General features: G+C 41.1%; 2 protein-coding genes across 32 annotated transcripts; both read left to right on the top strand.

The window, feature by feature from the left end:
* Positions 1-40,896: 40,896 nt before the first annotated feature.
* On the top strand, positions 40,897-70,020 carry ZNF454 (zinc finger protein 454). 28 transcript variants are annotated; one of them, XM_081497778.1, is made up of 8 exons: positions 40,920-40,986; positions 42,589-42,659; positions 44,341-44,416; positions 50,089-50,250; positions 50,656-50,757; positions 52,733-52,859; positions 53,259-53,348; positions 66,723-70,020. In XM_081497778.1, the coding sequence occupies exons 5-8, from the start codon at positions 50,725-50,727 to the stop codon at positions 68,054-68,056; spliced, it is 1,584 nt and encodes a 527-aa protein (XP_081353904.1). In that variant the 5' UTR covers positions 40,920-40,986; positions 42,589-42,659; positions 44,341-44,416; positions 50,089-50,250; positions 50,656-50,724; the 3' UTR covers positions 68,057-70,020. The 28 variants fall into 28 exon arrangements, with proteins under 28 accessions (XP_081353915.1, XP_081353913.1, XP_081353904.1 ...); XM_081497780.1 differs by having other exon boundaries at positions 50,089-50,262; XM_081497789.1 differs by lacking the exon at positions 53,259-53,348 and having other exon boundaries at positions 40,897-40,986; positions 50,659-50,757.
* ZFP2 (ZFP2 zinc finger protein) lies at positions 42,592-48,239 on the top strand. Of its 4 annotated transcripts, none has more exons than XM_081497760.1 (2): positions 42,592-44,056; positions 47,932-48,239. In XM_081497760.1, the coding sequence occupies exons 1-2, from the start codon at positions 42,666-42,668 to the stop codon at positions 48,233-48,235; spliced, it is 1,695 nt and encodes a 564-aa protein (XP_081353886.1). In that variant the 5' UTR covers positions 42,592-42,665; the 3' UTR covers positions 48,236-48,239. The 4 variants fall into 4 exon arrangements, with proteins under 4 accessions (XP_081353886.1, XP_081353889.1, XP_081353887.1 ...); XM_081497763.1 differs by lacking the exon at positions 47,932-48,239 and adding an exon at positions 45,893-45,989; XM_081497761.1 differs by lacking the exon at positions 47,932-48,239 and adding an exon at positions 45,673-45,832.
* Positions 70,021-71,841: the final 1,821 nt, after the last annotated feature.

The following is a 71,841-nucleotide window of genomic DNA, read 5'->3' as shown; positions in this document are numbered from 1 at the left end:
TTCTATGTTTAGTTTTTTAAGGATCCTCCATACCATTCTCCATAATGACTGTACCAATTTACACTCCCATCAGCAGTGTAGAAGGGTTCCCTTTTCTCCATACCCTCTCCAGCATTTGTCTGTATACTTTTTATGCTGGCTATTCTGACCAGTGTGAGGTGATACTTCATTGCAGTTTTGATTTTCATTTCTCTAATAATTAGTGATGTTGAGCATTTTTTCACATGCTTTTTGGCCATCTGTATGTCTTCTTTGGAGAAATGTCTTCTTAACTCTTCTGCCCATTTTTTTGGTTGGGTTTTTGTTGTTGTTATTGAGCTGCATGAGCTGTTTGTATATTTTGGAGACTAATCTCTTGTTGGTTGCATCACTTACAAATATTTTCTCCCATTCTGTGGGTTGTCTTTTTGCCTTTGCTGTGCAGAAGCTTAAGTTTAATGAGGTCCCATTTACTATTTTTGTTTTTAACTTCATTACTCTAGGATTCAAAAAGGTATTGCTTCAATTTATGTCCAAGTGTGTTCTGCTTATGTTTTCCTCTAAGAGTTTTATAGTATCTGGTAATACATTTAGGTGATACAAATTTCATTTGTCTCAAACCTACTGTGAATCTTGAAAGTTTCACTGAGAACTCAGGATCCTAACTAAATCTACATCAGTCATACCAAATTTCTCTTAGTTGTCTCCCTACCTCCTTGACTACTAAGTTGGTTACATATTTTAGGACTGCTGGTGAAGGGATGCTGGTTGTTGCTGAAGGCCCTCTTAGAGGTGACTTCCAACTGCATTTCCAGATTTGAGTACAGTTCTCTTTAAGATTCACAAACTGACTTTCTGACAGCATGTAAAGATGAGCTTACTTTTGGTAATAGACTCATACTATTAAAAATCAGAGAGACTTACAGAACTTTTAATGGAATTGCTGGCTCATAAGGATGTAAATGTTCATTTTGAGTAGTTACAGCTGAGGAGTTTTCCAAAGAAGTTGTGTGCAGTACTCAATCAGTATCCAGCTGGCTACTGCATATCCTCATGAACACTGACTATTGTCAGGCTTTTAATGTTTCCCATTCTGCAGTATTGTGTTGTGATTAAAGTTTTCATTTCCCCAATAATTAAAAAAGTTAATTGTCCATTTAGGTATCTTTCTGTTCAAATTACTTGTTCATTTTAAATTTGGATTTTCTGCTTTTTTCTCTTTTATTTTTAGGAGTTTTTCATGTATTCTGGATGAATCCTTTGGAGGAAAGTGTACTGCAAAGACTTCTTCCTATCCTGTCACTTGCTTTTGATTTATCTTAACTATCTTTTCATAAACAGAAAATCCTAATTTTAATGTATGGTGGTGTCAGCTAAAAATTGTCCCTTGCCATCTGCCTCTACGAAGATTAGGTCACTAATCACTGTAGTCACTGACCTTCAATATACCTGCAAAGAATTCAGGGTGGAGATCAGGAATGAGGCACTCTGTCCTCTGGGAAAACTGGCAGAACAGGTCTTCAGAAATCAGATATTTTCAGGAAATGATTTTATGATCCCAATCCTTGCATCTCCTCATATCTCGAAAAGCACTAAATCCCTTCAAGGTAACATCAGCTCCTTGTGACTAGCAGAAAACTGTTGCAAAGAAAAGTACTTGATCAAATGAACTCTCCTTTCAGCAAAATAAGGTATAGATTGACCTCTACCCTCTACCCCACCCCCCCCCACCACCTCTTTGGAGTAGTTTCTCAGAACTATGTGAGGTGCTGTTCCTGGGCTACAGTCCTCACTTTGTCCCAAATAAAAATAAAACTCACCTTGAAACTCTCACAATGTGCTTTTTTTAAAAGTCAACACACTATTGAAACTGAGTCCCCCTAAAGCTGAGTTCTTCTGCCAAGCTCATGATTAACCTCTCTACCCAAAATGTTATTCCCTTTCTTGTCTAGCACCTGTCCCCTCAAGATTGAGGAGTATCAAAGAAAAGTGGAAGAGATTGAAACTGAGCAGGCCCCATTGGGACCCTCCTAGACCCAAAGTCGTTCCATGCTCCTCATTTCTTATCTGTAAGAAAAAAGGCTTTCAGCCTCCTAGACCTTCCCTGAGTTCCCTAAGAACATAATCAAATAGTTACTAATTAGGGGAGTGAGGAAATGCAGAAAGAAACAAGAGTGCAGTGTGGGGCAGGGTCCTGGTTCCTCCTCAATGCATATACATAATAATATGTCTCTGAGTTCTTCTATAGGAATTAGCCACGCACCCTACCCAGGTTATTGTTGTTGTTGTTCACTCAGTCATGTCTATTTCTGACCCCATGGACTGCAGCACGCCAGGCCTCCATGTCGTTCACCATCTCCTGGAGCTTGCTCAAACTCTTGTTTGGTGATGCCATCCAACCAGCTCATCCTCTGTCGTCCCCTTCTACTCCTGCTTTAAATCTTTCCCAGCATCAGGGTCTTTTCTAATGAGTTGACTCTTTGCATCAGGTGGTCAAAGTATCGAAGCTTCAGCATCAGTCATTCCAATGAATATTCAGTGTTTATTTCCTTTAGGATTGACTGGTTTGATCTTTTTGCAGTCCAAAGGACTCCCAAGAGTCTTCTCCAACACCAGAAAGCTTAAAGGCATCACTTCTTTGGCACTCAACCTTCTTTATGGTCCAACTCTGACATCTGTACATGACTACTGGGAAAACCATGGCTTTGACTATACAGATCTTTGTTGGCAAATGTCCCCACCCAGGTGGAAGATGGTAACTTCAGGCTGAGCACAAGCACATGGAGCCAGACTGGTTGGAACTAGATGGCTGATGATTGTGATTCCTAGAACACCAGCCTGTTACCTCACCACCAACCAAATCAGAGGAAGTTTACACACCCTGCCACCCTTCTCTCAAATTTTTCCTATAAAAACTCTTCCTTGAAAAGTGTTGGGGAGTCTGGGCTTTTTGAACACAAGTCACTCATTCTCCTTGCTTGGCCCTTACAACAAACCTTTCTCTGCACACCAAACTCTGATGTTTTGGTTTGTTTGGCCTCACTGTATATTGAGCACACTAATTAGAGTTTGACAGCACTAGTAAGTTTGTGAATAAGATAAAGAGAGGATCAACTTTTGTTTTTATTAGATATATATATAATATTTGGCTTCCTTCATAGCTCAGTTGGTAAAGAATCTGACTGCAAAGCAGGAGACCCTGGCTTGATTCCTGGGTTGGGAAGATTCCCTGGAGAAGGGATAGGCTACCCACTCCAGTATTCTTGGGCTTCCCTTGTGGCTCAGCTGGTAAAGAATCTGTCTGCAATGCAGGAGACCTGGGTTCGCTCCCGGGGTTGGGAAGATCCCTTGGAGGACGTAAAGGCTACGCACTCCAGTATTCTGGCCTGGAGAATTCCATGGACTGTACAGTCCATGGGGTCTCAAAGAGTTGGGCATGACTGAGCTACTTACATTTTCTTTTCTTTCATGAAAAGACAAGTAAAAGAATATTCATAGCAGCATTCTTCTTAATATTTAACATGAAAAGACAAGTAAAATAATATTCATAACAGCATTCTTCTTAATATTCAACAATTGGAAACAACCCAAATGTTCAATGGTAGAATGGATAAATTATGTTGTAGTGACATAACAGAGTAATGGACTGCAATATACAACAGTATGAGTGAATCTCAAAAATAAAATGTTGAATGAAGTCAGACACAAGAGGATATATACTGTATAAGATAGTTATTTAAAGTTTTTCAAATGCAAAAATGATCTACAGTGTTAGAAGTTAAGATAGTGGTTATGTTAGTTAGGCAGCAGTAGGGAAAGGATAGAGTTAAACCAAAATGTGATTTGTTTTGCAGAAAATATCAGTTAACTGGCAGAAAGTTCCAAATACACCATGTTCCAGATACCACACTGCTAACAAACAACAAAGCATCTGCTTGTTTGCAGTTTTTGGCAAACCTAGAGTAACATTTGCCTCATTATAATTATCATGCCTACCTTTCATGAATATGTGTAGCCCCCAGGCTTAACACTTCCCCCGTCCAGCTGTTTGAAGAGACTTATCTTCCTGTCTCCTTGCCTCCTTGTTTGTCAAAAGTAATAAATGATACTGCTTTAATGGCAAGTACTTGCTGGGTTCATCGGCTATGCACCCCAAGGAGGGACCAATAGTGTCCAGTAAGTTACCTTTGGGTAGAAGGGATGGGGTAATTGTTGAGAGGGCATGAGGGAAATATCTGGATTACTGATAACATTCTATTTCCCTGAATGGTGGTTATACAGCTAGATGGTGATTATGTTATGGAACCAAACTTGGGTTAGTGAAGCTTCGCTTGCTTGCCTGATGCTCAGCTCCTGCTGTGCAGCCCAGTTCCTTTTGAAGTAAAATGCTGACTAAATAGTTAATGACTGGGAAATATGAAGATGTAGAAACAAAGACTAGCTGTTGGGCTAGGTAATAATTTAGTCTATAATTCTGCCACATAGCAAAATCACCAAATACCCAGTTCCCTGAAAGATACAAAGGCTTGACACATATTTCTAAATTGTTTTTACAAGAAACAGACCCCCTCCAGATGAAAACTGCTAACCACAAGAACATAGACCCTAGACTGGTTGAAACCAGTGGACAAATGTTACTTCAAACTTCACCTTGATGCCAGCGAATCCAAGAATTGTCCATCAGTTGATCACACCCTGTTCCTTGAACACCATAAAACTCCTCACTATATCCTCCAGAGTGGGTCACTCAGTCTTGAGGGCATTAGTTTGCTGTGCCCTGCTTTGCCTGGCAAAGTGATAAAATTTACTCTTTTCTACTTCACCCAAAAGTCTGTCTCTGAGTATCTATTTGGCACTGGTAAATAGAGGACGAGATTTGGCAATACTAACAGGCCATGGACTGTTACCGGTCCACACCCTGGGAGTTGGGGACCGCTATGTTAGCCTTCATGCAGTAAACCAATCTACTGACACCAGATTGTGGTGAAAGAAAGTGCTGAGTTTATCATAAGGCACCAAACAAGGAGTCTAGGATAGCTAGTGCTCAAAAAGTCCAAATTCCCCAAAGTATTTCAACAAAACATTTTCAAAGGCCAGGTGAGGGAGGAGGAGTCCCAGGGTCTGTGATCAGCTCATGCATAGTTCTCTGACTGGTTGGTGGTGAGGTAACAAGGTGGTTGTTACAGGGGCTAACATCAATCCTCAGGCACTAACAGGTCTGGGAGCAACAAGCTAATAGTCATCAGGTAGTTAATTTCTTCCATTTTGTGGGGGTGTTAGCATTTGCAAAAAAACTCAGGAAATATGTATCAGATACATCTAGGTACTTTAGAGAGGAGGTACAGCAGAGGAGGTGTCTGTCCCAGAACGGCCCCATAGGGTCCTGCTTGGTTACAATTATATTGAAGAGGGAATTCATAGGGCCTGGACTCCATCTTAGGCCTGTTCATGCTGATCATGCTCAGCCACCTCTCTAATGGACTCTAAACTCTGTGCTTAGTGCCTATGGAAACGACAATGAAGAATAAGACCGCCTCCGGACCAGGGAACCTGGAAGATCGTATCCAGGTTACTCATCGCCTAAGAGAAAACATACACTAATCACCCTTGTCTCCGGACAGGCCATAAACTTTTCTGTACCTATCAGAGTGTAACCTTGGGCTTATTGATTATTGGCCAATTGTTTAACTGTTTGAACACATAACACATGAATGATGGGATTATGGTGATTGTATTTACCCTTCCTTTGTTTATGTAAGTCTCAAAGAATTTGGGGTAGTGAGTTCGGACACGTACACATGGGGTATAAAAGATTTTCACAAATGCTGGGCAGGGTCCTTGGCTAAGAGAAGACTGCCTAGGGCCCACTGGTGTAATAAACTACACTCCACTACCTGCATTGTCCTTCTGAGTGAGTTTGTTTCCCAGAAAGAGTGGCTACAACAACATAGCTGTGTTAACTTGTGAATCAGTACACTATTAAAGAGGAGGGGTTTTTTTTTAAGGTAAAATTATGACTGCTATATAGATATAAAATGCACAGATTTTAAATTACTTAGTGAGGGAACAAGCAAAAAGTTACAAACAGTGCAAAAGACATGGAATGAATTTACAAACATTCAGAATTGGTTTTTGTGGTAGGGGCTGGCTGGAGGGAAATCAGTTGTCCCTCCATTAGACAATTTATTTGCGAATCTACGGAAAAGAATAATTTGCATTGTTTTTAGCTGTCTACTGGTATTTAAACTTACAAATTTTTAAAATAGCTTAAAGATAATGAAATGGTCATAGTGAGAGTGTTAATAGGCTCGGTAGGTAGGCCAGAGGTCTCCAAGCTGCTGCTGCTGCTGCTGCTAAGTCACTTCAGTCGTGTCCGACTCTGTGCAGCCCCATAAACGGCAGCCCACCAGGCTCCCCCGTCCCTGGGATTCTCCAGGCAAGAACACTGGAGAGGGTCGCCATTTCCTTCTCCAACGCATGAAAGTGAAAAGTGAAAGTGAAGTCGCTCAGTTGTGTCCGACTCTGTGCGACCCCATGGACTGCAGCCTACCAGACTCCTCCGTCCATGGGATTTTCCAGGCAAGAGTACTGGAGTGGGGTGCCATTGCCTTCTCCGAGCTGCAGGAGGAAATAAACTGCAAGTGGCAGACTTTTTTATTTTTCCGTTTCTCTTCTAATCCTGTGTTGTCATGGCACCACCTGAACTTAACTTGATCTCAAACTTGAGCTAACCAATGCGTTTTTCTCATGGAAATATTTTCTTAAGCTATGTTATTTGCTTGGAAATCTGCCTTTCTTCAAGATTCATGTCAATTGAGTCATGACCAGGGATGACTCACCAATGCTATCTCAACGTGCATGTTGTGGGTGAGGGGCCTGGTGCAGCTCTCTCAGTTTTGAGGCATTTCCTTTCTCTAATTAGCAGCTTGCTAATAAGTATACAACTCCTTACTAAAAACTAGAAAAAGGGCACTTTTTCTGTCCCCTTCTGATGTCTAGGTCAGAAGCTTTCTCTATCTTTTTTACACTTTAATAAAAGTTTATTGTACAAAAAGCTCTAAATGATCAAGGCTTGTCTCTGGCCCTGGATCAAACTCCTCTCCTCTGGAGGCCATGAATCCCAGGGTTGTTCACGGCTTGCAGCAGCAAACTTTCAGTAGCTTATAGACTCAGATAACCTGGAAGGGCTTGCTCTAGACACATAGTTTTCTCCTGAAGACAGCAAATAATCTTCTGGTTCATTTCACAGTCTTTTACACCACTTAAGAGTTCTCGGTATGTACATTGTACTTCAATTGTTTAAAAGTTAATTAAAAAATAAAATTAAATCAAGGAGAATACAGAGATCAGCTTTCTCAACTGTTCCCCAAGATTTCTCTAAATTCCTGAGAAATCCTCACTGACCAGCTTTCTTTAAAAGCTTCAACCTCTCGTAACAGGAAAAACAGAATCTGACTCCATGCTGGATCTGTTTCTTTTACTTTAAATCTTTGCTTTCCATTGCTTTTTTTACTATAATCTCTGAAATCATGCTGTCTATAACTAAGCATACATAATGGCTACCTCAGGGAACCCTGCCCCTCTGCCTGAATGTTAAACTGAAGTGCCTTTGTTCAGCTCACAGCTCACAGGGAGACATTCTGACCCTGCCCACTTGTAAAAGTCTGAAGAAAAGGAAAAAAAATGAACGTATCTCCTCCATGATGCCGGCCATTCCAGGAGATATTTGCAAGAGTAATGGCCGTTTTACTTTACTTTCTTACCTCATCTCCATCTCTGTTCTATAAAAGAAACTGGCATCCAGACTCTGATAAGATGGTACTCTAGGACACATCTTCTCAGATGCCTAGCTTTCCAAATAAAGTCATTATTCCTTGCCTCAACAACTTGTCTCCCAATTATTAGCCTGTTGTGTGGTAAGCAGACCAAGTTTAGATTCAGTAACACTCTTGCCACATGGCTGGCCTCTGTCTTACTTCCTTTTTCCCAATTTCCTCTCCAGAGACTAACTACCTAGATGTCTATTTGGTGCGTGTGTGCATGCTCAGTCACTTCAGTTGTGTCTGACTCTTTGCGACCCTATGGACTGTAGTCTGCCAGGCTCCTCTGTCCGAGAGATTCTCCAGGCAAGACTACTGGAATGGGTTGCCATGCCCTCCTCCGGGGCATCTTGCTGACCCAGGGATCAAACCCACATCTACTGCATTGCAGGCAGTTTCTTTACCACTAAGCCACAGAGGAAGCCCATCTACTTGGTGGGGAGGGGATATTGCCTGTAATGTTGATTGGAAAAGATGATCTAAAGATCTGCCTCAAAAAGTTTTCTCATTGCCCTCTTTACCTTTTTTTATTTTAGCTCCCACCTTCAGTTCCAGAAGTATCTGATATTACCACTGTTGGAAATGCTCTCAAACAGTGTCACAGGAATAAGACAGACAATCAAAAATGGCCTGGCAAGGCAGTCTTTATTTCTGCATAAGGGTGTGCTACAGACAAAAGGCTGGGAGCAAGCACACTGAGTGGGAAGTCTGCTTGGTTTTTATCCCTAAGACGCAGGTTCCCTCCTCTGACTCCTCATAGGTTGATGACCACAGAGTCACAATCTTTCCCGGATGTTGCCTAAGTGTTTTATTGGACGATTGGTCTAGACTACAAGTAGTACTTGTAAGTTCCTGATTGGAGAATTTATATTAACTCATTTCCTCACCCTTTCAGTTCTTTGCTCGTGTCCAGGATAAAGCCTGTGAAATTAGCCAAAATGTTCTTATGAGGAAGGAGAATCAGGAAGTGAACCCAGCAAAGGATTGGCAAGAGCTGCCATTTTAGGAATCTTATTCACAAGATGGCTATATACCTTTCTGTTCAACTATTCTAAGAAAGAATCACTTCTTTATTTCTTATAGCGTCTCCCCTGATAGAAAAGACCATATCTTTCTTACACCATTTTGAGGTTTCTGAGATATAAAGTCAGATTGGCTTTTAGCTTTTCTTATAGCTGTCTGATTTCGCATTTTTCAAGATTTACTAAGAAAATAACATCTATCTGCTTTTCAGGTCCAAAATGTTGCTGATGTGTCCTTGCCTGATTTTCCCTGACCTTGTGAGTTAACTTTTCAAATAATACCCTAATTTTGGCTTTACTAGGTTTCAGAAGTGGAGAAGTGTCAGGCAAGTGTATGCTCCTCGGCTCTGTCTCATCACAACAAAGATTTGGAGTGACGGAAGGAAATGGCAACTCACTCCAGTATTCTTGCCTGGAGAATCCTGTGGACAGAGAAACCTGGCTGGCTACAGTTTCTGGGGTCACAAGAGTTGGACACGACTTAGTGACTAAACCACCAGGTTTCAGAAGGGAACAAAATTTGGTGTATTATCAGAGATAAAAGTTTTATCCCTCCTGTTAAAAAAGCTGTTAATGGCAACAGAGGATGAGATGGTTGGATGGCATCATTGACTCAATGGACTATGAGTTTGAGCAAACTCTGGGAGATAGTGAAGGACAGGGAAGCCTGGCATGCTGCAATCCACGAGGTCACAAATAGTCGGATGTGACTGAGTGACTGAACAACAACAAAGAACAGTAAGACAGAGTTTATTCAAGAAGGGGGGCATTGTGATTGGGTATAGGGATCACTGCAATGGAATCTAGCAGTGGGGAAGAAGGATTTGGATCAACTCCATACACAGCATGAACAAGTAGGAATTTATTGCTAAGGAACCAAGTTAAGGGGTGGGTGGTCAGAGAATAGAAAATTACTAAGAGGAAATGTCAGGGGTGAGGGAAGCCCAATATAACAGAATACTTACTGAAAGCAGACATCACCTGAGGCATGGTAGAGGAGGAATTACCAGATTAGCTCAGTTGGTAAAGAATCTGCCTGCAATGCAGGAGACCTGGGTTCAATCCCTGGGCTGGGAAGATCCACTGAAGAAGGAAATGGCAACCCATTCGAGTATTCTTGCCTAGAGAATCCCATGGACAGAGGAGCCTGGCAGGCTACAGTCCATGGGGTCGCAAGAGTCAGACACGACACAGTGACTAAACCCCCACCACCACTACCAAGAGTGATAAGATATGGGGGAGGGAGGATTCTGGCTACACTAATTTAGTAGGATTCTTGCTAAAATTTGACAATGCAGAAACAAAAACGAGAACCCATCAGTTGAGGCCTAGTTGAAAATGAGCTCAGAGGAGCCTGATTAGAGTGTGACAAGCCTAATCTCTAAATATTCTCTTTACCTAAAATTTTTTAAAGGCTTCTGGTCTTTTTTTTATTGTTGTTAAACTGGGGTAGAGTTGCTTTATAATGTTGTGTTAGTTTCTGCTGTATAGCAAAGTGAATCAGTTACAAATATACATATATCCCCTTCTTTTAGATTTCTTTCCCATCTAGGTCACCACAGAGCACTGAATAGAGTTCCCTGTGCTACAAAGTAGGTTCTCGTTCAGTTCAGTTCAGTCGCTCAGTCGTGTCCGACTTTTTGTGACTCCATGGACTGCAACACCCCAGGCTTCCCTGTCCATCACCAACTCCTGGAGCTTGCTCAAACTCATGTTCATCAAGTCAGTGATGTCATCTAACCATCTCATCCCCTGTTGTCCCCTTCTCCTCTTGCCCTCAATCTTTCCCAGGGTCAGGGTCTTTTCCAATGAGTCAACTCTTCCCAAGAGGTGGCCAAAGTATTGGAGTTTCAGCTTCAGCATCAGTCCTTCCAATGAATATTCAGGACTGATCTCCTTTAGGATTGACAGGTTTGATCTCCTTGCAGTCCAAGGGACTCTCAAGAGTCTTCTCCAACACCACAGTTCAAAAGCATCAATTCTTTGGTGCTCAGCTTTCTTTATAGTCCAACTTTCACATCCATACACGGCTAATGGAAAAACCAAAGCTTCGACTAGACAGACCTTTGTCGGCAAAGTAATGTCTCTGCTTTTTAATATGCTGTCTAGGTTGGTCATGGCTTTTCACCCAAGGAGCAAGCATCTTTTAATTTCATGGCTGCAGTCACCATCTTCAGTGATTTTGGAGCCCCCCAAAATAAAGTCTGTCACTGTTTCTATTGTTTCCCCATCAACTTGCCATGAAGTGATGGGACTGGATGCCATGATCTTTGTTTTCTGAATGTTTAGTTTTAAGCCAACTTTTTCACTCTTCTCTTTCATTTTCATCAAAGACTCTAGTTCTTCTTCACTTTCTGCCATAAGGGTGATGTCATCTGCATATCTGAGGTTATTGATATTTCTCCTGGCAATCTTGATTCCAGCCTGTGCTTCATCCAGCCTGGCATTTCACATTATGTATTCTGCATATAAGTTAAATAAGCAGAGTGACAACATACAGCCTTGATGTACTCCTTTCCCAATTTGGAACCAGTGGACATGGAACAATGGTGTTCCATGTTTGGTTCTAATTGTTGCTTCTTGACCTGCATACAGATTTCTCAGGAGGCAAGTGAGGTGGTCTGGTATTCCCATCTCTTTCAGAATTTTCCACAGTTTGTTGTGATCCACACAGTCAAAGGCTTTGGCGTAGTCAATAAAGCCGAAGTAGATGTTTTTCTGGAATTCTCTTGCTTTATCAATGATCCAATGGATGTTGGCAATTTGATCTCTGGTTCCTCTGCCTTTTCTAAATCCAGCTTGAACATCTGGAAGTTCATGGTTCACGTACTGTTGAAGCCTGGCTTTGAGAATTTTGAGCATTACTTTGCTGACATTGAGATGAGTGCAATTGTGTGGTAGTTTGAGCATTCTTTGACAATGCCCTTCTTTGGGATTGGAAAGAAAATCGACCTTTTCCAGTCCTGTGGCTGCTGCTGAGTTTTCCAAATTTGTTGGCATATTGAGTGTATCACTTTAACAGCATCATTTTTAGGATTTTAAATAGCTCAACTGGAATTCCATCACTTCCACTAGCTCTGCTCTTAGTGATGCTTCCTAAGGCCGACTTGACTTCACATCCCAGAATGTCTGGTTCTAGGTGAATGATCATACCATCATGGTTATCTGGGTCATGAAGATCTTTTTTGTATAGTTCTTCTGTGTTTTCTTGCCACCTCTTCTTAATATCTTCTGCTTCTGTTAGGTCCATACCATTTCTGTCCTTTGTTGTGCCCGTCTTTGGGTATGGCCGTGGGCCACAGAAACGTGTGGGAGTCCCTGGATCCAGCATGTGGGAGCTGGGAAAGACCCAGCCTGTGGGTCTCTGGCACCCCAGTGGCATCGGAGCACCAAGTGGAGGGTCGCACACTGGGGGTCATCCAGAGGACCCAAGACATGGTGGCTACTAACTGACTCTTTCCACAGTGCTTCTTCATAAATGTGGACTCCTACAAAGGCAATGAGCATCACAACTTCCTTTGAATTTGATCTGGATTTAGATCATTTCTTATGTGCTATCACAAGATGGCAGAGTAGAAGGTTCTCATTAGCTATCTATTTTATACACAGTAGTATATATATGTGAACACCAATCTCCCAATTCATCCTACTGTCCTCCCCCTTTGGTATCCATAAATTTGTTCTCTGGTTTCTGGTCTTTTAAAAAATGTCTTATTGCGTTGTTGTCAAAGAACGTGATATTCATGAAACCAATTCTTTGAAATGTGTTGAGGCTACTTTTGTAGACTAGCTCAAAGTCATTTTTTATAACTGTGTGATTAAAAATGTGTTTTCATTACTTTGGGCATGCAACATTCTTTATGTTTGTCAGTTAAATAAATGTTGGTTAATTTTGCTCTTTGGATATTATATATATTTCAAATCCTGAAAGATGATGTTGTGAAAATGCTGCACTCGATATGCAGGCAAATTTGGAAAACTGAGCAGTGGCCACAGGACTGGAAAAGGTCAGTTTTCATCCCAATCCCAAAGAAAGGCAATGCCAAAGAATGCTCAAACTACCACACAATTGCACTTATCTCACATGCTAGTAAAGTAATGCTCAAAATTCTCCAAGCCAGGCTTTAGCAATACGTGAACCGTGAACTTCCAGATGTTCAGGCTGGTTTTAGAAAAGGCAGAGGAACCAGAGATCAACTTGCCAATATCCGCTGGATCATCGAAAAAGCAAGAGAGTTCCAGAAAAACATCTATTTCTGCTTCATTGACTATGCCAAAGCCTTTGACTGTGTGGATCACAATAAACTGTGGAAAATTCTGAAAGAGATGGGAATACCAGACCATCTGACCTGTCTCTTGAGAAACCTGTATGCAGGTCAGGAAGCAACAGTTAGAACTGGACATGGAACAACAGACTGGTTCCAAATAGAAAAAGGAGTACGTCAAGGCTGTATATTGTCACCCTGCTTATTTAACTTATATGCAGAGTACATCATGAGAAACGCTGGGCTGGAAGAAACACAAGCTGGAATCAAGATTGCCAGGAGAAATATAAATAACCTCAGATATGCAGATGACACCACTCTTATGGCAGAAAGTGAAGAAGAACTAAAGGGCCTCTTGATGAAAATGAAAGAGGAGAGTGAAAAAGTTGGCTTAAAGCTCAACGTTCAGAAAACTAAGATCATGGCATCTGGTCCCATCACTTCATGGCAGATAGATGGGGAAAGAGTGGAAACAGTGTCAGACTTTATTTTGGGGGGCTCCAAAATCACTGCTGATGGTGATTGTACCCATGAAATTAAAAGACGCTTACTGCTTGGAAGGAAGTTTATGGCCAACCTAGATAGCATATTTAAAAGCAGAGACATTACTTTGCCAACAAAAGTACGTCTAGTCAAGGCTATGGTTTTTTCAGTGGTCATGTATGGATGTGAGAGTTGGATGGTGAAGAAAGCTGATCGCCGAAGAATTGATGCTTTTGAACTGTGGTGTTATAGAAGACTCTTGAGAGTCCCTTGGACTGCAGGGAGATCCAATCAATCCATCCTAAAGGAGATCAGTCCTGGGTGTTCACTGGAAGGACTGATGTTCAAGCTGAAACTCCAATACTTTGGCCACCTCATGGGAAGAGTTGACTCATTGGAAAAGACCCTGATGCTGGGTAGGATTGGGGGCAGGAGGAGAAGGGGACGACAGAGGATGAGATGGTTGGATGGCATCACTGACTCAATGGACATGGGTCTGGGTAGATTCCGGGAGTTGGTGATGGACAGAGAGGCCTGGCGTGCCACGATTCATGGGGTCGCAAAGAGTCGGACACGACTGAGCGACTGAACTGAACTGAACTGAACTGAATGATTTTGGTAAGTGTGGAGGGGAATTTTCCTATCAATTCCTGAAAAAGGTAGTTTAAAAATAACTCAGTGAATTTGTCGATTCTCTTTGTTGTTCTGTCAATTGTTGCTGTATTTATTTTGAAACTCTATTATTAAATATATGAAAGCTTATGAATATTTTATTTTCTTGATGAAGTAACTCTTTTATTGTTATGTAATTACCTTCTCTGCCTCTAGCGATATTTTTTGGCTTAATTTCTGTGTGTGTGTGTGTGTGTGCGTGTGCATTAGTACACACACACACACATTAACTTTTGGGGGTTAATATTTGCCAGGTATATTTTTTGCTAGTTTTCCACTTTCAAAGTTTGTGTATCCTTATGTTTTAACATATCAGTTCAGTTCAGTCACTCAGTCGCGTCCGACTCTTTGCGACCCCATGAATTGAAGCACGCCAGGCCTCTCTGTTCATCACCAACTCCCGGAGTCTACCCAAACCCATGTCTATCGAGTCGGTGATGCCATCCAACCATCTCATCCTCTGTCATCCCCTTCTCCTCCTGCCCCCAATCCTACCCAGCATTAGGGTCTTTTCCAATGAGTCAACCCTTCGCATGAGGTGGCCAAAGTATTGGAGTTTCAGCTTCAACATCAGACCTCCAATGAACACCCAGGATTGATCTCTTTTAGGATGGATTGATTGGATCTCCTTGCAGTCCAAGGTACTCTCAAGAGTCTTCTCCAACACCACAGTTCAAAAGCATCAATTCTTCGGTGCTCAGCTTTCTTCACCGTCCAACTCTCACATCCATACATGACCACTGGAAAAACCATAGCCTTGACTAGACGTACTTTTGTTGGCAAAGTAATGTCTCTGCTTTTAAATATGCTATCTAGGTTGGCCATAACCTTCCATGAACAGTTTTAACATATATCTTAGATTTATAAGAATGTAAGTCTGACAGTATTTTTCTTTCCATTGGGAAGTTCAGCTCATGTGCATATGTACTAATTACTAATAGACTTGGATTTATTGCTATCTTCTTCTTATGTGTTTTTTATTTATCCAAATTTTTATATTAGTGGCTTGTTGGGTTTGAAGGAAGGTTGTTTTCTTTTGTTCCTTCTCCTTCTCCCCATTCTACATTTTCTGTCTGCTTTTTTTTTGAAACTGCACAATCTGTGTTATGGGTTTTATCAAGGGCCATTTCTCTACCAGACCATGATGAAAATGTTCATGCAACTTTTAATGTAAGAATGACTTTGTAATTCTGAAGTAACTGTTTGATTCAAGGTATTTGAATAAAAAAAAATACAGTGGTAGAGTTTTACTTTGTTACAATCTGGGTTACCTTCACGTGATTAAATGAACTGTGAAGATTTTCATGTTTTTCAATATGATACCATGCAGAGCCCTGTGAGCCTCCTGGGTACAGAGAATTTCTGTGTCCCTCTTTTCTTTGATTATAAGGAAAAACCTTCATTCAGGCTTCCTTCAGAACGTCACTTCCCTGAGTTCCAATGGGCAGATTCAAGCAATTTTTAATTAGGGAAGGAAGAGGATGTGAGACTAGGGGAAACAAACAGTCAAGAGCAGCCTTGTGACAAGGTCCTGCTTCCCCATCAACAGTTACACACAACAATGTCTTTGAGCTATTTCACAGATACTGAAATCCCCTCCAGGTGGGAGAAGTTAATGGTTAATGATGATACACTGACCACACAGATACTGAAATCCCCTCCCGGTGGGAGAAGTTACTGATTAATGATGATAACCTGACCACAAGCATGTAGACCCCAGACCAATTGGACCTGAAGCTTGTTGATGTTAACTTCTAAGTACCTCACCACCCACCCATTGGAAGAATGTCCATGGACTGATCATGCCCTCTTTGAATAATTACTAGAAAACTTCTTACTATCTTCCCCATGCTGGGACATGTGGTTTTGAGGGCATGAGTCCACTGTGTCTCCTTTTGGCTGGCAAAGCAATAAAGCTATCCTTTCTACTTCACCCAGAACTTTGCCTCTGAGATTTGATTTGGCACTGGTGTACAGAGAAGCTGAACTTTCAACATCAAATATTATGATATAGTTCAAACAGCTCCCAAAAAGAAACAGTTGAGCACTAGTAAACACAGTGAAGACATATTTAAGTCAGTACTACTGCAATAGGAGTTTCAGTAAAACTGAACTCAACTCCAATACAGCAAAGACAGCTGGGGATTTACAGCTCCAACAAGCAAGGTAAAAGGGATCAGTGGATGGAAAATCGCCAAAAAACAGACAGCAAATTTGGGAGATTCTTGCTAAAAGCAGGCCAAGGACTTAAACATCAAGAGTACGGGATGAAGGATTTGATCAGATATTAGGAATAGGTGATTGTACCTAAATTAGCAGTATTCTTGCTCAAACTGGGCTCCACAAGCCAAGGACAGGGCTCAAAGTGGAAGCCTAGTAGAAAAGAAGGCTCAAAGAAACCTTCCTAAAGTTTGATCAAGGGTTAAGTCTTTGTCACATCAACAGAATGAGGCATATGAAGCTAGCAGTTATTTTTAGAAAACCATACATTATAGTCTAAGCTACCATGTTGATCTGACCCGAATGTCATATACTTCTCTGGATTCCAGTGGCAGATCCAGCTTAACTGACTGCTCTGCCCACAAATTTAACTGGAGATTTTATCTGCATTTTATACAGCTGCATTCTATACTGTAGAATTCTATACAAGGCTCCTCTGTCTATGGGATTTCTCAGGCAAAAATACTGGAGAGGGTTGCCACTTTCTTTTCCAGGGGATCTTCTTGACCCAGGAAAAGAAGATCTTCAAACCTGGGTCTCCTGCATTGCAGCAGATTCTTTACCCACTGAGCCACCAGGGAAGCCCTTCTATACAGCAGGGGTCCCGAACCACTGGGCCATGGACCAGTAGAGTCTGTGGCCTGTTAGGAACCAGGCCACACAGCAGAGGTAAGCAGCAGACAAGTGAGTGAAGCTTAATCTGTACTTAAGCCTGCTCTCCATTGCTCGCATTACTGAGCTCTACCTCCTGTCTGATCACAGATAGCATTAGATTTTCATGGGCGTTCAAAGCTTATTGTGAACTGTGCTTATTGTGAACTGGGATCCAGGTTGCTCACTCCTTATGAGAATCTAATGCCTGATGATCTGAGGTGGCACTAAGGCGGTGATGAGTAACTTACCACTGAGGAGTGGCTGCAAATACAGATTATCAGTAGCGGAGAGGTATGACTCTTAAGACCATAATAAACCAATTGCTTACAGACTCATCAAAACCCTATCAGTCAGTGGCAAGTGAAAATTAAGCTGCATTTGGTGGCAGGTTTTAACTCAGAATCTGACACCTATTTTAGTCCATGTGTGGCCAGCTCATTATTTTATTTACCACTTGCATCCATGCCTTTGTCTTGTACTGCATGCTTGTCTCAGTCACAGTTTCGGTAAGCCCATAAGCTAACACTAGCCAAAATGAGTAAAAACCAAATGTCACTGGAGAGCTTCTTTGAAAAGGGGAAAAGACCCAATGATGAGACAGCAGAAGACTCTAAGACTTCCAACAAAAGGAAAGTTGCATCATTTTTTTTGTACTTGTATTTCCAAATTGTAAAAAATTAATTTATTTTAATGGAAGGATAATTACTTTACAATATTGTGATGGTTTTTGCTATACATCAACATGAATCAGCCACAGGTGCACATGTGTCCCTTCATCCTGAGCCCCCCACAACCTGCCTCCCCATCCCATCAATCTGGGTTGTCCCAGAGCACTGACTTCGAGTGCTCTGCTTCATGCATTGAACTTGCACTGGTCATCTATTTTACATATGGTAATGTATGTATTTCAAGGCTATTCTCTCAAACCATCCCACTCTTACCTTCTCCCACATAGTCCAAAAGTCTGTTTTTTACACTGTGTCTCTTTTACTGCCTTGCATATAAGATTGTCATTATCATCTTTCTAAATTCCATATACATGCGTTAGTATACAGTATTGGTGTTTCTCTTTCAGACTTATTTCACTCTGTATAATAGGCTCCAGTTCCATCCACCTCATTAGAACTGACTCAAATGCATTCTTTTTTATAGCTGAGTAATATTCCATTGTGTATATGTACCACAACTTCCTTATGCATTCGTCTGCCAATGAACGTCTAGGTTGCTTCCATGTCCTAGCTATTGTAAACAGTGCTGGAAAGCTGCATTAAAAAAAAAAAAAAAAGAGTTCTACTTATGTGTTTGTTGCAGCAGGTGATTTACATTCTCCAAGCCTACTTTGTATAGTATGTGGTAACTGGCTATCCAGTGAAGCCATGAAACCTTCCAAACTGCTTCACCACATTGAGATCAGACACCCTGCTCTAAAAGACAAGTTTTCAGAGTTTTTCAAAAGAAAAATAAAAATGTGAACATGAAGAACAGAAGCAATTACTGAAGGCCACCATGTCATCATCTGTGTTTGCACTGAGAGGACACTTGTAGTGGCAAACTGCATTGCTAAATCTAAGAAGTCCTTTACTATTTGTGAAGAGTTGATCCTGTATGCTGCTAAAGTTCATTTGTCATGAACTTTTAGGAGAGGCTGCAGTGCAAAAGGTAGCACGTGTTCCTCTTTTAGCTAGCACCATAACTAAACAAATGGATGAAACAGAAGAGGATACAGAGGCACAATTGTTAGAGAGAATTAATGAGTCACTATGGTATGCAATCCAGGTTGATGAGTCTACTGATGTTGACAAGGCAACAGTGCTTTATTTTTCAGGAGGATGCGCATGAAGATATGTTGTGAGCACTTTCATTGGCAATCAACACCACAGCTGCAGAACTATTCAAGTCTTTGAATGATTACACATCAAGGAAACTGAACTGGTCATTTTGTGTTGGTATGTGCATAGATGGAGTGACTGCCATGACTGGATGGCCTACTGGTTTCACAACTCAGGTCAAAGAGGTTGCTTCTGAATGTGAGTCTATGGACTGTGTCATCCATAGAGAAATACTGATTAGCCAAAAAACATCCCCTGAATGTAACAACGTTTTGCAGGATGTGATTAAAATTATCAACCACATTAATGTTCACGCCCTTAACTCATGTCTGTTCACAAAGCTCTTTGAGGAGATGGAAGCAGAGCACACATGCTCCTCTAATACAGAATGAGATGACTTTCTAAAGGCAGATCACTGGCCAGAATTCTTGAGCTACAAGAGCTGTTTCAGAGATTTCCTTTAGAAAAACAGTCATTACTGGTAGCATATTTCAGTGACAGAGAATGGGTTGCAAAACTTGCTTACTTGTGTGACATATTCAACCTGCTCAACGAACTCCATCTCTCACTTCAGGGGAGAATGACAGCTGTGTTAGGGTCAGCAGATAAAGTGACCGCATTCAAAGCCAAATTGTAATGATGGGGATGATGAGTGAACATTGGGATTTTTGACGTTTCAAACGTTAACAAGAGATCTTGAAAGAGACAGAACCAGGGTCTTCTTTCTCCTAGTTGGTGCATGATCCCCTATCTTAGCTTTCAAAAGAGTTTGTGATGAGTATTACTTCCTCATCACAAAAGACCCCTGAACTGGGAAGGAACGGATCGGTGACCCATTTGTGAATCAACTTAGTCTGTGCTAGAAGGGGATCAACTGCTTGAGGTTGCAAATGGCTGTGGTCTTGAAAGTATGTTTGAGACAACTTCATATCTCCATACACTCTGGATTAAAATTAAGGCAGAATATCCTGCGACTGCCACAGGAGCACTGAAAAGCCTGCTTCCATTTCCAACATCATATCTTTGTAAAGTAGGGTTTTCTTCAGTGACAGCAACCGAAACAAGATTACCGAGAGTGGGCACAAGCAACAGACTTCAGGTGGCAGAGTATCCCATCATCCCCAGATAGGACTATATAGTTGCAGGAAAACAAGCTCAGGGCTCCCACTGATTCCGCATTATGGTGAGTTTTATAATTATTTCATTATATGTCACAATGTAATAGTAGTAGAAATAAAGTGCACAACAAATGTAATACACTTGAATCATCCCGAAACCATCCTCCTTCTCCCCGTCCGTGGAAAAACGCATCTGGTTTGTTAACTACCGATCTACCCTTTCTTATCACAACTTTGCAAGGGACTCCTCTGCTGCTGCTGCTGCTAAGTCGCTGCAGTTGTGTCCGACTCTGTGCGACCCCATAGACGGAAGCCCACCTGGCTCCCCCGTCCCTGGGATTCTCCAGGCAAGAACACTGGAGTGGGGTGCCATTTCCTTCTCCAGTGCATGAAGGTGAAAAGTGAAAGTGAAGTCGCTCAGTCGTGTCCGACTCTTAGCGACCCCATGGACTGCAGCCTACCAGGCTCCTCTGTCCATGGGACTTCCCAGGCAAGAGTACTGGAGTGGGGTGCCATTGCCTTCTCCAAGGGACTCCTCTAGGCTCCTTTTATTTCAGAAGAGGAAAAGTGAGGCTTAGCAAAGTTTGGCTGCCCCTTCTCCCCTACCCATGGGTTAGGAATCCAGAAGTTCTAATGAGGGGGCTTCTTCAGGGTTGCTGCGCCGTTGCTTCTTCACTGCGCCGTTGACTCCTGGCTTGACAAAACCCCAAGCCCACCAAAATGAAGTAGCCATTCTGGCAGCCACCACTTTCTTTCGCGACGGACTCGCCCCGCCCCACTGCGGGCCCGCGTCTGCGCATTCCTACGCCCTCGCTACGCCCCCGAAGCTTTGTGGGAAATGTAGTCCGACTTCCTGGGGTGGCGGTGCCGGGAGGGGCGTCATCGGTCCGCAGGCTGCCTTGGCTCCTTCTGGGAGAGGGTGAGTGAAGGGGCCGCGGCGGGAAGCGCCCGGTCCGGAGGGTGCGCGGGGCCTGGGCGGGAGGAGTCCAGCGCAGCCAGGCGAGGCCACTTAGGGGTGGGGCGGGCTGCTGATGGGCCGCGACCTCTCTGACCCAGCGCAGCGCCAGGCTTTTAACTCCAGGTTTGTCTCCTCGCGCCTTGGGAGCCCAGCCGGGTGAGAACACCAAGAACTGAGGGGTCGGGCGCCGTCCTTCAACCACCTGTCTCCCGAGTGGCGAGGGCAGAGAGCTCGGCTAAGGGGCCCAACGTCGGAGGGGCAAGTGAGGGGCCGAAGCCTCTGGAAGTCGCTCGGACCCTGGGTTCCTCCCCCTCGCGAGCTGTCCCCGGGACCCGCATTGAAAATCTCGGGGGGTTCTCGACCAAGGTGTGGGTCTCGGAGCTCCAGCGCCTGCCCTTTGTGTAAACCGCATCTCGGGACGGCCCTCAGTGGTTTCCGACTCCTTGGGGCGGTGGCGCGGGCCCCGCTTCATTCCTCTCTCCGTAAGAATGGGGAGGGACATCCTATGCAGATTTCTACTCGAGGGAATCCTTTTCTTCTGCTTTTACTTATTTATTTTTTAAAGCCGTTTTTTCTCTTACCGAAAAAAAAAAGTTCACTATAGGACAACTAGAAGGTTCAGAGGAGCAAAAAGGGAAAAGTCATTTGAAAACTGTCAAAATCTGCATGTCTATAATACATAGAAACGCTTTCTAAACAAATATGTGGATATTAGTATCCTTTTCTCCGTTTACTTTAAAAAATGAGTTATGAAATACATGTGCGCGAATCTTAAGTTCCGTGATTTTTTACCTGTGTAATACAACTTAAGAGGCAGAATAAAGTTTTTTTTTAATTCAATACTTTGAAACCATCTACTGACACTAATTTTTAAGAACAGCTAAGTCAGCTTATTAATGAATATGAGGAAAAGTATATCCGTGCCATGCTTAATCCTCTCTTTAGGCCTTACTGTTCTTTCTCAGGGTTGTTGTGGGCTTTTTTTGATTGTTTGTTTAGTATTATAAACAATAAAGGCCATCTGGCTACATTTATCTTTGCATTCTTATCTCATTCTGTAAATCTTCTCAAGTGAAATTTCTAAATCATACTGTAAAGTTTTTGATCCCTTCTGTCCTATTCTCTCTAGAACAGTAGTAGTTTATAAACATCACAAGGTAAGGGTACCTTATTGACACACAGTTAAGTCTGAGTGTTACTGTTGTCTAACTTTCTGATAGGTGCAAACAATAAGGTGCATCTATTTGCATTTTGAAAGTTAGTGAATATACAGTTTGCATTGTGTTTTTAAATTGTGTGTCTGATACACAAATATATTTTCAATTTCTATGCAGAAATGTTGCATTTTTATATGTTCAGATGTGCAAACCTTCCCTTCATGTTTGGGTCTTTGACATCATTGTTAGGGAGTCTTTTATTCCATATGTCAGAAGATATTCATCTTCATTTTCTTCTAGTACTTTAGTTTCACTTTATGTGCAAATTTTTATTCTTTTCCAAATGGTAAGCTCTTGTTCTGAGTTATTGAATCATTCACCTTTCTGTGGTGACCCAAGGATGAAAGAACAGATAAAACCAAGGAGGGTCTTGGAATGCAGGAACAGAAAATCCAGACCCTTATCGTCCTTCCCTCCCCCATGTTGTAACTAATAATGGATTTCAGGTCCTCCTGAGCAGTATAGCCTGTCTCCCCTCCTACCCCATAGAGAAGGTATTTGCCTTACTCTCCATCCCCCTGCCCACCCAGTAAATAACCTGCAAGACCCCTATCCTACTCCTTGTACCCTGAGTATAAAAGTGGACTAAGGACCCCTGTTCAAGGTCGGTTCTCCCTTGAGCTGGCCCACTGTTCTAACAGCGTCTCCCACTCTAATAAACTTTATTTCCCTCTCATTCTGTCTCATGTCTGGAAATTCTTTTCCAACCCGTGCTTGGACCACGACATTTTTAGTGGCCTGTACGGGGACCTTGGGGCCTCTTCCTCCACCTCCTCGCTTCTCCTTTCTCATAGGGACCCTCTGCGAACAGACAAGTGCTATGGAAGCAACTGAGGAACTCTGGCCAGGGTTACACTCTGGTGTGTTCTAAAGGCCCCACTGCTTACTGCACCCCAGTAGCTGCTGCCTGAACGGATGAGGGTCTCTCCTGTGTCTTCTTTCCAACTGAGGACTAGGCCAACCAATATTGTGTGGGCACAGGTCAGGCACTTAAAAGCCATTAGGGTGCCTGCCACATGAAGACTCCTGTGTGAGGATAAGGGGGACACGGAACGGATCAGGCCACAAGGGCATCCGCCTGCAGCAAGACAACTTCCATGCACTGTGTCAGGCACATAGTGATTGAAGCAAAACAGAGGCCATTGTCCCCTGGCCACCGCCTCCCCGATAGGATTGTAAGGCAGATTCCTCAGCCTTCTTCCCTGTCACTTTCACTTCTTTCCCTTTCAGTCCAGATTGATTTACAGGAGCCTAGGTGTTGCCTCTGAGCCATCCCAAGAATGGCTTCCACGTTTCAGGGAATCGCCAAACAGTGAGTCACCTGGTTGCTCCCAGGAATTTCTGTACATCCTGGGAGCCTCTCTCAGACTCACCCCTTGGACACATTCTCAGAAACTGGAAAATTTTGACCCTGCAGAAGACCTGGCCCCAATACAAACTGGGGGACCCCCCCAAAAAAAGGGGCTCTGAATGGCACACTAGCTTTTGCCAAAAGCAGGGAAAGGACTCAATGTTCTGTTGCCTCCCTGTCTCCTGTCCCCCTCTGTTTCTCTCCATCAGATTTCCTAGATGACCCCTACTCGACTTTTCACATCCACATGACCTCTTGGAATGAATTCTGAGGTTCCCTTAGGTCCAGGTCTTTCCCTATATTCAAAAGCCTGAAGGATCAAAAACTCTCCTAACATTCTAAAGAATCCCCTTCTAAAGACGCTTATCTTTCAGGTGGGGAGGGAACCAAGCTTCCCCCACTCCTGAACATCCTAAAGAATTCCCTTCTAACTACTCTTGTTTCTCAGGGTGAGGAAGGACCAAGCTTACCTCACTCCTGCAAATTCCCTTAACCCTTCAGATTCTTCTGAAGCGACAAAGACCCCACTTCCCACCAGAGAGACAATCCAAGCTTTTTATCAGCTGATCTACCCTTGATATCAGAGTCAATTTGAGAACTATTTGGTCTATATTTTAGCTATAAAACTATGACTACAGAAAGGAAAGATGACTTTTTGACACAGGATGGCCATGATGTTCTATAGACTCTGGAGAGAACTGGTTAAAATGAAATTTTTTTCTTGGAAACTGCAAAATCGGTTCTTTTTGCATATGCAGTTAAGAACAACTAGCTTATTAAAAGGCCTGCCTAGGGAAAAGCTTGAAGTTAACCCTTTCCATGTCCTTGAAATACACAGCCCACCTTACCTGAGACCTCAGCCTTGGGCAAATTAGAATTTAAACAAAAGGGGGGAAGGGAGGAAATCAAAGAGATATTTTAAATCTCAAGCGGAAAACTATGGGATCTCTGTCTGTATTTATGTATGTCTCAGTGTGTGTCTTTTGGGTTTTTTTTATAATATTGCTGAAGTTGTAAATGAGTTCTAATTTAATTGGCCTAAAGAAAAGTAAGCGCTTACAGATCAAACAATTCTAAATACAAGAGAAATTAACCTAAATGAATTTCAGATTCATGTGAACTGGGAAATATTCAATATTAAATATCTAGTATTAATGTTTTTTTGCTAATCTGATATAGACATGTCTAAGAGTCATTAACATTAAGCATAATATTTTCATTGTGCCTAGGTTTATTATAAGTTAAATATTGTTGTATCTGTTACAAGTTTCTCAACAAGAAAAGTACCTCTAGAAAAAAAACTCCTAAAAAATGTAAATGAGATGTGAGCTTTTAGATAAATTATTAAGAATAGTTATACTTTAGAAATGTCTGTCTAAAACAGTCTCTCTAGATTTTGGTAACCTGGATTTCTAGGGTTGTGCTAAACTAAGTGATGGAAGTTTATTGAATAGCTAGGTCATTTCCAAATAAAATAAGATTCTGAAACATTCATTACTGAACACTAACTTCCTCTTACAGAGAAACTAGAGATTTTGGACTATTATTGAATAATGTTTGATGCCATCCTGAGATGTTCTCTAGAATTTTTTTTAGAATTTTATCACTGGTATTTATGTTCACCAATCTATAGAATGCTAATATAAAGGTCAGTTTTTGATTGCTTAAGGAAATTCAGTCAGCTCAGTTCAGTTGCTCAGTCGTGTCCGACTCTTTGCAACCCCATGAATCGCAGCACACCAGGCCTCCCTGTCTGTCCATCACTAACTCCCTAAGTCCACCCAAACCCATGTCCATCGAGTCGGTGATGCCATCCAGCCATCTCATCCTCTGTCGTCCCCTACTCCTCCTGCCCTCAATCTTTCCCAGCATCAGGGTCTTTTCCAATGAGTCAACTCTTCGCATGAGGTGGCCAAAGTATTGGAGTTTCAGCTTCAATCCTTCAGCTTCAGTCCTTCCAATGAACACCCAGGACTGATCTCGTTTAGGATGGACTGGTTGGATCTCCTTGAAGTCCAAGGAACTCTCAAGCGTCTTCTCCAACACCACAGTTCAAAGCATCAATTCTTTGGTGCTCAGCTTTCTTCACTGTCCAACTCTCACATGTATGGTCATCCATACATGACCACTGGAAAAACCATAGCCTTGACTAGATAGACCTTTGTTGGAAAAGTAACGTCTCTGCTTTTTGACATGCTCTCTAGGTTGGTCATAACGTTCCTTCCAAGGAGTAAGCGTCTTTTAATTTCATGGCTGCAGTCACCATCAGCAGTGATTTTGGAGCCCAGAAAAATAAAGTCAGCCGCTGTTTACACTGTTTCCCCATCTATCTGCCATGAAGTGATGGGACCAGATGCCATGATCTTAGTTTTCTGAATGTTGAACTTTAAGTCAACTTTTTCACTCTCCACTTTCACTTTCATCAAGAGGCTCTTTAGTTTTTCACTTTCTGCCATAAGAGTGGTGTCATCTGCATATCTGAGGTTATTGATATTTCTCCCGGCAATCTTGATTCCAGCTTCTGCTTCCTCCAGCCCAGCATTTCTCATGATGTACTCTGCATATAAGTTAAACAAGCAGGGTGACAATATACAGCCTTGACGTACTCCTTTTCCTATTTGGAGCCAGTCTGTTGTTCCATGTCCAGTTCTAACTGTTGCTTCCTGACCTGCATACAGGTTTCTCAAGAGGCAGGTCAGGTGGTCTGGTATTCCCATCTCTTTCAGAATTTTCCACAGTTTATTGTGATCCACACAGTCAAAGGCTTTGGCATAGTCAATGAAGCAGAAATAGATGTTTTTCTGGTACTCTCTTGCTTTTTCGATGATCCAGTGGATATTGGCAAGTTGATCTCTGGTTCCTCTGCCTTTTCTAAAACCAGCTCGAACATCTGGAAGTTCATGGTTCACGTATTGCTGAAGCCTGGCTTGGAGAATTTTAAGCATTACTTTACTAGCATGTGAGATGAGTGCAATTGTGTGGTAGTTTGAGCATTCTTTGGCATTGCCTTTCTTTGGGATTGGAATGAAAACTGACCTTTTCCAGTCCTGTGGCCACTGCTCAGTTTTCCATATTTGCTGGCATATTGAATGCAGCACTTTCACAGCGTCATCTTTTAGGATTTGAAATAGCTCAACTGGAACTCCATCACCTCCACTAGCTTTGTTTGTAGTGATGCTTCCTAAGGCCAACTTGACTTTACATTCCAGGATGTCTGGCTCTAGGTGAGTGATCACACTATCGTGATTGTCTGGGTCGTAAAGAACTTTTTTGTACAGTTCTTCTGTGTATTCTTGCCACCTCTTCTTAATATCTTCTGCTTCTGTTAGGTCCCTACCATTTCTGTCCTTTATTGAGCCCATCTTTGCATAAAATGTTCCCTTGGTATCTCTAATTTTCTTGAAGAGATCTCTAGTCTTTCCCATTCTATTGTTTTCCTCTATTTCTTTGCATTGATCTCTGAGGAAGGCTTTCTTATCTCTCCTTGCTATTCTTTGGAACTCTGCATTCAGATGGGAATATCTTTCCTTTTCTCCTTTGCTTTTCGCTTCTCTTCTTTTCCCAGCTATTTGTATGGCCTCCTCAGACAGCCATTTTGCTTTTTTGCATTTCTTTTTCTTGGGGATGGTCTTGATTCCTGTCTCCTGTACAATGTCATGAACCTCCATCCATAGTTCATCAAGTATTCTGTGTATCAGATCTAGTCTTTTAAACCTATTTCTCACTTCTGTTGTATAGTCATAAGGGATTTGATTTAGGTCATACCTGAATGGTCTAGTGGTTTTCTCCACTTTCTTCAATTTCAGTCTGAATTTGGCAATAAGGAGTTCATGATCTGAGCCACAGTCAGCTCCCGGTCTTGTTTTTGCTGACTGTATAGAGCTTCTCCATCTTTGGCTGCAGGAACATAATCAATCTGATTTCGATGTTGCCCATCTGGTGATGTCCACGTGTCGAGTCTTCTCTTGTGTTGTTGGAAGAGGGTGTTTGCTATGACCAGTGCATTCTCTTGGCAAAACTCTATTAGCCTTTGCCCTGCTTCATTCTAGTAGGATGTGTGTTTTCAGTAAAGAAGGTATGAGGAATGAGATTGCATTTTATGAAGGGAAAAGGAAGTAGGTCTGATTTACAGGTGACTGTTTCAGGATGGGAGAACAGAGTAATGGGTACAGAAAGTGATAAGAAGGTTTTATGGAAAGTGGACCCCAAGGGAAGAGTTTTTTTTTCTTGAGATGTTGAACTGCCTTTGATAATGGATTTTAAGTTTCTTTATCCCTGAAGTGATCTGTTCTATGTTTACCTTTGAAATCTTTTGTTAACTTTGGCTAAGTGAATAACTGTTGTTTCACTGTGACTTATATGATCCTATCTGACTGAGTGTTATAAACCCTTTTGATATTTATTGAAAACACTTCCTAAATCATTTGACTTCTAGCTAACTTTGGGATGCTTCAGAGGGCCCCTGAGACATCCCAAAGAGAGATATTAAACTACCTGAGTTCATTTGACATGTTAAATTACATGGGAAGTATTGCTAGAAGAGTGATGAATCATCTCTGGTTATATTGTATGGTTGATGTTACTAATATAGATATCCTAGAAATTATGTGTAATTCATGAAAATCTGATATGTCCTGATAAAATGTCAGTTATAATTCTAGTTATCATGTTAAAGTGTTACAAGTCACAGCAATGACCAGGCTACATTGTCAATTACAATTTAATCAGATTTTAAACATACCTTCTATGGTTTCGCCCTGTTGGCTTTTGCAAGAATACTGCTACTTCAAGATTTATGGAAAAGACTTTTCTAAGATTAAGTGATAAACAAATTTTGTTTGTTATCTGGAAAACTGGTAGCAGACTGGAATTTACTCTCTATGTTAAGAGAACAAGGTTTTCTTAGAATGAAGTTTTCGATAACAGATTATCAATTTCTTTGCCTTTAAGTGGTTTATATTTGTTTTTAAAATCTTTTGTTACTTTGGTAAAGTAAATAAACAGTATTTAAGATTATGGTACATGTAGAGAAACCTTATTTTGCTTCTACAAAAATAAGCCCTCACGGTTAGACTTTTGCTATCCTGATGTCCTTAAAACATGGCAATAGTCTACTGCTAAATTGGGGAATTAAAAATGGGTGAAATCCAAAACGGCCGATTGACTTTTCCCGGCTCCCTGACAAACCTCGTTTTTATTTGATGGGTTAAAGCCTTCCCTGGCTACAGGGTTAATGCCCTCACAATGAGAAAAAAATTATATTTCACTTAATATTAAGTTGTAGTTTTGTTAATTAAGGTCTGTGTTTACTTCTGAGATAGTTCCTTGTTGTTATGTTATATTGCTAAAAGGTTTACTTAATTAAGTTATTTAAAAGGACACTCTAAGTTTGTTTCTAAAGCTTATCTTAATAACCAATCTTTGGATAAAGGTCAGATGCTCCAAGATGTACAACCAGGAGATTCACACCTGGCTATAATTATTTAACTAAGTCAGATGACCTGTGGTATACTGGACTCTACCTAACGAAAGTTCTTGACTTGTAATTCTTACTTGTGACCTTACTAATAACTGCTAACTATGTTATATTCTATGTCGCTTGTTTCAGAAGATTGTTTCTTACGTTACTAAATGTGTGACTGAGCCTGTGATAAAATGCTGATATGCAGTTCCATATGAGATCAATGATTATAATAATGTAACTCTAGATATGGGAAGAAGCAACAAGAGGAATCATTTCCTGGACCAAGAGGCTAGTAAGACAGGTATGGTCCAGAGACTTTTGCTACTTGCAAGGTCTGGTCCTGTAACAGCACACTGAGTGGCCTGTCCATGGAATCTTCGGTAGACCTGGGAATGAGCCTTCCCAGCACCGCGGGACACAATGGCCATGAAATGCCTCCAAAGCATGATCAGATATATGGCTATGAAGGGACCCTGCTGACTGGAAGTTGGCACTTGCCAGCTGCCCCTACAAAGATTACATCATGACCATTGCAAACTGCTGACCTTCAACACCCCCTGAAAGGAGTTCAGGGTGGAGATCAGAAATAAGGCACTCTGTGCTCTGGGAAAAACCCAGAAGAACCAGCCTTCAGATAATCAGATGTTTTCAGGTAAAGATTTTATGAGCCCAAATTCTTGCATCTTCTCACACCTAGAGAAACATGAATGTCACGAACCAATGCCTACTCCTGGACTTCTATTAATCTTTGGGCCACGTACCTTTAACTTTCGTGTTAAGTTTGCTTCTTCTAGAAAACAACACATCTCCAAGTGATAGTATGACAAGAATATACCCTGACCAACACCCAGACAATGCTGAAACAAGCCACCTTATCATTCCATGGACTCTCCTCTCCCTCCGTAAATGCACCCTGACAGAGAGCAGGCAAAGGGAACCCAGAGCCCCACAACACCCCTGTACAGCCTGAAGAAGCCAGAGTGGTCATTGCCCCTTTTCCTTTGAGACTGGATTCCCAAATGCCTGAGAAGGGAAATAGGTAGATAGACATGAGCAGGGTATCAACAGGGGCCAAAGAATTGGCCCTAAAGATAAAGAGAGGGGGGAATGTGGTAACCCAAGGATGAAAGAGCAGATAAAACCAAAGAGGGTCTTGGAATGCAGGAACAGAAAAACCAGACCTTTACCATCCTTTCCTCCCCTGTGTTGTAACTGTTAACGGATTTTAGGTCCTCCTGAGCAGTATAACCTGTCTTCCCTCCTACGCCATAGAGAGAGGGTATTTGCCTTCCTCTCCCCCCACCCACCCACCCAGCATATGTGCCTCATCCCATCAGCAAATGACCCGCAAGACCCCTATCCCACTCCTTGTACCCTGGGTATAAAAGTGAACTAAGGACCCTGTTCAGTGTTGGTTCTCCCTTGGGCTGGCCCACTGTTCTAACAGCATCTCTCATTCTAATAAACTTTATTTCCTTCTCATTCTGTCTCATGTCTGGAAATCCTTTTCCAACCTGCTCTCAGACCACGACATTTTCTTCATTGATGTGAACTGTCATATTTTTTCATATCCTGAATTCTTATGTATAAACTTTTTCCTGAACTGTTTGTGTCGCTAGGATTTTAATTTATTCCATTGACCCTTTTCCCTGTTAGGCTAGAACATCCATGAGGGTAGAGAGTTTATTTTGTTTGCCCTAAGAATAGGCCCCTGGTACACAGTAGGTGGTGAACAGTATATCTGGTGAATGAGTTATTCTCCCTGTGCAGTAACACTGTGTTCTAATTGTGTGTATGTGGTCAGTTGTGTTTGATTCTTTGTGATCCCATGGACTGTAGCCTGCTAGGCTTCTCTGTCCGTGGGATTTTCCCGGCAAGAATACTGGATTGGCTTGCCATTTCCTCCTCCAGGGAATCCTATAATATCTGGAGGGCAAGTTTGCTATTCCCTTTCAGAAATTTCCTGGCTATTGTTTCATAACACAATTAACTTTTTAAAAAGATCATCTTTTCCATAATTAACTTCACAAGATTATTATTTAGGTATAACTTGGTTGGGAATGTGTTAAGTTTATAAATTAATTTCAAAGAAGTGACAACTTAGGATATTGTGACATCTTATCCAGGAAGATGGTATGTCTCTCTTTGTTCAGCTTTCCTTAAATAAGTTTAATCAGTAAATAAAATGGTATTTTTACGGTATTCTTCACATAAATACCATACACTTCTTATTTGGTTTATCTGTAGGTATTATATTGTAGACAAAAAAAATTCACAACCTAAAAGTTGGGAGTTATGTTTTATTCAGCAGAAATTTTTATGACCTCAAGCCCAAGCCTGGGAGGCAGCATCAATCTCAACTAACCCTGAGAGAACTGCTCTGTGGAGGCTGGGGAGGAGCTAGGGTATATAGGAGTTTTGCAACAAAGGGCAGGTAGTCTGAATGTCAAAAGATGATTGTTATTTAAAGAAAACTGGATATCTCAAGGAATTTACCACTTTTCTATGAATGGGAATATGCAAGAGTCTGGGCTCACTGAAATCATTCCTTTGATATGCACCTTGGCTACCTGGGGCCAGTATCCTGTGTTTTCACACCCTGAGTTTCCTCAAGGCTCACTGTGGGGAGTGGCTGAAGTCTGATGTCTGCTAGATGGCAGATATTCTTTCCCTCTGGGCTCACCAGCTCACTGGTGGTGGATGCAATCCTGATAACTATAATATCCTTTGTTTACTGATGTGGCAGGCAATATTCCATTTCTCAGTTGTTGTTTTTTTTTTGCAGGAGTCTTGTTTCTCAGCTTCCCTCAGCTCCATCTTCTCTGGATCCTGCCCATACTCTGGGAAGGACACCACAGGAAGGAAGGAGAAGGCAATGGCTGCTGGGCCTCTACTTTTGGGAGTTCAGGTGAGCTCATTTTTCTCTCAAACCTCTCCCTTACTCCTTGCTCCTGTAGTGTAGGTGGGCTTCATTACAGAAAACAACTACTGAGATCTCTGAATGTTGGATGTTTTCCGCAAAACCCTCCCTCAATGTCTCTCAGTTCTGTTCTCAGCTGCCAGTTCCTTATTCAGCTGGATGCCTTGGCCTGCTAATTTGTTGGTGCTGTTCAGGGGTCAAAAAAGGAACAGAAATCATATGAGAGATGGTCCTTATAGGTGCTTTTAGGGCTATGGACTCTCCAGGAACATAAAAGAGGTCACATTTCTACAGGGAACAGTCATGATGATTGCACATATATATGATAATAAGAACAAGTACAGTTAAGTACCCAGGTTGTCAGAGTTCCAGGACCCAAGTTTTCCAGAGGTCAGGAGAAAGAGAAGATCTGTGTGGTGACCAGAAGTAGGGTTGGGTAGGGATACGTGGAGAGGATTTGCCGTAGTGAAGTCACAGCGTCTCAAGGTTAAATTCCAACTATTATTTAACAGCTGCACTGTCTTGGGTGAGTGACTTGACTTCCCTAAGCATTAGTTCCTCATGGTGATGATAGAAATAACAGCATTAACTGAGTGTTTGCCACATATTTGACACTGATAAGAATTTCACTGGACTTGTTTCATTTAATAATACCTACTTCCTAGGTGTGGTGAAAGTTCAAATGAAATAAAGTAAAAAGAGCCCAGCATTGGTTCCTGGAATGTTGAAAGTACTAGCTCAGTTGTAGGCATTCTTAGCATTATTCCAGACACTATACTTGGTGTTTTAGAGTTTGTCAATGAAAAAAAATGCACAACGTGAGAATTGTGAGTTAAGTTTTATTTGGGGCAAAATGAGGACTGAAGGCAGCATATCAGATAGCTCTTAGAAACTGCTCCAAAGAGGTAGGGGGGAAGGTTAGTATGTATGTGATTTTGGGGAAGGGGGAGTCCATGCAGTCAAGCACTTTTTTTTTTTTTTGCAGAAGATTACTGCTAGTCACAAGGAGCAGATGTCACTGTGAAGGATTTTAGTGCTTTTCTAGATATGACAGGATGCAAGAACTAGGCTCATAATATTGTCTCCTGAAAATAACTATCTAAAGACCTGTTCTGCCACTTTTCCCAGAGGAGAGAGTGCTTCATTCCTGATGTCCACCCTGAACTCCTTTCAGGGGGTGTTGAAGGTCAGCAGTTGCAGCAGCCCGTGTGTAGAGGTAGATGGCAAGTACCAATTTGTAGGTGACAAGTTTTACAGGTGGAGTGAAGGTAGCAAGGGACTGGAAGTGAGAGGGAATCAGAGACAAAGTTGGGGTCAAGTACCAGGAAGGAGGAGTTTGTGTGTTGGGTGGGGTGATAGGCATGAGAGTAGAGGAGGAGTCAGAGAAATTTAAACAAGGGAGTTGGCATGATGAGAGCTTTTCTGAGAAGCAGCAGAAAAAATCATAGAGGAAAAAAGTGAATAAGGAGCCTAGGCTATTTTTGCTCTGAGAGATTGCTTGAAATGGAATCTACTAGTTTTTGCTAGAACTTGAAGTCACTGCTTCTCTGTAAAAGGAAGTAAGACATCAGGAGGATGTGACCCAGGAAACTCTAAGTTCTTAGGTGTTTTTTTATTTTACTTTTTAAGTTTAGGTATAGTTAACCTTGTCTGCCATCCTAAAGGACTTGTGGTGTTTTATCTATTCATAAGGTCATATGTTACGAGTCTCTTGAATATGTCACTTGGTTATTTATAAAAGGAGCCAGTCTAAAATTTCATGAAGACAAGCATTAGCTGTCATGATTTCTCTTTGTACTACTTTCTCTCCGCAGTGTTATCAAGCTCAGTTTTAAAAGGCAACATAATTCACAAAAATAGGTACTATCAGAGAGAATTTCTGGAAAGGAGGAAGATTTAAGGGGGGGAGCACTCAGAAGACTTTAGTTGATGAAGGCTTCAGTTTGGTTGTCAATAGCCTTGATTTTATTTTATTTAGTTAAAATGCATGCATGCTGCATGCTAAGTTACTTCAGTCGTATCTGACTCTTTGCAACCCTGTGTACTGTAGCCTGCCAGGCTCCTCAGTCCATAGAGTTCTCCAAGCAAGAATACTGGAGTGGGTTGCCATGCTCTCCTCCAGGGGATCTTCCTGACCCAGGGATTAAACCTGCATCTCCAGTGACTCCTGCATTGCAGGCAGGTTCTTTACTGCTGAGCCATCAGGGAATCCCATTTAGTTTAATAGTGCTAACTAAAATTTTAAGTCAGCTTTATTTTTCAGGTATCATTTACATAAAATAACCCAGTTAAAGCATACAATTCACTGGGTTTTGACAAATTTGTGCACCAACATTACCACCATCCCAAGCAAGCTATAGAACATTGTCATCACGCCAAAAAGTATCCTCACCTGTTTCCTATCCACAGCTCCCATCCCAGGTAATTACTGCTTTCACCTGCTTCCGATATGAAACTCCCACCCCAGGCAATCACTGGTTTGATTTCTAAATACTTAAGTATTTGTTTCCTAAAGTTAAGGACCCTGTTTTATGTCCTTACACTAATACAATACTGTTAGCTGATCTGCCGACCTTAGTCCTGTTTTGCCACAAATGTCCTTTATCTGATCCAGGAACTAATCCAGTTCTCTGGCATCTAAATGTCCTGTCTCCGTAGTCACCCTTAATCTGGAACAGTTTCTCAGTCTTTGTCTTTGATGACCTTGACACTTTCAAAGAGTATAGTGATTGATTTAGGATGTATCAGTGCAGCATTAGAGCTATATTCCTTCTTTCATCTTTCCTAATATTTTCATCTTTCCTGTATTAGCCAGTTTTGTGACTGTGAATTGCCCAAGTATAACTTGTATTTGCCTTTAAGTTTTATCTTCTTTTTCTGAATATAAATATTAAGCATATAGTTGTAAAAAAAAATTAAGGTCATAAGGTTATAAGATATACTTCTAGGTCTCAAATCCTCAAAAATGACTGTGGATGTACATTCTTCTAGCCTTTTAAGATGCCTTTTTGTGTCCTTTGTCCATTTTTATGTTGAGTTGTTTATATAAAAGAAGTGGATATTAGTCCTTTGCCATAAATTGCCATTCTTGTTCCCTGTCATTCAGCTTTCTTTTAAACTTTTTGATAATCTTCGGCTACAAATAAGTTTTGAAGTTTTATGCAGTTAACATTTCTTTTCCTTTGTTTGGCTTTGGAATTGTTGCTATAAAAGGTTTTCTGTAGCCTAAGTTTATAGAAATACTTTTCTACATTTTCTACTGGTTTTTATCATTTTAAATTTAGTTTCTTGAGCTATCTGGAATTTATTGTATACATGTGAGGTTGGAATCTAACTTCATTTAATATGGTGTGGTGAGGCATTTCATCATCCATCCTTTCATTAAACAGATTTTTAGCACCTGCCTACCATGTGCTAAGCAATGTTCTGAATGATGGGAAGGTAGTAGTGAATGAAACAGACAGAGCCCTTTCCTCCTTGATTTTCTCTTCTAGAAAGAGGAGGCAGCAATGAAGAAGAATAAATACTACTGAGGATGTTGTCACATGCTGTGGTCACCACACAGTAGGGTGGCCTGGCTGAGTGTGACACAGTGTTTGCTTCAGTTAGGCAGAACTGGGTTGGCACCTTTGAGGAGATGGCATTCAAACTGTTGTACACCTATCAAAATAATATATTGAGTACTCTGCTTATTCTTGATAGACTTGAGATACTACCTTTAAAATACACTAAATTTATATATGTATATAAAATGTTTACATATAACATTCAGATACATATACATGCACACTTGAGTTTATTTTTCTGAATTCTGTTCTGTTGCTCTATTTCTACTGTAGTACCACTCTTATTTTATTTGTTTTAGAATTTATGTTAGTTTATAAAGAACATCCCCACCTCCTTTGGTTACTGTACTGTTCGTATACATTTATCCTTAGGGTCAAATTTATTAACTATTATCAAGTTCAACAGAAACCATTAAAAAATATGCAGTTTTGATTTGGGTTCACTAACTATATCAATTTGAGGAAGATTACCATCTTTACAATATTTATTCTTCCTATTGAGTAAAAAAAAATTACCCTTCCTTTTATTCAGATCTTTCATTATGGCTTTTGTTAACTTTCATCATGAGGATCTTGCTTATTCCTAGTAAGTGTATTCTGAAGTGTTTCAATTTTTGTTACTATTGTGATTTGGATTTAACCAGAGTTGTGACTTGGTTAAAAAAAAATTAAGACACTGGGTTGCTGAGAATTATATCTGAAAATATTGTGCTACTGTGGTGTCTAAAACTTCATCACTATTGTATCTTCTTTATAAAGTATATTTTCATTATTAAAATATCCCTATTTATTCCATTTGATGTTTGGCCTTTTTAAAGAATAACTATCAAAAAATTCTGCGTTTTATATTTGAGGAAACCTCTGCATGAAGGAGATAAACCCATGAAGCTGCTTATTTCAAATACCATGATTTACCATGAGCTTAATGTAGTGCTGGGGAGAAAAAACCCATAAGTGGAAAGGAGAAAGGAAGAAAACATCTTAAGAGATTAGCAACAAATACATTTTATGACTGATACAGTTAAGTTTCACTTTAGCTTTTTAAAATGGCTTTCTATACTAATCTACCCGGGGTTCCATAGTATGCTTCATAGTAGGGACAAGCTCTGCGGCATGTGGCAGGAGTGGAGAGGGTAGTAGGTTCTGCACTTAAGGGAATGAGAAGAATCTAGGAAGGTAGAGAAGACCAACATATAACCCATCAGAGTCTAAATTTGGGCTTTTAATTTTGCCTCATTAATTTATTGAAAGTAGGTTAATTTTTTGGAAAGAGAATATCATATTTATTATTGCTTTTTAATGCATTGTTTTTTTAAAATGAATTTTATTATTATTATTTTTTAATTTTTTGGCTGCATTGGGTCTTTGTGGCTGCACACGGTTTTCTCTAGTTGTGGTGAGCACAGTCTACTGTCCAGTTGTGGGGCGTGGGCTTCTCATTACAGTGGCTTCTCATTGCATAGCACAGGCTTTAGGGCATGCAAAGTTCAGTAGTTGCCGTGCCTGGGCTCAGCTGTTACAGCTTGTGGGCTTAGATGCTCCACGGCATGTAGAATCTTTCCGGACCAAGGATTGAATCTGTGTCCCCTGCATTGATAGGTGGATTCTTAACCACTGGGCCACCAGGGAAGTCCAGAAAGAGGGTATCATATTTATGATCTATTACCTTTTTCACAAAGGGGCTTATATTTTGTTTCCACATATATTCTACCTTATCTATTATTGATACGGTCTCCTCCCTGTTTTTTGTTTGCTTTTGCCTGCTGTATCTTGTCTGTGTGTGTGCATGCTCAGTTGCTCAGTCATGTCTGACTCTTTGTTACCCTATGGACTGTAGCACACCAGGCTCCTCTGTCCGTAGGATTCTCTAAGCAAGAATACTGGAGTAGGTTGCCATTTCCTCCTCCAGGGGATCTTCCCGATCCAGAGGTTGAACCTGCATCTCCTGTATCTCCTGCACTGCAGGCAGATTCTTTACCACTGAGCCACCTGGGAATCCCATGTCTTTTTTCTAGCATCCCCGCTTTTTAAAACTTTTTGGTTTGTGTTTTATGTGTGTCTTTTATATGTATGTATGTGTTAGTTGCTCAGTTGTGACTGACTGACTCTTTGCAGCCCCGTGGACTGTAGCCCGCCAGGCTCCTCTGTCCATGTAATTTTCCAGGGTCTCTTGTATGTGCCATATAATTGTATTTTAAGCCAATTTTACTGCTTTTCTCTTTTAATAGATAAAGCCAACCCATTTACATTTGTTGTTATACATGTATTGAGTCTTTCTTTTGTTATTTAATGATTTATCATTATTATGCTTTCTTGTTTCTTCCCCTTTCTTTAGAACATTTTCAAACTGATGATTTTTCTCTTTTTTTTCCTTTCATAAAATGGAATTTCTGCCATGTATTTATATACTACTAGTAGCTACTTTTGGTGACAGAGGATAAGATGGTTGGATGGTATCACTGATTCAGCAGACATGAACTTGGGCAAACTCTGGGAGATGGTGAGGGACAGGGAAGCCAGGCGTGTTACAGTCCATGGGTTTGTGAAGAGTCCGACATGACTTGAAAACTGAACAACAAGTAGCTACTTTTACTTTTCTCAACAATATTTGTCAATAATATTTAACATGTTTTTGTTATTTTGATATGTTGATTTAAAAGTACTAGGAGAAAATAAATAACAAGGTAGAAAGAAATATAGTAAACTGTGTGCCTCAGGGTCGACACTTTTTCTAGAGTTCGTAGCCAGTAGGATGTAAAACATCCAGATTGCTTGGAAATTGGTTTCATTCCGTCTCTGAACTCTTCGGTCCTTTTCTCTCTTTTGCCTATTCACATATTACAGTGCTCTCTGTCCTTAAATGTAACCTTTTCCATTGCTTTATTTCCACAACTTATTCCTTACTTCTTTTCATATTTCATATATGGCTTTCTTATTTCTCATCTTCACAAAAAGTTTGAAGTAATTTCATCTGGCTGCTTCTGATTCCTCATCTCCGATTTATTCTTTTATCCACTGTAGGCTGACTCCTTCCTTCATCATTCTTCTGAAATTAGCTAATTTTCAAATCAGACATTCTTTTCAACCATCATTCTATTCGACCTACCTGACTTCTGATAGTGTTGATTAGCCCCTCTTCCTTGAAACCCTTTTAACCCCTGACTTTCAGTCCTGAGTCTCCTTCCATCTCCCTTTCTGTCTTTCTCTCACTCTTGCGCTTGCTGAGAGTTGCTGGGATCTTTTCTTGGCCTTCTCCTCACAACATGAGGAGTTGGATGGCCTTGGGTTCAAGCTGTATGATCTTGAATATACTTACCTTTTTGATCCTCAGATTCCTCATCAGTAAAATGATGACTTTAATTCTATCACTTTGGCAGGTTGTCCTTTGGGTTAAATGAGCTGAGGCATATGAATCTCTTCTTGGTAAAAAACTAAGTACAAGGTGAGTTACCATTTAGTGTAACTGCCACTCAGTTAGTGTTCCCTCCTTGTATTAGTTAGGGTTCTCCAGAGAAACAGAACCAATACTATATATGTAGATAAACAGAGAGGTTATGAGGAGTTGGCTTACACAGTTATGGAGGATGAAGAGTTCCCATGACCTTCCATCTGCACTGCAGAGGGCCCAGGAAAGCCAGTGCTGCAGTCCTACTCCAAACCAAGAGGTGTGAGATCCAGCGACTGATGGTCTAAGTCCTGGTCTGAGTCTGAAGGCTCAAGAACTAAGAGAGCTATGTTTAAGGGCTGGAGAAGATGGCTATCTCAGCTCAAGCAGAAAGAGCAAATTCACCTTTCTTCAGCCTTTTTGTTCTGTGTGGGCCCTCAGTGGATTGGATGAGGCCCTTCCACCTTTTTGTTACTCAATCTACCTATTCAAATGGGAGCACTCTCACAGAAATACCCAGAAACAATGTTTTACCAACTCTCCGATCATACCTTAGCCCAGTCAAGTTGACATGTGAAATTAACCATCACACTCATCAAACATAGTGATTTCTTACAGAGTTTTATTTCCTTGTCTAAGAGATGGAAAACAAGGCCCAAATGGGCTTACACGTTTGAACTGCCATTTTCAAGTCAAGCTGGGTGTTTTGTTGGTTGTCTCACAGACCAGCCACATTCTAGATTTATCCTATTTACACATGCTTTCCCCAATTAACTGGAGTTTCCACCCAGTTACTGTAAAGCCTAAAATTCCATGTGCTGTCTCTACAACTTTGAACCTTAGGGAGCTCCAGAGACCTAGCTGTGAGTTCCCCTGCTCTCACTGGATATGCTCCCACCTAGTGGGAAAGGCTCTCCACCCAGCTAGCTCCCATCAGTCTGGCCAGGTACACTCGTACTAATCCTCAACCTAATGGTTTTTTATCTTCCTACCAGCTCGAAAATGTTTAAACAAGCCAATCACATCTTCCTATGGTAGCCAAGGGTCACATCGCCCTTCTGTCGGTACAAAGCCTGCCTCCCACAGCCCATGCTCGCTCACTGTTTCTGATTACAACCACCAAATGGTCTTGCATGGTGTGGAGTGTCTTCCCCCAGGTTGTGAGAATATGTGACTAATAACTTCTGTCAATCTCTTCTGTCCAGTGCTGTGTGTCATGTATTTGGTCATCTTGTGCTATTTAGGGTGGTGAATCTGTCCTTTCATCAGTGGGGTGAATAGGATACAATCAGGATACCATCTACTCTTCTCCACTGCTAATCTAGAGCAGCCTTCAATGTCTTTCCCTGTTACTCCTTATATCTGTCCTTGATTGTTTCATAATAATGTCTGTTTTTGTTGCAGATGTTCAGTTTCTTTTGGAAGATAACATTTTCTCTCACAGATCTCTTTATCCTATCTCGTCTAATGCTGCTTGTTTTTTGTTATTTTTGTTTTACTTCCTTCAGAGGGTGTTATTGGCATAATTCTTTTTTAAGCAGGAATTTATAGTTTCAGGATTCAAGGATGTGTCTGTGGACTTCACCTGGGAGGAGTGGGTCCATCTAGATTCTTCTCAGAGGAACCTGTATGGGAAAGTGATGCTGAGAAACTATAGGAACCTGGTTTCACTGGGTAAGGACTTCTTGTAACTCAAAATCTACCTATTACCATCTTTCCTACCACTGACAGCTTGTACAGCCTCTGGAATTTTTGAATTTGTACTTGAAATCCTGATACTATAGGACATTATTTTAGGGTAGTTCCTTGGTGTCCTCTCAAGGTGAAAGGTCTTTTCTGTAGTGAATAGAAAGATGGGAAATCTCAGAAGCCACACACTCTCAGAAGCCCTGAAGGGGAATGGATAAGACATGCTGGGAGTGATTTTTATGCTCAGTTCAGAACTCAAATGTAGTGTTTTTCTTCCCAAACAGGACATCAGCTTTCCAAACCAAATGTGATTTCTCAGCTGGATTGAGAACTGAACCTGATGACAAAAGAACATTCTGGGTGCATCTCCCCAGGTAAGGATCAGGCTGCAAAGACTTGTTTTATGAGTGTCACCTTGGGGAGAAACCACTTCAGAGGTCCTGAGTCTCTTGAGACCTGTACCATTTGCTGTGTATTGAGTCATTGAGTCATGTGTTACAAATACCTTCTCTAATATGTAAGTTTTTTTGTCTTCTGATGATTGGGACCATTTAGTCTTCCAATGTTTATTCTCCCATATGATTTTTATGCTCCCCCCTTGTTCTTCTACTTTTATGATTTTAAACATTTCTTGAACCTCTACCTAGTTTCCAAATTTTTTATTTTCTGTGTCAGTTTCCTTTCAATAGTTTTGTCTCTCTGGCTTTGTATTTGTCTAACAGTGTGAATATATACCCTATGTCCTCTGTGTTGTTTACTGGGTAGCACTTGTTGGTACTTCACACTTGACTGGCTAGGTCTTCTTTGAGGTTACTTGGTGGTGTGTGTGTTTTACAGGTGGACCCTGCTTGGCTTTCCACTTTTTCTCTTCTTCTGTGTAACTGGGTCAGATTAGAAGGATAAAGTCCAGTTAATGCATATCTTTTGCTTTCACAGTAAAGCCTTCTGCCCATAGGCCTTTGATCTCTTGGCTCACTGTTGATCTCTGCTCTGGTAATTTTGATCAACCTGACAAGTGGATTCTCAGACTGTAGTTCCTGTCCTCTGCCTCTCATTGCTTCCAGGCCATTTTGTCTGGGATAAGAAATGGGCTCAGTGAAAACAAAGTCTGAGTGGTTACAAGGCCTTTCCTCCTGCCCCATTTCAAGCAGTTCAACAGATTCTCCCCTACCTGCCTCTGCCACTAGTTCTTATCTTCAAGAAATGGGTGTTTAGGAAAGGGTAGAGCCCTTTAGGATTCTCTTCCCTAAAGAGAGTGAGAAAAATCACAGGCTCCTTGGGCAGAAGGGAGGAGCTCTGAGATTATGCCATCCTCCCTTGAGAGTTTAAGTTTCAAGTATGTTCTGATATTTTATCTTCCTGACAAGTATGTACCCTAAGGGTAGTTTATATACATTAATTTACTTAGTCCTTATGAGATTATTTGCATCCTCATTTTATATCTGTGAAACTCAGAGTCAGAGAAACAAGTAAGTACTTAAGATGTTAAGTGTTAACAGCCAGTGTTTAAACCCAAGTTTGTCTGCCTCCAGGGTAAACAATCTTTTCACTATGTCACACTGTTGTGTTTTATGAAGACTTAATATCAGAATTCTAGGCATCCTGCAGGAGAGAAGAAACTGCTGGTAAATGTACCATGGCTTTTTGATCTGCCTCTCTTAATCCCAACTTGTCTGTATATCTTCCCTTAGTTCCATCTTCCTTATTTATCCTTGTCCAACAGTCAGTGATTTCAATATCTGTGCCTCCGGCATAGGCTCACTCTTTCCTCTGCTTACCCTGCTTCTAGTTCCCGTTACTTATGGGTGGCTCACTGTTCTTTCCCTCCCTTCCAATTCTCTTCCTAATTATAGGGACATCCCTAGACGCTCTCAAATGTGCCATATAGTTATTCTCAGTTGCATTGTCTCATTCTCATCTTATACAGTTTTCAATCTCCTAGTATAGAAACAATTTTGAATTTTTATTTTTTTCAGACTGGAAGACCAAGACTTGAAACAAAAGAGTCAACTACGAAGCCCAAGTTACTGAAGATTTATCTTATGGGGTAATAATGGAAAGGGAAGGTCTCTGGCATTCTTCTTTAGGGGAAACCTGGGAACCTGATAATTGGTTAGAGGGGCAACAGGAAAACCAGGATAGACATCTGGGCCAAGTACACATTACCCATAAGGAAACCCTCACTGAGCGAAGGACATGTGGAGGTAATGAACTTGAAAGATGTTCCAGTCAGGGTTCAATCATTGATATACAACAAACTATTCCTGTGGGGAAAAGTCCTCACAATTGGAATTCACATGGAAAAGACACTAAACAAAATGCTGAATTAATTAAAACTCAAAGAATGTTTGCAGGAGAGAAAGTCTATGTATGTAATGAGTGTGGGAAAACCTTCAGCCAGAGTTCGTCTCTTCTTAAGCACCAAAGAATTCATACGGGGGAGAAACCCTTTAAGTGTAATGTATGTGAGAAGCACTTCATTGAACGTTCCTCACTTACTGTACATCAAAGAATTCATACTGGAGAGAAACCCTACAAATGTAATGAATGTGGGAAAACCTTCAGTCAGAGCATGAACCTTACTGTTCATCAAAGAACTCATACTGGAGAGAAACCATATCAATGTAAAGAGTGTGGAAAAGCTTTCCGCAAGAATTCATCCCTTATTCAACATGAAAGGATTCATACTGGAGAGAAACCCTACAAATGTAATGAATGTGGTAAAGCTTTTACCCAAAGTATGAATCTCACAGTGCATCAAAGAACTCATACAGGAGAAAAACCCTATGAATGTAATGAATGTGGAAAAGCCTTCAGTCAAAGTATGCATCTTACTGTACATCAGAGAAGTCATACTGGAGAAAAACCCTATGAGTGTAGTGAGTGTGGAAAAGCCTTTAGTAAGAGCTCAGCTCTTACCCTGCATCAGCGAAATCATACTGGAGAAAAACCCTACAAATGTAACAAATGTGGGAAATCCTTTAGCCAAAGTACATACCTTATAGAGCATCAGAGACTTCATTCTGGAGTAAAACCTTTTGAATGTAATCAGTGTGGGAAAGCTTTCAGTAAGAATTCATCTCTTACTCAACATCGGAGAATTCATACTGGAGAGAAACCTTATGAGTGTATGGTATGTGGAAAACATTTCACTGGGCGATCATCCCTTACTGTACATCAGGTTATTCATACTGGAGAGAAGCCTTATGAATGCAGTGAATGTGGAAAGGCCTTCAGCCAGAGTGCATACCTTATTGAGCATCAAAGAATTCATACTGGTGAGAAGCCCTATGAATGCGATCAGTGTGGAAAAGCCTTCATTAAGAATTCATCCCTTATAGTGCACCAGAGAACTCATACAGGAGAGAAACCCTATCAGTGTAATGAATGTGGAAAAGCCTTCAGTCGGAGTACAAATCTTACACGGCATCAGAGAACTCATACGTGAGGAAAACATGGGACCCTTCATCATGATTAACTCTTCAGTGGTGATCAGATAAGTCATGTAATATAGAAACGTAATAAATGTAATGATTCCAGTAATTTTTTAGTTGAAGTATAATATACCATGTCAGAAAATACAGACCACCGCAGAGAAACCACATAAAAGTGGAGAGAAATCTTGATTCAGAAAGTAAAACTTACTTTATACCAGAAGGTTTAAATAACTAATGTTCTAAGCAGTGAGGATTCATGCTGAAGATAAGTTCTATTGTATTATACTGCAGATTCTCCTTTGGACATCAGAGACTTCCCACTGGAGAGAAAATGTGAGAGTGCTTAACTGGACAGCCCAAAGACCTGGTATGTAGTCCTGCTCTGCTACTAACTTGGACAAGTCACTTACCTTCACCAGGTCCCAGTGTCCTTATTTGGTAAAGGAGGGATTTTTAGGTTTAGAAGGCCCCTAGATTGCTATAAGCTCTAAAATACTACAATCCCATAAATATAATGAATGCTTGAAAATCCTTGATTTTTCACCATCTTATATATGTTATCTAGATGCTCCTAGTCCACAGTCTGGTTTCCCTGAATCTGTTGAGTCAAAATTTTATATCTCCACCAACGTCTATGATCGTTCCATGTCCTCCCCTACACCCTTTTATTTTCTCCTCTGAAATATTGGCTGGTTGCTACCAGATGACAGAATAATTGTACAGATCTTAATACAATAGCATGCTGTTTTAATTCTCCGCTAACAGTCATTAAACTATTGTTAATAAGCTAATTATTTAGAAAACAATACAACAAATATAGTCTTAGAGTACACAGGATTCAAACACATCTTTGGATTGTACTCTTACCTATCAAAGTGGAAAGGAGAGGAAGTTAAACACTAACAGACATGAAAATCTGATGTTATTAACAAAATCTTTGCAACTCATAAAATATTTAAAACAGTCATAGGGAGAGGGAGAGATTTTATAGATCTATAGTTATGAGAGTAGTTAAAGCAATTTCATTTATAGGTGATAAATATATGATTAAGAAATCAAACTGAAAAAGATAGTCTTTGTTTTCCTAGGGCTAAACTAAGAAACTAGCAGTGGGATGGGAGAGAAAAGGAAGAATTCAAGCAATGATAAGGCAGAATCTAGGTATAGTGGTAATCAACTAAGTGTGAGCACTCAGATTTATTTAGGTGGATGGCTGCCATAATTAACACAAAAAGTTGACTGACTTTGTGGGGCAATTATGAGTTTGGTCTGGGGGCATTTTATGAGTGAGTGGTATCCAAATGAAGATTCCTGATAAGCAGTTGAATAAGTACAAGGGTGGTGATAAAAGGGTATTCTGGGAGTACTGTCTTTAAATGCAGTAAGTGGAAGGCTAAACTAAGAAGCTTCGCTGGTAGCTCAGCTGTTAAAGAATCTGCCCACAATGAGGGAGACCTGATTTTGATTCGTGGGTTGGAAAGATCCCCTGCAGGAGGGCATGGCAACCCACTTCAGTATTCTTGCCCATGGACTGAGGAGCCTGGTGGGCTACAGTCCATGGGGTCATGGTCAGACATGACTTAGCACACACAAGTGGGAGATGTCAAATTAGTAGAAGCTGAGGAGAAAAAAACAGGCAAATAAAAAAAAAAAAGAAAAACAGAAAAATCAGGAGAAGGTGGTGGCATAGAAGTAAAAGAATTTTAGCATAGGGATAGATTTTCAAATGCTACAGTAAGGTAAAAATAGAAAATGACCTTTGGTTTTTGATAATCTCTGTAACTTTAGTGGGTTGAAGAGTGAGTTAAAGGTTGAAAAGGACTTAATAGCTTGATTGACAAAGGAGAGATTTAGGAAGGTAACTAGAGGGAGACTGGTTGAGAGAGGGAAAGCTTTTGGCTCCAAACAGAAAGCCCAAATAACAATGGTTTGCAAGCAAACAGGGATTTATTTTTCTCCCATAACTAATCTGGAGGTGGTTGGCATTGTTTCAAAGGCAAAATAATTCAATGCCTTGAGTGTCATGACTTTTTCATTATGTCACAGGATGGCTCCCATAGTTCAGGTAAAATATCTGCATTCAAAGCAGGAAGAAAGGGGGTGGGTAGCACCAGCAACATCTGTGCCTTTTATCAGAAAGGTTTTCCCAGAAGCCCTCAGCAGACTTCTGATTACATCTCATTGACCATAGCTGCTGTGTTGCATGGAGGCTAGGAGCAAAGGAGTCTGAAAAAAATATTTAGCTCTTCCAGCCTCTGTAGTGGAGTTTAGGCAAGCAAAGGGGGGATTGAGAAAGGTGTTGATTTAGCCAACAAATAATCTGCCAGAAGCATTTGTATGATTTAAGGCAGAAGAATTGAGCATGTTTATCACTGCATGGGAGAGTCTGAAAGTACAGAGAGGAGGGAATATGCAGTTCAAAGTGGGGAAATCAGATCTAGGGCAGAGGCAGAGGCCACAGGGATCTTTTTCAACAGGAGGAAGGAAACTTTCCACTCAGAGAGGGGCGATCAAGAAACAATGGGTACAGAAGATATTTCTGGATAGCAATGGAGGAGGTTTCCCATGGACTCGAGTGTTTGGAACTACAGCAGTTTGATCTGTGTGGGCTACAGGACCTCTACAGAGTTTAAAAAAAAAAAAAAAAGGCAAGGACTAAGGCGGAATGAAACACTGAATTAATTATAACCTCAGAAACTTAGATTTTAAATAATGTCTCTCCCTTACACCAGCTTCTTCCTTTCCATTCATATATTTGTTTTTCTTGTTCCCACCTGATCTCAAAAGATAGAAATGAAGGGGAAGCAGGAAGCAGAGAGGCAGAAAATAGATGAAAAATGAAAAAGTAGCAAAATTAAAGGCTCAAAGGGAGGCAGAGGACGAGGAGGAGCGGAAGAATAAAATGTACTGAAGCCTATAAGATGGATGTGATAACCCAAAATTGGTAAAATATTAACCCTTAGAGGGAGCAGCAGGAGAAATGGGTCAGATAAATGAAGGTTTCACTTTTTCAGGAGTTTTGGAAGTTTCGGGTCCTCATATATCAGTGCTCAGCCATCCTGGGCAACAAGGAAAGAGGAAAATTCTGCACCTTTCTTCTACCAGCAGGGGCAGGATTCCTGGTCCCTAGACATGAGACCTTGGGCAAGGCACTTAATATATCACTGTCTCCGTTTTCTTATTTGTTAACAGTGCAGACCTTATAGCTTTGGATTACATTCAGTACTGATGTAAAATGCTTAGTGCCCAACACATATTTAGTACTAAATAAATATTCTATTATCATTTTCATATATATGAACAATATCCAAACTTGTTAGCATGGCATCCAGAGCCTTTAATTATCTCAATTATCTTGGGCTCTCAAAGCAAATGCCTTGTAGGAAAGTTATATAATTGTAGGAGGCTCTCTCCTCCTATTACCCCACTGCTGTAATATAATAGCCTTCTAACTGCTTTCCCTGTATTAGCTCTACCACAGCCTTTTCTCCCCAAAGCAGACCATTGATTCTGTCAAAATGTATTCAGCCACACCACTCTTTTGCTAAAACCCCTTTGATGGTTTCCTATAACATATAGAATAAATCGAAACTTTTTACTATGGCCTTTAAGCCCTCTAATCTCCTCTCCCACTCTCGCTCGTTGACTGTGCCCTCTCCTGTCATACCGGCCTTGTTAAACCACAGACTCACCAAGCATGCTTCTATTTCTCGTCAGCATTTCTGTTCTTTTCCCAAATATTCACATGTTTTCCTTCCTTACTGCATTCAGATCTCTGCTCAAATGTTACCTCCTCAAAGAGAACTCAAAATACTACTTAAAATAATCCCCACTTCCCCACCCAGTCACACTCTAAACCTAATAGCCTAAGTGTGTCATCAGTTCAGTTCAGTCACTCAGTAGTGACCGACTCTTTGCTACCCCAGGGACTGCAGCACGCCAGCCTTCCCTGTCCATCACCAACTCCCGGAGCTTGCTCAAACTCATGTCCATGGAGTCAGTGATGCCATCCAACCATCTCATCCTCTGTCGTCCCCTTCTCCTCCTGCTCCCAATCGTTCCCAGCCTCAGGGTCTTTTCCAGTGAGTTAGTTCTCCGCATCAGGTGGCCAAAGTATTGGAGCTTCGGCTTCAGCAGCAGTCCTTCAGTGTGTCATCACTACCTAATAAAATATTTTGTTTATTGAGTACTACCTCTAGTAGAATTCAACCTGCAACAGTGCTGTTGTTCAGTCACTCAGTCGTGTCTCTTTGCTACCCCATGTACGCAGCAGGCCACGGTTTCACTATTTTGCCTGACACAAGTAGACACTCCAAAGGTGTCTACAGACTGAAATCGTCAATAAAAACTAAAACAGAATGCCATAAGTAAACACTGCTTTCTAAGATGTGGCCAACAGTTCCCTAATTGACAAATGTCAGATATCATTATTGGCTTTTTTTTTTTTTGCGGGGGAGGGGAGGGACATAAACTTAATTCCGTTTCATGTTTACTTCCCGAGCTCCCAGAAAATACATATTCAAAAGCAACTAAATATCTCCAATTGGAGTTTTCTATACTTTATCTCACCCTTGCCCGCCTCCGCAAACTACTGTCCACAAAAATAAATACCACCTCTCTAAACAACAGCCAATTTGTACAATACAAACTCTTTGGCATCCAGGCTCCTTGCTAAGACGTGGAGAACCAAATTTATTCTACCTCGTAGACGTTTCTCGCGCCATGCCCTCTGTCCGGTGGCCACCACTCTGGTCCCAGCCACCATCCGCTGAGTCCTGAACTACCACAGCAGCCTCCCCAGTCATCTGCCCGCACCTCCGTCGACCTGGCCCCCGCGTCCCACTCATCGCCCGAACCACGCTCCGGCCCAAACACCAGGACCCACTGTTAGCATCCTTAGCGTTTCGGTGGCCGAAGCACGGCCCCACTGCCTTCTCTAGTCATCGCGCGGTCCTCCACTCGGGAACGCTCCTTTTCGACTTGTCTCCTACTGAGAACTTGAGGCGCGTCCCGGTTCCGCTCTCCTCGTCGGATCAGGTGCCGCTCCCCCGGAGTGACCTCCCTTATCGTTTTGTCAACTTTTCGCTGGTCTCTATCTTCCTCATGTTGACCAGAACGGAACCAAATCCGCACGTGAGGATTAGCGCGTGGAGGGGTGAGGGCTACCTGCATGGGGAACCTTGACGACCAGGCGAGGCCCTGGGAAATGTAGTTTCGGCACCGAAACCTCTCTGGCCCGGGCGGGGTAGGGGTGGGGGACCCTACCTGCGCAGGCGCGCAACGTCACTTTCTCCGCCCAGCGCGGAGGCCGGCGCTTGCTGCCGCTACGCCTTCTGGGAAGTGGAGTCTGCGAAGCCGAAGCGCGGCAGCTCTTGGACCTGTGAGAATCCGGCTGAGCCGGTCCCTCGGCAACGCGCAAGCGCAGTTCCGACCCGGACTGCAGACCAGCTCATTGTGTTCTGCCTGCGATGTGGCTTTGTGGATCTCACCGCTGGCAGAGGCTCCTCGAAGGGCAACGCGGTGGTGACTAGGCACGGTGGCCAAAGCCGTATCGGGAGAGCGGGAGCAGCCTTGAGGTGGTGGAGCCTGGTGGGAAGGGCGGTTGAAAACCGAGTCGGTCTGGGTCGTGGTCCGTTCTGAAGGGCGCTGATCTGACGCCCCAAACTTCCCTGAATGTGTGGCCAAGGTTAGATTCCAAAGACAAAAAGGCCAAGTGTGGGCTCTCGGGTTTAGGGTCCGAATCCGCGGGTGCATGTGGAGAAAGATGCGGTCAGGGTCACTGGCTTATGATTTGGAACCAACTCCGGTAATCCCGTTTACGCTCGGTGGTAGATGCTCCCTGTGTGGTTCGGATCCCTGTATCTGGAACTCGCTGAGGCCGGGTCTGCAGCTGCGCAACCACTGCAGCAGCTCCCCAGGGGACCTACCTGAGAGGCAGAGGGCCGGTGGGTGGGTTGTACGATTAAAATTCGTTGCGCCCAACACCCCCTCCCCCGACCCCCACATATACACTGCTTCTCGCCCACATTTTCACTCCAGGTCACCCAAACCGGGTCCCAGAGAAGGCGAGGCCTGAGGCTAGAGAACGGCATAGCCTGAGAGACGTCTCGACAGTGAAGATGCAGCCTTCTTAGCTTCTTTTTTGAGGAGAAAGAAGACGACTGTCCTTCCCTACTTCCTCTACTCCCCTCCCAGGATTAGGCAGGTGTCCAGGCAGGAGTCACAATTTTCTTGAGATCTCTCAGCATAATTTAAGGGCAAAAGGCCAGAGGGTGTGTAAAAAGTGTGGAATCGGGCTGGAGGATGCTTTTTTTTTTCAGGGAAAAGTCAAAGTATTTAAGATACAGAAGGAAAGATACGGAGAATTTGATTCAGATTGCTAGGGGGAAATTGATGGGAAACAGTGGGAATAGCAGCAAGATGAGCTATTCCCTTTACAGTGGAGGCCAGCAGAAATATCCCCAAAGAGGAGAGAGGATTGGGAGCAAATAGGGACTAAGAATTCACTGTTTGGGGTATTGGAGGATTCCCAGGGTGTGAATGCTCAAAGCCCCCCTCTGGACTGCTGTGTGATATCTTTTGACCCAGTCCTCTCCTCATAAACAGTAGAAGGTGTTTCCAGCCTGAGGATTTCCACTCTGCTTGTCTCTAAAAAGGCTCATCTGAGAAGAAGGAATGGCAGTCAGGTGCCTGCCCACCATGGTCCAGGTGAGTGAGGGGTCACTGTGGGCTTCCCTTCTAAATGGCCTTAGATTTGAATGTAATGGTTGAAGAGGGTGGACATGTTTCTTTCCCCTGACCAGAAGCTTTTCTCCCAGTCCACTCTCACTCAGGAGCCTGACCCACTTGCTTCTTTTCCCATACTTTCTGCCCCCCGTGCTGGGCTCATTCTGGTGGTTGTCAGAGCTCAGGAACTTGCTGAAAGTCATATAAATGACACAACTGGACGTGAAACCCAGATTGGTCCAGAGTGGAAACCTGCACTCTTTACACTAGCAGCTAGAATTCAGGGTCTGAAGTGGTAAAGGCGATGCCTCACATGGTGACAGAAGAGTGAAACCGGAGTGGTTTCTTAGGAAGGTAGGATTTACTGGACATTTTTTTTTCCAACGGTATTTGGCTTTTTACTTGAGAGGAATGTTGGTTACCAGTGAAATCTTTCAAATGGTATGTTTTCAATTTCAATAAATTATTTAAAAACTTTCAGCAGTGCTAGCGTTTTTAGAATAAGGATATAGACTCCACTTTGAAGGAGACAGCATTCATTTGAGTGTATAAATTCTGATGAATTTGGTGAATTTGTTCTAATTCATTCACATGAAAAACCTGTCCAGGGCAGGAATCTGTGGCAGAAATCACTGGAAGAGTTGACCAGCTGATTGAAAGTACTGTGTCAACCCAGTCCTAGCTTACTGGTTGTTCACCCTTCTCCTTGATTTCTAGCTTGTCCTTTAGAGCCCATCTCAGGCATCGGTTTTCCTTTGACACCTTTCTTCACGGATCTAGTCCACTGTGATATTTCCCTTCCCTAGCCTTTTCCTCAAATTCATTGTTGGTGTCACACAATTGTCTTGGGTTTACAGGCTGCTATACTTTGGTTGCCTTTCAAAAGACTTATGTTAGGGGTGTAAAATGTACCAAATATTATGTTCCATGCCTGTGATACAAAGGTGAACAATGGCCCTGACAGATTGGTTCATGGATTCAGTCAAACAAGTGTTCTTGGTTCAGCCTGCTTTGTAGAAGGCTCTGGGTGCAGGTAACAGAAACCAACTCAGACTAAGCAAAAGCAGGCCTTTATTGGAAGGATACTGGGTATCACCCAAAGTCAAGGCAAAAATGCAGCTGTACTTCAGCTAAGCAGGGAAAGTCTAGAATAATTTAAAAGTCCTTTCTTTTGGACCCTTTGCTTTCTTCTCTGGGCCTCTACTTAACTCTTCTTTCTCAGTGCACACTAGTTCCCTTGGCCTCTTGTCCAGAGTTTCCACAGAAGGGATGAGCTGTGATCAGAGGGAATAAGGTCACATTGTTCAGAAGGACTGTTTCCATGGGAATGGTATGTGTGTATTGAGAGTGAGCAGGTGAACAGCTGAAGAAAAACAGGAATTGCTGAGTAACACATATATAGTGGGTGCTGGGTACATAGGCCATATTCTAGAAGACATGATGGCAAGACAAAGGAGGAGTAGAAATGGTCCATAGCTTCTTGGAGTTAACAGTACAGTGGGGGAAATAGAAAGTAAACCAAAACTCAGTAAAGTGAGGCAGTGCTTGAATGACCCTGCACAGATGATACGGGAACAGTTGAGGAGGGGTGCTGAAGATGTAATATTGAAACCAAGACCTGGGTATGATTGGTCATAGGGGTGGGGATACAGGCAGGGCTGTGGCAGTTTGATGGAGATGGGAGAAAATGTTCTGGACGAAACGAACAGCTACTATGAAGTCCCAGTGCTGAGGAAGAGTATCTTTTCCACGAGGTCTTTTTCTTCAGAGTGGGAAACAAAGTCTGATAAAAGCTCGACCCTTAGAGACCCTGAGGAAATGCTTCCCTTCTCACAGAAAACCAGCCCCTTCTGTGCTAACAGTCCCACAGGTCTCAGCCAGCTCCTGGTCGAGCCTTTCCCAGAGAACCACATAAGGGAGAAGCCCCCAGTCAACAGGGATGGGTTTGCCCTTACAGGAATCAGTGACCTTCAAGGATGTGGCCGTGCTTTTCACCCAGGATGAGTGGGCGCAGCTGAGTCCTGCTCAGAGGGCCCTGTACAGGGATGTCATGCTCGAGAACTACAGCAACCTGGTGTCCCTGGGTAAGTGGGAGCCTCTGGAGGCTCATCTTCACATTGGGAGATTTCTTTGGAATCCTTGAACTGGTTCCATACAGAAGTTTGGATTGGGAGTGAGCTGTTCTAAGGATGTTATGTCAATGCCTATCCTTTCTGTCCTGGGCACAGGGCTCTTTGGAGTCTAAGTGCAGATGTCTCTAAGGTGATTAGAAATCAAATCCTCCCTCCCTTCTAGCAGGGAGAAGGACAGGAACAGATTGGCTTTGTCACTCCTGAACCATCTTTTCCTCCTCCTGGGAACTCTTCTCTACCCTGGGCCCCTATCACGTCACCTTTTCCAGGAAGTTCCAGGTCTCATCCTTGCAGTGATTTTATCTCTGGTATGAACAGATATGGCCCTTTTTTTTCCCCCTCAAAAAACAGGACTCTTAGGACCCAAACCAGATATGTTTTCCCCGTTGGGAAAAGGGGAAGAGTGGATGCCAGAGGACTCCTTGGGAGGCTTCTGTCTTGGTAAGCATCCTGCATGCGGGAGGCATTGGGAACTCAGCATGTGCACCAGGCCTGTGGACTGAGAAACCAGCATCTTTTCCCTTCACATTCACCTAAATGCTTTGTTGCCACATTTGTCCCCATGTGCATTTGGCACTCCTTTCTTGTGGCAATTTGTGCCTCTCTGGACCGTCCTTTCCATGAGTTTTCTTCTTTCTCTGTTTGGCGTAGATGGGCAGCTCTATGCCACGCACTGTGCTTGTGTGTCCTGTTGTCCCCTAAGCACCTGACCATGCAGTCTCTGCTCAGACTTCGCCAGTGAGGAGGAGGAGCACTGGGTTACACACAGCAGGGCCAGTCACTCTGTGCCCACTGAGGCAGCTCTTCTAGATAAACATTGCAGATTTCTTCAGCCACCTTCATGTTTGTTCATCCACATGTACCTACACCCAGCATTTTATTATTCTCCACCTTCTGCTGGTGCTGCACTGGGCTGTAAGTACCATACAAGCATAGCCAGATTTATTGCATGTTTTGTTTTGCTCATACCCAGCAAAGTGTTTGGCACCTAGTAAGTGGCAAAGATTTGTTGCCTAGGGATACAGAGAACACGCTAGTTTAGTGGCTGTTACTTATTTTGAGGAACCCATTGGATCTGGCAGCTCAAGAGCTGGAGAGGGATGCCTCTCCCCAAATCTGTGAATACTCTAGAGAGCTATTGCCTTATCCAAGACATTATAACATTTTCACTTTCTGCCAGCATTTTGCCAACTGTAAAATATTTTTAAAAACCTTTTGTTACTGATTTTTCACAGAAACCCAATGAAGTAGGGAGGACTTTGTATCCTACATACAGTAAATAACTTTACCTAGAATGTCTAGGAGCTAATCTGTCACAGAATTTAAATGTCTTAACTCCAAAACTCAGTTATCAAAATCTTTTAACTTGCCTCAGTAGTATTCTGAGTTTGTATGTTTATTACAGCCAAACTAAGGCATTTTTAGTATTTCACTCTGTATTATACAAGCAGTGTTATAACAAAAAAAGATGGGATGGGAATTAAAAGAAATTAATCCACTGTCCCAGTACTCTGGCATGATAACATCATTTATTCTTTTTATTCTTCCATTATTCATCATTGACACAAATTCTTTATTGTACTTCTGTGGGGCATTTGTGAAACTGAAGAGGACTTTTATGCCTAGAAGGGATTTTAGAGTCAGGTGTGAGTAATGACATGAAAATCCAGGGGATCGTGATTCAGCCCTTCCCAGATGCATTTCACAAACCTCTGCTCCAGCACCTCTTGTTTCTGAATTTCCTGGACACCCCAAACCATGAGCTGATTCATGAAGGATGATTAGTGGTCAGCCAGTCAGACATAGAAAGAAATCTTGTTTTATATCTCCCAATATAGTTTTGGGGTTTGTTTTGTTTGTTTGTTTTTTTGCATCATGAGGCTTGTGGGATCTTAGTTCCCTGACCAGGGATCAAACCCAGGCTTCCAGCAGTGGAAGTGCAGAGACCCAACCGCTGGACCACAAGGGAATTACCCCAATAAAGTTCCTTCAATTTCCTGTTAAAGTGATATTTTTGTTTTTTAATATAACCTCTTTCCTTTTGTTTTTCAACTGCAAATTGCTGCTATAAAAAAGTGGTAGTCATTTCCAAATATTTATTCCCCTCATGTCACTCTCCAATTCTTATTCTTCTTATTCAATAAATCATTTTTAGTTTTAGGTTTTCTTCTTTCTCTTCCACTTCTTAATTACTGGCTAGGACTTAAAAGCCCATATAGAACAATGATAATAGGTTTATCTATGATTTTTCAAGGGAAAGGATCTAGAACTTTTCTGTTGTTGCATCAGTCACTCTTGTTTAGACAGACACTTAATTTTCTTCATAGTAGAAAAAGTCCTTCTGGTAGCTTCCCTTTAAATTTTTCTCTTCCCTGGGCTGTGAGCTGGTACACACAGGGAGCTGACTTTTGAACCCTTGTGGACCAGCACCTTGCTGGGTGATCTCTGGAGATGTGTTAGCTGCCCCATTTCAACCTTACAACCTGTAAGGCAAAGATGATTAACTCTACTTACAGAAAAACAAGCTTCTGTGTGGTTAACTAATTTCAACCTATGCAAGGCAAGATGAGGCTTAAACCAGCATGACCCTCAAACTGTGTCATTTTCCACCCTTCTCCAAAATAGCTTTACTTATACAGAAATTGTTCGCTGAGTAAACCTGAAGAAAACTGCCTCATCCCTTAATTTAAGTAGTTTGCTAGTAACTTTTTACATTTTTTCCTTATTTATTAATCTGTTTATATCTTTTGTTTCTTTTTGTTATATCAATTGCACATTTTGCCCTTTTAGCTTTAAATTATCTTTTTTTGAGCTATAAAATGTATTCATTTACAGCTGTGCATGGTATTCATCTATAATTTTAATATTTTGTATTATATCCTCTTTCTCATTTTTTTCTCTAAAATTTGTTGCGATGTTTTGTAGAGAATTAACTCTTATTTCTCTTTCATACTATTATTTTATTTCAACACTTAGCATTATCATTTCCTTTTTTTTTTTTTTTACTTCAGACAGTTGTATTTTGATACTGTAATCCTGTCTACAGAGCAGAATATGTACTATTTTGAACAGTCTGAAGAATAAGTAAACAGCCCCCACACTCCATGAAAGTGAAAGTTGCTCAGGCGTGTCCAACTCCTTGCGACCCCATAGTCCATGGAATTCTCCAGGCCAGAATACTGGAGTGGGTTGCCTTTCCCTTCTCCAGGGTATCTTCCCAACCCAGGGATCAAACCCAGGTCTCCCACATTGTGAGCAGATTCTTTACCAGCTGAGCCACAAGGAAAGCCCCAAAATACTGGTATATTTTGAACAGTCTGAAGAATAGGCAAATAGCCCCCACACTCCATGGTCCAGCTTAAGAAACAGCACAGAGCTGCACCTGTATAGTTTGATATGTCTCTCCTCATCAAATCTTCCTCCTTTCATACCAGAGAGCCCCTAACTTGAATTTTACATTAGCTCCAGGGCTGGCTCTTCATGCCCTTCACATTTATCCATCCATGCATGCATGTCAGGTCACTTCAGTCATGTCCATCTCTTTGCGAAAACATGGACTGTAGCCCACCAGGCTCCTCTGTCCATGGGATTCTCCAGGCAAGAATACTGGAGTGGGTTGCCACTTCATATTTCAAGGGATCTTCTCGACCCAAGGATTGAACCTACATCTCTTGTATTTCCTGCATTGGCAGGAGGATTCTTTGCCACTGACACCACCTGGGAAGCCCACATTTATCCATAGCTCTGAGCAATATTGTTTAGCTTTGCATGCTTTAAAGCTTGATATATATGTATTGTACTATAGATATCTTTCCACAGCTTGCTTTTTTTTTTTTTTTAACTTTTTGGCCAAGCCACGTGGCATGGGGATCTTAGTTCTCCCACCAGGGCTCGAACCTGAGCCACCTGCATTGGAAGCTCAAAATCTTAACCACTGGACCTCCAGGGAAGTCGCACAGCTTGCATTTTAAAAATCCTTGTTGAGATGTGTAGCTTTAGTCATTTTTAACTGCACTTGATACTTCTTCAATGGCTATACCTTAAATCTGTTTTGTTGACACACTGTAGGTTGTTTCTAGACTTTTTGCTGCTTTTTAAATACTGCTGACCTAGATATTCTTGTACATGCTTCCTTAAATATATGGGCCTTGTTTGGGAGTTTCTTTAGGTGTATTCATAGGTGTAGAAATACTGGGTTTAAGAGTATATACTCAGATTTCTGATTAAATTAATTGATCCTAATTATACTAATACCTGATGCAAATTCCTGTTACTTGCCAGAGTAACATGAACTTGCCAAAATTCCTGAGAAATGTTATCTCATTGTGATTTTAATTGGCGCTTACTTGTTTCCTAGTGGAATTGAACATCTTTTCATATGTTCATTATTTGTGTTCTGTGAAATATTCATATTTTTCCTCCATTTTTCTGTTACAGTTTATCTTATTTGCTTGTAGGAGATATTCAGGAATCTAATACTTTATCAGTTAATATGTGTGCCAGTCTATAGCTTATCTTTTCTCTTTCTTTACTGGCTGAAATTCTTAATCAATCTTAGTCTTAATGACCTTTATTTTACTGTTTTCTGTGTCCTTTCTACCCTTATATCCATGAGAGAAAGACTTGATCATGTTTGCTCTTATATTTCAGCTTACCAGGTCCCATTATGTATTTGTTGAATCAAAGCATAATTGTTTTTTAATAATATTTACTTTTGTCTTTTTTTCCCTGTATAAATCTTTTCAAAGTTTCCCTTTTTTAATAAATTTAATAAATAAATTTTTAACTTTATTGATGCTTTCTATTTTATCTTTATTTCATTAAATTGTGCTCTTCATTAGTTCTTTCCTTTGACTTTTTTGGAGTTTATTCTATTCTTTTTCTTTATTTTCAGTATTAAATTTCATCACAATAATACATTTAGTTTAATAAAATTACAGTGTTCATTATGAAAACTGATGGCCTCTTGTCCCTGTTTATCCCTGTTCTCTCCTCTTTAGAAATAACCATTTTCTCTTCTTTCAGCAGATTATTTGGTATATTTGCTTCCGTGTCTTCAAGGAATGTGTTTATATTGCTACCTATTGACCTCAGTTTTAGGTATTATTTACTGAATTTCTTCTCTAAAAAGTGAGGACTAAACTCACTTCCCAAACTATTCATCTTACTACCTTTTCCATTCCCTGTCCTCCCAGTATAGTGTATTTTTAGTCAGAGAAGTAGTCAGTGTTTACATTCTGAAGCACTTTTCACAGCTGACCCATATAGTAATTCTGACTTTTGCCTTTGCTTTCCTAAGCAGTCTTTCATGGGGTTCATTTAGTTTAATTTAATCTCAGACCCGGAGAAGGCAATGGCACCCCACTCCAGTACTCTTGCCTGGAAAATCCCATGGACGGAGGAGCCTGGTAGGCTACAGTCCATGGGGTCGCTAAGAGTCGGACGACTGAGCGACTTCACTTTCACTTTTCCCTTTCATGCACTGGAGAAGGAAACGGCAACCCACTCCAGTATTCTTGCCTGGAGAACCCGAGGGACGGCGGAGCCTGGTGGGCTGCCGTCTAGGGGGTCACACAGAGTCGGACACGATTGAAGCGACTTAGCAGCAGCAGCAGCAGCAGCAATCTCAGACCTTCTCTCATTGTCTGCATCTCTTCTCAAGAATTTTAGATCAGCAGTCATCCTAACAATTTCATTTTCCTGGAAAATTCTCATTTGGAGCAATCTGACCTGCTCTGTTCTAGCAGGTACTTAGCTGTCATCCTCCTACAAATCCCATCTTTCCTGGCCCGCATGTCCCATGTCATCCTTTTTCTTGGCTTTTCTTTTCTTTTTGTGGCACATATCTTCCAGTAGCTTCCAAAAAAAGGATGCACAGGAATAAGTTTTTGGTAACCTAGCATCTGTCAGTGTCTTTTTTTCTACCATAACACTGGTAGAATTCAGCACTGGAAGTCTTTTTTCCTTCAGAATTCTGAAGACATTGCTCTAGTATTTTCTAGTCCTCAGTCTGCTATTGAGAAATCCAAAATCATTCAGGTTCTTCATCATTTGTGATCCATTTTTCCTCTCTGAAAGCTTGCAGGATCTCCTCATTTACTCCAGTGTTTCTCAGTGATGGACCCTGTTATGGTCCTATACTTGGATCCATTAAGCACTGGTGAGCTTTCCCTCTGAATTTAGGACATAGGACATTTTCTTCTAGTATTTTTTAATTTCCACCTTCAGCTTTATCTATTTTCTCTTGATGGTATGCCTTAACTTTTTATTAAAATTTCCATCTTTATGGATTTTTTTGTTCTACTTTTTGACAGGTTTCTTCAGTTTTGACAGGAGTCTTCCATTTCATCTATTGAGATTTTAAAAATATCTTAATCAATCTTTCCCTGTCATTTGTCCATTGCCTAAAAATAGTTGTTACATTTTTTTCCCTGGTTTTCCGATTGTTTATGGTGGGAATTCTCTGTTGAGGTTTCAAATTCTGCCATCCTTTTTAATTTCCAAGAACTCTTGTGTTATTTGTAAGCTCTTATTCACATTTTACAATTAAAATATTTTACCTCTAAATATAATGATTTTCAAAAACCCTTTCATCTCCCTTTATAGGCACTGTGTTCTCAGGTTTTCTCTTTGATTGCTTAAAAACCTCTTAAGAGGTTTTCCTCAGTTGGGAGAGAGAAACTCTCTCACTTCTCTGAGTTGGGGAAGACCTGGGGGCAATAAAGTCTTCCTAAACTGACCTTGGGCTTCCCTCATGGCTCAGACAGTAAAGAATCTGCCTCCACTGCAGGAGACCTGGGTTCAATCCCCAGGTCGGGAAGATCTCCTGGAGAAGGGAATAGCAACCTACTCCAGTATTCTTGCCTGGAGAATTCCATGGACAGAGAAGCCTGGTGGGCTACAGTCCACAGGGTGGCAAAGAGTTGGACACGACTGAAGCAACTAACACACACAAACTGACCAATACTCCTTATTTTACCCACTGCCACTCCCGGATGTACCTGATGGTGCCAGGTCTTGAAAATTCTGATGATTTGGAGGAAATCCGGTCAGTTTCTGGTCCCTCTCTGGGTGTGACCTCTTGACTATGTTGTGTAGGGTTTGGATCATACTACTTGCATGCCTTGCTTGATACCCTCGAGTTATATATTAATTGTTTAAAACCATACTTTATTTTTTTTAATTTGGGCCAATGCAGCTATGGGTATTTCTCCTAATTCAGCCCCCATGAAGTGACCTGGGCCCCAGTGCGAACTGACTTGAGGATCCAGTCTTTCCCTGTCTCAGTTCATCTTCAGTGTGGTAGAACCAGAGTGTGTTTGACCCCCTGTTGATACACAATTAGATGAGTGTTTTCCTGTAACACAAAGCATTAAAAAGCCAATTTTCTCTTATATATAGGTGATAAGTTTTTATGATCACAATTAAGAAAAGGCTTTAATAGACATAGCTATCTAATAGCTGCAACAAAGGAAAGCTAACAATTGTTTTTAATGAACCAGATTATTATTATTATTTATAATTATTACAATTATTTTTATAATTATTATTTTTGAAAGCTGCTCCCAGGTTTTTTAAAGTAGGCTTTTATTGAAGTAGTTCTGACACAGGAAAATACATAAATTATAAGTGTAATTGTTATAATATAAATACAATAAAAAGTGTAAGTATAACCAGCAGCTATATTAAGAACTAGAATGTTACTCAAATACCAGAACCCCCCCATCCTCTCTGTTTCTTTTGTCCTAAAGATAATTATTACCCTGACCATAGCTTTGCTTTGCCTGTTTTAAAACGTTTAATAAATGGAATCATACATGTCTACTCTTTTGTGTCTGGCTTCTTACCTTCCATGGTGTATGTTTGAGATTCATCCATGTTGTCATATGTAGCAGTAGTTAGTTCATTCTCATTGAAGTATGATATTTCACTGCGTAAACCTACCACCATTTGTACATTCTACTATTGCTAAACCTTTGTTTTATTTCTAGCTTGGAGCTATCAGTAGTACTGAAACTATTATGAACACTCTTGTACATCTTTTAGAGAACGTACATTATACATTTCTCTTAAGCATATAGCTAGGGGTACTAAGTTCAGGTGTATGCAAGTTTAATAGACTTAAACCAAATAGTTTAAGTGGTTATACCAGTTTATACTCTAGCGAGCAGGATATTAGGGTTCCATATCCTTTTATATACCTAGTATTGTCATTAAATATTTTCACCCTTCTAGAAGATATATGGAGTAGCTTATTGTATCTCAACTTATGACTGAAGTTGATCATCTTTTAACTTTTTTATTAATCATTTAATATTCTATTTTGTAAAATTTCTATAAGTCTTTGCCCTATTTTCTATTTAGTTGGCTAATTTTTCCTCATTGATATATTGTAGGGTTGCATATTTGGGGTTTGCTCCTTTGTCATATAGATATATTGTAAATATTATTTCACATCTGAAATAATGGTGTTACTTGATAAACCAAAGTTCTAAATTTCTAGGATAATCCAATTAATCAGGGTATTCCCCCCTTATAGTTAATGTGTTTTGTGTTCTACTTAAGACATTTAAAATCATGGAGATCTTCTGTGTTTTCCTCTATGGAAGATTTATTTTCCTTATTTTCCATATAGGTATTCAGTTGACCCAGGATCATTCACTGAAAAAACTATATTTTTCCCCATTGTATGCAGTGTACCTACCTTTGTCATACATATGGGGACTGATTCTGGGTCTATAATCTGTTCCATTGGCCTACTTGTATACAGACTGGACTTCTTAAATGATTAGAAGAATTCATGAGTAAGCCATTTGCTTGGAAATTTCTTTATGAGATTTTTTTTTTAATTTTTATTTATTTTTGGCTGCACTAGGTTTTCACTGCTGTACATGGGCTTTCTCTAGTTGTGGCCAGTGGGGGCTATTCTTTATTGTGGTGCATGGGCCTCTCATTGCAGTGGCCTCTCTTGTGGCTCTTAGGCTCTAGAACACAGGCTCAGCAGTTGTGGTACATGGGCTTAGTTGCTTGAAGGCATTTGGGATTTTCTGGGACCAAGATCAAACCTGTGTACCCTGCATTGGCAGGAGAATTGTTAACAACTGGAATACCGGGAAAGCCCCTGTGAGAAGGTTTCAAATTGAAGATTCAATTTATTTATTAGATATAGGACCATTCAGATTTTCTGGGTTTTTCTTTGTGTGTGTCCGTTTTGGCACACTGTACCTTCCTAGAACTTTGTCTTTTAATTTATTGGCATAAAGTTTCCTCATTATATTATTATCTTGTAAATCTCTTTAGAATCTGTTTTGATGTCACCTTTATCATTATTTTGTTAAATTTATTTATTTTTAATTGGAGGATAATAAATAAAATTTATTTATTTTAATTGGAGCTTTACATTGATGTGTTGGTTTCTGCCATATATCAACATGAATCAGCCATAGGTATACATATGTCCCCTCCCTCTTGAACTTCCCTCCCACTTCCCACCCCATCCCCCACCTCTAGGTTGTCACAGAACACCTGGTTGAGCCCCCTTCGTCATACAGCAAATTCCCACCAGCGATCTATTTTACATATGGTAATGTCTATGTTTTAATGCTGCTCTCTCAATTTGTCCCACCCTCTCCTTCTCCCCGCTGTGTCCACAAGTCTGTTCTCTATGTCTGTGTCTCCATTGCTATATCATTCTTGAAAGTGGTAATATGTGCCTTCTTTCTTTCTCGGTGAGTCTTGATAGAGGTCTGTCAATTTTTAATTAAGTTATTGATTTCTGTTATTTTTTGTTATTCCTTTCTCCTTTGTATTTAATATTCTATTTTTCTGATTTCTTGATATTGATAATTGATATAGATAGATACACATTTCCTTCTAACCATGCTGTAGCTGCATTTTATGTTTCATGTTTCTATTATCATTTAGTTTAAAATATTTTCAATTTTTGTTGTGATTTATTCTTTGTTTTATCAGTTATTTTAAAATGTATGGACTAGATTTAAAATATCTGTGGATTTTCTAACTACCTTTTTGGTATTTTGGTATTTATTTCTGGTGTAATTCCACTGAGTTCAGAGTACACATTCTGAATGATCTGTGTCCTGTGAAATGTATTTATTCTACTTTGGTGGTGGTGGTTTAATCATTTAAGTTGTGTCTGACTCCTGTGAGCCCGTGGACTGTAGCCCACTAGGCTCCTCTGTCCATGGGATTTCCCAGGCAAGAATACTGGAGTGGGTTGCCATTTCCTTCTCCATTTTGGTTAATGTTATGTATGGACTTAAATATATATACTCTGTCATTGTTGGGTATAGTGTTCTGAATATTCAGTATCTCATTTAGGTCAAGTTTATCTTATAGCTCAGATCACCCCTATTCTTAATGGTTTGATTTCCGAGTTATTGAGAATGGTGTGCAAACATCTATCATTGTTAAGATTTCTTTTTTCCTTTTATTGTCCCAATTTTTACTTTATACATTTTGAAGTTATGTTACATGAAAGTGTAGATTTGTTATATATTCCTAGATAACTGAACAAGCTTTTAGTCAATATGAACAATTTAAAAGTCTTTTTTCTGTAATTAAATGAGATTTGTCTGTTAGTAGTATAGGTACACCAACTTTCTTGTGGTTAGTGCTTGCTTGATACATCCTTTCCTTTTCTTTCTTTTTATTTCTGAGTCTATATTTCTGGTGTTTCTCTCATGAGTGGCATATAGTTGGATTTTATTTTTTTAAATACAGTCTCACAACCTTAGTTTTTAATAGGATAATTTAGACCAGTTACTAATATATATAGTATTGGATGTCTGCTATTTTATTATTTATTTTCAATTTTACTCACTTGCTTTAAATCTCTTTTTTGTCTTCTATCTTGCCTTCTCTTGAATCAACTATTTTTATTGTTCTATATTCCCCTATAAGAGCTTGTATCTTCTTTAACTGTCTTTTATTGCTAAGTCTAATAAATAACACCAGCTTATTACTATCCAAAATAAGTAATTCCCAGGCAATGCTAGTAACTTGAAACAATTTTATTTTCTTTCATCTTTTGTGTTACCTTTTCTTATGTATTTTAATTATGTATATATGTTCAACCTCTCAAGACATTACTAGTATTATTTTGTGCAATCATATTTTAAAAATGATTTTGTTTATTTATTTATTTTTATTTTGACTGTGCTGGGTCTTCTTTGTTGCGTAGGCTTTTCTCTAGTTGCAGGGAGTGGGGGCTATTCTTTAGTTGTGGTCCATAGGCTCTTCTGGGCTTCCCTGGTGGCTCAGACGGTAGAGAATCAGCCTGCAATGAGGGAGACTTGGGCTCGATCCCTGGGTTGGGAAGATCCCCTGGAGGAGGGCATGGCAACTCACTCCAGTATTCTTGCCTGGAGAATCCCCATGGACAGCGGAGCCTGATGGGCTGCAGTCCATGGGGTCTCAAAGAGTCAGACACGACTGAGTGACTAAGCACAGCATACATTCCTCTCTTCTGCTATGTCCGATAATATACTGTTAAATCCATCTATTGAGTTCTTTATTTCATGTATTATATTCTTCAGTTCTAGAATTTTCACTTGATTCTTTGGTTCCAGTTCTCTGTTAAAATTCTTATTCTTATCTGTTTTATTGAACATAGTATTCACACTTATTTTTAAACCCCGTGTCTGATAACTTTGGTATCTGAGTTCTGAGGATCTTTGTCTATTATTTGCTTTTTATCTTGATTCAATAATTTCTTAGTACTCCTGGTACTTTAAGACTGAGTCCTAGACATTATGTGTGAAGGAGTGAATAGGCTCTGGATGATGTTATTTTCCCTCTGGAGAAAGTTTGCCTTCCCTCTGGTAGACAGCTGGAGTGAAACCAAACCTTCCTAATCCATCCAGGGACTCTTTAACTGGAGATTGGGTTGAATGTTCATGAAGCCCTTGCTACTGAGTTGTAGCCCTCCAGGAGTCCCAGCTGAGAGCTTTATATGTTTACTGTGACCACCACTCACCCCACCCTGAGAAGGTGCTAAACTCCAGTTTTTGGCTCAACAGTACTATAAGACTATAGAGAATTCTGAATTTCTACTTAGCTTAGTTTCTTGCCCTGAGAAACTTAAGAATTCATCAAATTCTGTGAGGAAAAAAACTGGATCACCTCTCTGCATTTCCCTTCTCTCTCAAATGTTAGACTATCAAATTGGCCTCAAGTGATATCTGATGACTTTAGACAGATTCTTTTTTCAATGTAGATTTTTTCAGTTATTTTTTGCAATAATGTTGGTCTGCCACAAGGCCACTCTATCAGGTCCAGAAGCAAAAGTTGGATCTTAAGATTTTGAGATTTGGCAAAACAGGTGTTTAAACATTCTTTCTTTTGAGTGAGGATATGTTATTCTAAGCTCACAAGGATTTTAGCCTTGAAGTGTACCTGTTTAACTTTCTTTTCCAGATAAGTACAAGGAGATGATGATGATGATAATGATTATAGTTCTTTCTTTATAGATTTTCTGGAGGGATTAGGAGAGAAAAGTGTTGAGGGAGGCTTGTTCTTGACAGGCTTTCCCAGGAATCTTTGCATCATCTATGTTAATATCAAGTGCTTATCATTGCATTTCTTGGTACAAAGTCTTAAATAGACAAACTAAAAGACAGATGTTCACAAATATGTACCAAAAACTAATGTGCATTCAGAATTCTGCTTGTTAATATCAGGCTACCATGAGACCAAGTGAGAATGTTGTTGAGTAAGTGTGGAGTTTGTTTATAGGGAGAGGAATCATCTTATTAGACAACTCATGAGACCATGGCCCATATCCCAGTAGCAGAGTCCCATTTCTAATGACTAGTATAGTCCTTTCCCCAAATTTAGGGCCTTGCCTGCAAGACATACTGGATGTATCCTGGCAGATTTTCTGCTTTGTTCCTAATTGTCTGTGCTCACATATGTATCATCATGGTACATTTTCCTCATATCAGTGTCACATTCATATAGGTTTGAAGACATTGCTTCCTTACCAGTAGCGTGCATGTGTGTGAAGTCACTTCAATTCATGTCTGACTCTTTGCAACCCTATGGACTGCAGCCCACCAGGCTCCTCTGTCCATGGGATTCCCCAGGCAAGAATACTGGAGTGAGTTTCCTCCTCCACGGAGTCTTCCCGACCCAGGGATCAAACCCGTGTCTCTTCTATCTCCTGCATTGGCAAGTGGTTCTTTACTACTAGTGCCACCTGGGAAGCCCTTACCAGCATCAGAAAGTCCTAACTTTGTTAGTAGATATCAGTGTTTCACAGCCTAACTTTTTGTTTTCCATCTGAATGCTGAAATGAGTTTACAAAACATAAATGCTGGTTTTAGTAGTTACTCTGAAAGCTGAACTTTTTTTCTACCAGGTGTTGACCTCTAGTTGCAATGGTTTCTTAAGGCCACATCTAGGTTATTTTAAAGACCATATCACTGAAATACATGAGATGCATGTTTCTTTTTTTTTTTTTCTTATCTGTTAGCGTATTGTGGTCTGTATAGGTTTTTTGAGACTTTAAAATTCAGGTAATTTCTCTGTAATCACAAAGAAAATAAATATTGTACTCAGTCCTGTGATTTCCAAATGCTATCTCCAAATTTTCCTGCTTCATACATAGTATATTTGATCAACCCAGTCCTGCCATGTCTTCTATCCACCTCTTCTCTCCTTTTTCTATATTCACTTCAAGAAGTCTTCAAAATTGCAACTTCTTTGTTAGCATTATAAACAAGGTCATGTTCTTATCCCAACTAGATGTTTTACTATGATAAAACAGACATGTTTATTTTTGATGTTTTTCAGACTGGATGATTACACCTATGAATAAGAAATCTATTCTCAAGGCAGATATTCCTAAAGGAGAATTGGGTCAGTGGATGATAAAGGAAAGATTCACTAGAGATAGTTGCTGGAAATATGATAGCCTGTTGGAATGGCAGCATGGAGGCCAGGAGATTAACTTGCAGCAAGTGGTGCTTGCTCATGAGAAAACTTCATCTGTGGTTGGTGACCAGAAATGTGATGAATCTGGGAAACACGGCACCATGAACTCATCTTTTCTTCAAAGTCAGGGATTTCAATCTAGCAAAAAAGCCTTTGAGTGTAGTGAGTGTAGAAAAGTCTTCACTAAGAGTTCAACCCTCAATAAACATCAGAAGATTCATAGTGAAAAACTTAATGCAAATCAGAAAATTGTTATTAAAGAGAAACGATATGAATGTAGAGAATGTGGGAAGGCCTTTCACCAGAGCACACACCTCATCCATCACCAAAGAATTCACACTGGTGAGAAGCCATATGAATGTAAGGAATGTGGCAAGGCCTTCTCAGTGAGCTCCTCACTTACTTATCATCAGAAAATTCATACTGGAGAGAAACCTTTTGAATGCAACTTATGTGGAAAAGCTTTTATCCGAAACATACACCTTGCCCACCATCACAGAATACATACTGGAGAGAAACCTTTTAAATGTAATATATGTGACAAAGCCTTTGTGTGCAGGGCACATCTTACCAAACACCAGAATATTCATAGTGGAGAGAAACCCTATAAATGTAATGAATGTGGGAAAGCCTTCAATCAGAGTACAAGTTTTCTTCAGCATCAGAGAATTCACACTGGAGAGAAGCCTTTTGAATGTAATGAATGTGGAAAGGCCTTCAGGGTGAACTCTTCCCTTACAGAACATCAAAGGATTCATACTGGAGAGAAACCTTACAAATGTAATGAATGTGGGAAAGCGTTCAGGGATAATTCATCCTTTGCTCGACATCGGAAAATTCATACTGGGGAGAAACCTTATAGATGTGGTTTGTGTGAGAAAGCCTTCAGGGACCAATCAGCCCTAGCCCAACATCAGAGAATTCATACTGGGGAGAAGCCTTATACATGTAATATATGTGAGAAAGCCTTCAGTGACCATTCAGCCCTCACTCAGCATAAGAGAATTCATACTAGAGAAAAACCTTACAAATGTAAAATCTGTGGGAAAGCCTTTATCCGAAGTACACACCTAACTCAACATCAGAGGATTCACACAGGAGAGAAACCCTATAAATGTAATAAATGTGGGAAAGCTTTTAACCAGACTGCAAACCTCATTCAGCATCAGAGACATCATATAGGAGAAAAGTGACATGGAAGAGCCTTGAGACTGAGTGTATTAATTATTGAATGCAGGAGAATCTGTTCTACAGAATAACCATGAAAGCTTACTTGAAGATAGTCATTTTATTACTGAGAGTCAAAGTTCACACTGATATGGGTTTTGAGACCTTAAGAATGGCAAACACTCTTCATACTTCAGGAACTATCTTGGTTGAATAGCAGTGATATTTAATTAGTCTGAATTACCAAGTATCAGAACCAGAATGGACCTTCATTAACAACATAGAAATTAGTTCACCATTAAAAGAAATTATAAAATTGTAAAAATTAAGGTTGAGAAGCAAAGGAAGAAAAAAGAAAATGGTCTATAAGCATTTTACTTTACTTGTAGGAGGCTTTCTGCCTTTAATGGAACCCTTTATTTTCCTCACCCCCTACTGCTGACACCAGTGTAAAGAAAGTACAGTTATCTATGCATTGGCCCAGGAGTTAAATTATGCTTCCTGCCTTCTGCTTCAAACCACCTTTTGTCAGACTTTTCTGGTTCGTATGTCCACTGGCTTCTTACTTGTATTCTCCTCCTGGGATAATTCATTTGAACAGTATATCCCTTTTTGATTTAGCAACTCCTAATTGGTAACATCACATCAATTACTACCAATTTGCCCTTGAAGACTGGTGACTTGACCTCATACACAGTCCATGATTCTGGATATTGCACTAAACCCAGCTTTCAGAACACGGGACCCCTGTCTGGAAGGCAGAGGTTGATCTAAATTCCTGAGTTACCCAGTTCCTCTGGGCTTCAGCTTGACTCTGACCCTTGGATAATCCCTAAATTAGGGACCTAGTCTGTGCAGACATTCCCTTCCAATTGTTCTGCATTGTAGTACTCTACACATGGCAGTCAGGGGCATGCTCAACTTTGGGTGTGATGATTCCCAGAACTAGAGGTATTCTGGGCCACCTTTGCTTCTGTGACTTGCCATTTCATGATGTGCAACTGATGAGGCAGAGCCTCAGGCAAGTTGTCAGAATGCTCTTAACCACTCTTTCCCTTGGCTGGGCAGTCCTCTGTATCCACTGCATTAGAGTATATTTGTTGCTCCCAGAATATTGAACTGCTGGATCCTGGTCCTTGCCTTCCTGTTGTCCACTTTTCTGAAGGTATCAACTCTGTGTTCACAGAAGATGGAGAGAGCTTTGAATTTCTGATTTTGCATTTAAAAGTTGCCATTTCCTCTCTACCACCTGGGTATTCTACCATTTAAAGATTACCCCATTCTGACAGTACTGAGCAGTGTTGAGTAATTCCATGGAGTGGTCAGCAGCACTGTGACATTCTCTGGCAGGGGCTGTGTCCACCCCAGAAGTCAGAGTGATACTCTAGTCCTGCAGGTACAGTTCCCTCACTATCTTTAATTCTTTAGTGCTGTCAGTAGATGACAGATAAAATAACATCCATGTGCCTTCAAACACAGCCTCTCATGGCACCTTCCCTTCCCTATCACAAAGAATGGGGAGCCCACACTACTGCAGGCTGGAGCATGCTAAGGCATGAAGGTGGAAGAGCAAGTCAGCTGTCATCTGAGAAGCAGTGTGGCAGGTTCCTGGTCTGTAAAAGTGCTCTCCATCAAGTTGGGTGACCTGCCAGCCTCCATGAAAGCTGTACCTCAGCTCCAAGTTACAGGAGAGGATATTCTTTGTGATAGTGGAATCAGGACTTCAGGTTGAACATAGACTTGGAAGCTTCCAGTAGCTTTAAAGCCCCAAGTTCTCTAAATTCAGCTACCACCTAATAAAGACCACCTACTTGGGTTGGTATCTCCTGTTAGGTGATCAACAACTCATCCTTTCTCACCGGATGAGCTACAGGTGAAGCAGCATTTCAAGAGGTTGCTTGGAACCCACCATGCCCTGGGACCATACATGTTCATCTGTAGCTTCTCATGGCTGGCAACCCCAGAGCCAACAATAAACTTGGAAAACTGCTCACTGCTACAGAGATCTGCTTTCAGTACTATCCCTGTGTCCCACTGGTCCTGTTACCTCCTTACCTTGAATCCCTCACAAGAAACACATTTCTCAGCTGAACTGTTCCTTTGGTTTTTAATAAGAGCTGTTGCCCCTTGGTGTGTGCTTGCCATTGGGCTAAGGTTCCTGCTGCCACTCATCCCAGTGACAGCTGCAGCAGCTATCCTTCTACCAGCATTAGTGCAGTCTGATGGCCGTCCATCCAATGACAGTCTATTTTCCCTGAGACCACTCCTGTCAGTCTTGGGCCTTCATGAAATTAGACCTCTGAGATGACTAGTCACTCCCTTTTCTGGGAAGGCAAAAATAAATGGCCTATTAGAAATGCCTGAGCCAACTTGAATGTATTTATGATTCATCTGACCCAACTATTAGCAGTGACTATTCTGCCACATTATTAACACCTTATGTATATGACCTTCTCAACTAAGGGAGCCAGAAGTTGCCTGGGTGCTATTTTGTACTTTTAAAATCTGAAGTAGCATGACTCTGCACACCAGCAGTCTGACCTTTGGCTTAACCCCAAAAGTGCATTTTTGAGAACTCTGACTTAGAGTCCCTCAGCCACCTTTGCTTCTGCCAGCCAATCTGCATGGCATTAGAAAAGAGTTGAGCAATTACTGACAGAGACTTTTCTTTACCCAAGTCTCCTAGGTGGAGCAGTTCATTCTGCAACTCGCTTTTCTAGTTTTGCTGGTAGACACTGACAGAAGATGAGGATCACTGGGACCCTCCATCCTCAGCACATCCAGCCCATCACTCACTACTCCCTGGTGGCACAAACACTTGCCAGCACACCCACGTCTATACCATCTCAAAATAATGAGTCTGAACATATGGCAGAGGAAGTGCTGAGCCAGTGTACCCATCCCATTCAGCTGGACTCTAGGAAAAGGACACAGAAGCAGACCTAGAACCTATCTCCCACACCAGTGCTTTCCTAGGGCATTTTGGAACTGCCCAGCAATTTTTTGGAATTGCCCTTGGAAGTACCAGTTCTACTCTGGCTGGGGAAGGGTTTGAGTTGAGAATTAGCTTGTAGACTTTTTGTGATAGTCTTCAGTGTCTCCAGGCTCCCATGAATAGCTATTCAAAGTGCCAGCTCCTGAGGGAAAAATAATTTCTCCAAGTTTCCCCACTCAAATTCCTCTGATTGTTCTCTCATCAGGACTTCCTCACCACTAGCTGATGAGTTCCTGCACCTGAGTTCTCCCTGGTAAGTTTGCCTAGCTTAGAGAGCAGCACCTCATCAAGATGTTGCCTTTCTCCATGTTCAGTGACTGCTTTTAAAATGGCACCTTGACCTTGCAGCAGACTAGGGCTTCCAGCCTCAGAGTCTTGGAACAAACAGCCCTAAACTGCACACATGCCTTTGGTTGAGAAAATAACCATGTTTAGTTCCCTACACGTGAATGTAATCTAAGAGTGCACAGCCTCTAGCTGTCTTAATTCTTTTCCCTTCCTTACCCTCTTTGTACTTTGCCCTACCCGCCCATGCTGGATTAGCCACCAGGACAATCTGGAAATAACCTCTCCTACCTGCTTTATCCTGCAGTGGGAAGGTGCCCACCTCAACTCCTGCTAAATATATTTTGGATCATATTTTTACTTTTGATATTTTTCTATCAATTTGTGAAGGGAAGAAAAATACAAGGCTCTACTATTTCCATCACTCAAGGACATCTCCATTGTGCTCATGATGGTTCTCTACCCATGTCGGGGTTTGGTTGTATGGACATGTCCCTCCTTGTTCTTTGTCTTACCCGGTACACCACACAT

The sequence above is a fragment of the Giraffa tippelskirchi genome, chromosome 6 (genome assembly GCF_054371585.1).
Source record: "Giraffa tippelskirchi isolate mGirTip1 chromosome 6, T2T-mGirTip1v1.2.pri, whole genome shotgun sequence".
In the NCBI taxonomy this organism is placed as follows: domain Eukaryota; kingdom Metazoa; phylum Chordata; class Mammalia; order Artiodactyla; family Giraffidae; genus Giraffa; species Giraffa tippelskirchi.
Note: the sequence above shows the minus strand (reverse complement) of the source record. Positions and strands in the feature narration are given on the sequence as shown.

Bases quoted from the DNA above. Each gene is read 5' to 3' on its own strand.
- ZFP2 (XM_081497760.1), top strand. From the start codon at position 42,666: ATGGAAAGGGAAGGTCTCTGGCATTCTTCTTTAGGGGAAACCTGGGAA. The intron at 44,057-47,931 runs GTGAGGAAAACA...GTGTGTCATCAG, and splicing joins CGGCATCAGAGAACTCATAC to TTCAGTTCAGTCACTCAGTA.
- ZNF454 (XM_081497778.1), top strand. From the start codon at position 50,725: ATGGCAGTCAGGTGCCTGCCCACCATGGTCCAG. The intron at 50,758-52,732 runs GTGAGTGAGGGG...TTGCCCTTACAG, and splicing joins GCCTGCCCACCATGGTCCAG to GAATCAGTGACCTTCAAGGA. The intron at 52,860-53,258 runs GTAAGTGGGAGC...CTCAAAAAACAG, and splicing joins CAGCAACCTGGTGTCCCTGG to GACTCTTAGGACCCAAACCA.